This window comes from Scyliorhinus torazame, chromosome 2, assembly GCF_047496885.1.
Source record: "Scyliorhinus torazame isolate Kashiwa2021f chromosome 2, sScyTor2.1, whole genome shotgun sequence".
In the NCBI taxonomy this organism is placed as follows: Eukaryota; Metazoa; Chordata; class Chondrichthyes; order Carcharhiniformes; family Scyliorhinidae; genus Scyliorhinus; species Scyliorhinus torazame.
This window is the reverse complement of record NC_092708.1, coordinates 379,594,192-379,663,900: the sequence shown is the minus strand read 5'-3', so window position 1 is coordinate 379,663,900 and position 69,709 is coordinate 379,594,192. Positions and strand designations below refer to the sequence as shown.

Genomic DNA, 69,709 nt, shown 5'->3' with positions numbered 1-69,709 from the left:
GGGGGGTCTGTGCCTTCCGTTCCACGTTGGTGCTTTGCCTCTTTATCTGAGGCCGATTCTTGTCCTGTTTTCCCTCATCGGATGAGGTGTCGGCACTAAGTGCGCCGGCTGAGAGGTGTCGCTTTTTGCCACTACCCCTCAGGGGGTTCTTCAGTTTGTTTTTTTGTTTTCTCTTTCGTTTGTCCCTGTTCACGGTTTCCCAGGGCTCTTTATTCTTTGTCCCATCCTCTTCCTCTTCCATTGAGTGTTCCTCATCAGATGGGGCTGGGGTTGGGTTGTCAGGAGGTGCTGGGGCCTCCTCTTTTTGTTGGGGGCCCTTCTGTTGCTTTTCCTCATTCTGAACCGTGGTGTCTTTTTCGGTGGAGGGTGTATGCACCTCCTCTCTGGTCGCCTTTTTGACTCCGCTGCTGATGATCTGTGCATATGTCGCCCCGCGTTTCGGGCAGGCCCTGTAAAGATGGCCGGCCTCCCCACACAGGTTGCAGCACTTGTCTTCCTTGCAGTCCTTAGTCATGTGTCCCTCCTGCCTGCAGTTCTTGCAGAAGGTCATAGAATCATAGAATCATAGAAGTTTACAGCATGGAAACAGGCCCTTCGGCCCAACCAGTCCATGCCGCCCAGTTTTTACCATTAAGCTAGTCCCAGTTGCCCGCACTTGGCCCATAACCCTCTATACCCATCTTACCCATGTAACCATCTAAATGCTTTTTGAAAGACACAATTGTACCCGCCTCTACTACTACCTCTGGCAGCCCATTCCAGACACTCACTACCCTCTGAGTGAAGAAATTGCCCCTCTGGGCCCTTCTGAATCTCTCCCCTCTCACCTTAAACCTATGCCCTCTAGTTTTAGACTCCCCTACCTTTGGGAAAAGATGTTGACTATCTACCTTATCTATGCCCCTCATTATTTTATAGACCTCTATAAGATCACCCCTAAGCCTCCTACGCTCCAGGGAAAAAAGTCCCAGTCTATCCAGCCTCTCCTTATAACTCAAACCATCAAGTCCCGGCAACATCCTAGTAAATCTTTTCTGCACTCTTTCTAGTTTAATAATATCCTTTCTATAATAGGGTGACCAGAACTGCACACAGTATTCCAAGTGTGGCCGTACCAATGTCTTGTACAACTTCAACAAGACGTCCCAACTCCTATATTCAATGTTCTGACCAATGAAACCAAGCATGCCGAATGCCTTCTTCACCACCCTGTCCACCTGCGACTCCACCTTCAAGGAGCTATGAACCTGTACTCCTAGATCTCTTTGTTCTATAACTCTCCCCAACGCCATACCATTAACTGAGTAGGTCCTGGCCTGATTCGATCTGCCAAAATGCATCACCTCACATTTATCTAAATTAAACTCCATCTGCCATTCGTCGGCCCACTGGCCTAATTGATCAAGATCCCGTTGCAATCCTAGATAACCTTCTTCACTATCCACTGTGCCACCAATCTTGGTGTCATCTGCAAACTTACTAACCATGCCTCCTAAATTCTCATCCAAATCATTAATATAAATCACAAATAACAGTGGACCCAGCACCGATCCCTGAGGCACACCACTGGTCACAGGCCTCCAGTTTGAAAAACAACCCTCTACAACCACCCTCTGCCTTCTGTCGTCCAGCCAATTTTGAATCCAATTGGCAACCTCACCCTCGATCCCGTGAGCTTTAACCTTCTGCAACAACCTACCATGTGGTACCTTGTCAAAGGCTTTGCTAAAGTCCATGTAGACAACGTCTACTGCACTGCCCTCATCTACCTTCTTGGTCACTCCCTCAAAAAACTCAATCAAATTTGTGAGACATGATTTTCCACGCACAAAGCCATGCTGACTGCCCCGAATCAGTCCTTGCCTCTCTAAATGCTTGTAGATCCTGTCTCTCAGAATACCTTCTAGCAACTTACCTACTACAGACGTTAGGCTCACCGGTCTGTAGTTCCCAGGCTTTTCCCTGCTGCCCTTCTTAAACAAGGGCACAACATTCGCCACTCTCCAATCTTCAGGCACCTCACCTGTGGCTGCCGATGATTCAAATATCTCGGTTAGGGGACCCGCAATTTCCTCCCTAGCCTCCCACAACATCCTGGGATACATTTCATCAGGTCCCGGGGATTTATCTACCTTGATGCGCTTTAAGACTTCCAGCACCTCCTCCTCTGTAATATGCACACTTCTCAAGACATCACTATTTATTTCCCTTAGTTTCCTAACATCCATGCCTTTCTCCACCGTGAATACCGATGAGAAATATTCATTCAGGATCTCACCCAACTCTTGTGGCTCTGCACATAGATGCCCTTGTTGATCCTTAAGAGGCCCTACTCTGTCCCTAGTTACTCTTTTCCCCTTTATGTATCTGTAGAATCTCTTTGGATTCTCCCTTGCATTATTTGCCAAAGCAATTTCATGTCCCCTTTTTGCCCTCCTGATTTCCCTCTTAACTCTATTTCGACAATCTCTATACTCTTCAAGGGATCTACTTGATCCCAGTTGCTTATGTACGTCATATGCCTCCTTCTTCTTTTTGACCAGAGTCTCAATATCTCGAGTCATCCAGGGTACCCTACTTCTACCAGCCTTGCCCTTCACTCTAAAGGGAATGTGCTTACCCTGCACCCTGGTTAACACATTTTTAAAAGCCTCCCATTTACCAGCCGTCCCTTTGTCTGCCAATAGTCTCCCCCAATCTACCTATGCAAGTTCCTGTCTGATACCATCAAAATTGGCCTTGCCCCAATTAAGAATTTTAACTCTTGGGCCAGACCTATCATTCTCCATAGCTATCTTAAAACTAATGGAATTATGGTCACTTGTCCCAAAGTGATCCCTCACTAGCACTTCTATCACTTGCCCTTCCTTATTTCCCAAGACGAGGTCAAGTTTTGCCCCCTCTCTAGTCGGTCCATCCACATACTGAATGAGAAATTCCTCCTGAATACACTCAACAAATTTCCCTCCATCCAAACCCCTAATGCTATGGCTGTCCCAGTCAATGTTGGGAAAGTTAAAGTCCCCTACTACTACCACCCTATTATTCTTGCAGCTATCTGTAATCTCCTTACATATTTGCTCCTCAATTTCCCGCTGACTATTTGGGGGCCTGTAGTACAGTCCTACCAAGGTGATCTCTCCCTTCTTATTTTTCAGTTCCACCCATATAGACTCAGTGGGCGAACCCTCGGATATATCCCCTCTAAGTACTGCTGTGATGTTCTCCCTAATCAAAAACGCCACTCCCCCTCCTCTCTTACCTCCTGTTCTATCCTTTCTATAGCATCTGTAGCCCGGAACATTGAGCTGCCAGTCCTGCCCCTCCCTTAGCCATGTTTCAGTCATAGCTATAATATCCCAGTCCCATGTGCCCGTCCATGCCCTGAGTTCATCCGCTTTGCCCGTCAGGCCCCTTGCATTGAAATAAATGCAGTTTAATGTAGACCTTCCTTGCTCTCTGCCCTGCTTTCTCTGGTCATGCTTTACACACTCTCCCTTCCTGCCTTTTGTTTCTGTCCCCACTGACTTCCTACATCGGTTCCCATCCCCCTGGCACATTAGTTTAAACCCTCCCCAACTGCACTAGCAAACACCCCCCCGAGAACATTGGTTCCGGTCCCACCCAGATGCAGACCGTCCGATTTGTACAGGTCCCACCTCCCCCAGAATCGGTCCCAATGTCCCAGGAATTTGAAACCCTCCCTCTTGCACCATCTCTCAAGCCACGTATTCATCCTAGCTATCCTGTCATTCCTACTCTGACTATCACGTGGCACTGGTAGCAATCCTGAGATTACTACCTTTGAGGTCCTACTTTTTAGTTTAACTCCTAACTCCCTAAATTCAGCTTGTAGGACCTCATCCCGTTTTTTACCTATATCGTTGGTGCCTATATGCACCACGACAGCTGGCTGTTCACCCTCCCCCTCCAGAATGCCCTGCAGCCGCTCCGAGACATCCTTGACCCTTGCACCAGGGAGGCAACATACCAACCTGGATTCTCGTTTGCGTCCGCAGAAACGCCTGTCTATTCCCCTTACAATTGAATCCCCTATCACTATAGCTCTGCCACTCTTTTTCCCGCCCTTCTGTGCAGCAGAGCCAGCCACGGTGCCATGAACCTGGCTGCTGCCACCTTCCCCTGGTGAGCCATCTCCCCCAACAGTTTCCAAAACGGTAAATCTGTTTTGGAGGGAGATGACCGCAGGGGATCCCTGCACTGCCTTCCTACTCTTCCTCTGTCTGTTGGTCACCCTTTCCCTATCTGCCTCAGTAATTTTAATCTGCGGTGTGACCAACTCACTGAATGTGCTATCCACAACTTCCTCAGCATCGCGGATGCTCCAAAGTGAGTCCATCCGCAGCTCCAGAGCTGTCAAGCGGTCTAACAGGAGCTGCAGTTGGACACACTTCTTGCAGATGAAGGAGTCAGGGACACCAGAAGGGTCCCTGACTTGCCACATCTCACAAGAGGAGCATGACACGGGTCTGAGCTCTCCTGCCATGACTTAAACCTGAAGTTAAATTTGAACTACACTACACAGCTAAGAGAAAGTCAAAGAGAGAGAAATCACTTACAAGAGAGAGAAGTCACACTGCAGTTTGCGGCAACATGCCCCGTTTTGCCACAGGTGTGGCATACTCGTGGCTGTCCCACGTAGTAGAGGTAGCCACGATTTACTCCAATAGCGAAATTGGAGGGGGGATGCAGGATGGCTCCGTTGCTGTCCGTTCTTAGGGTCACCTTGACCTGGTGCTCACTTGTCCAGATGCCGAAGGTGTCTTTCACTTGCACGCTGTCACTTTTCAGCTCAGCGTACCTGGCGAGGAACGTGAGCACATCAGACACAGGGACGTGGGGGTTGTACGTGTGCAGTGTAACAACCCGATTTCGCTGTGCCGGTAGCGTAAACAGAGGCTCCGCAGTCAGGATCGACAGGGGGCTCTGGTTACCTTTTTCCTTGAAGACGTTCAAGAATTTGATGCACGCTGCGACGCTCTTGAAGGTGACATCAAAGAAACCATTCTTGGGGAAGTTTTGCAAGCAGAAGATCTCTGTTGCTTTAAACCCACAACACTCGAGCAGCACCCTCTTCACGAAGTGTTTCCGGTCCAAAGGTGACCCTCCCTCCGTTTTCTTTACTGTGACTCGGACAGTGTTTCGCACTCCCCAGCCTGGTGGTCGGGATGCAGCTGCATCCATAGCTCGTACGTTGGGTGTGAAACTGTATCGGCGTTAGGCCTAAACCCGAGGTTTAGGCCAGCATGTAGATCCACCAATAGCAGCCAAGCTCCAAACGTTTCCTCTTTGACGACTTCAATCCCTCCGAGTTGTCCAATCCACGATCGACATGGAAATCCTCAGCTTCTCTCGACCAAATGAGACTACACTTGATCTTAGGCAAAAGGCCGAGAAGCCAAGTAATGCACATTCAAGAGTGAAATGGGTGGTCAATTTCGAATGAGTTCCCTTTCGCCGTTGTGCTTGTAAGATGCGTTTGGTCATTCTTCATGACACCGGGGCCAGGTAGAAGGTGAGTAGCAGCAGCCACTTGCCGAAGCATTTTGTTGTGTGCTGAAAGAACTGAATAAAGTGTATATTTGTATGTGTTTGAGCTGTTTTTTGAGTTTGAAATTCCCCATCAAGGGGTGGTGTGCACCGTTGCTGGAGATACTGCAATACCAGGTCGATGCGTGGAGTGGACGGAGCAAGCCCCTATTCCATCTCCCTGCTCCAAAAATCAATTTAATATATGGTCCCCAGATAAGGGACGTATCAGATATATTAAACTGATAAGAACAGATTTTTTTTTTTTTTTTTTTTCCAAAAAAATACACTTTATTCATAAAAATTTATCATGAGCATTACAGAAACATTTCAAATTGTCTTGACTGTACATTTCCGGCAGGGTTACATGTTGCCTTGACTTTCTTTCATTCAATTTTGCTATTGTCATACACATATCACTCTTTACATTACAATTCCTTCTTAAATATTTACATTGTCATGTTTGTTTTATACATTGGAGTGTTGGTTGCCCAGACCGAGGGGCTTTACACTGTTACGCGCCCCTCGGTGTACATTTGCTGGAGAGACTTTACACAGTGGTCTTTCCCCATTGCGCCTTGGCGGCAGCTGCCCAAGCTTGAGTGCGTCCCTCAGCACGTAGTCCTGGACCTTGGAATGTGCCAGTCTGCAACACTCGGTCGAGGACAATTCTTTGCACTGGAAGATCAGCAAGTTTCGGGCAGACCAAAGAGCGTCTTTTACCGAGTTGATGACCTTCCAGCAGCAGTTGATATTTGTCTCGGTGTGTGTCCCTGGAAACAGTCCGTAGAGCACAGAGTCCTGTGTCACAGATCTGTTTGGGATAAACCTTGACAAATACCACTGCATCTCTCTCCAGACCTTCTTTGCAAAGGCACATTCCACAAGGAGGTGTGTGACCGTCTCATTTCCCCCACAGCCACTCCGAGGGCAGCGTGCATTGGTGCAGAGCCTTCGGGTGTGCATGAAGAATCTGACAGGGAGGGCCTTTCTCACCACCAGCCAAGCTAGGTCTTGGTGCTTGTTTGAAAGTTCTGGTGATGAGGCGTTCTGCCAGATGACTCTGGCAGTCTGCTCAGGGAACCATCCAACGTCCTCCACGGTCTCCTTTTCCCTGAGGGCCTCGAGGACATTACGTGCTGACCACTGCTTCATTGCCTTGTGGTCAAAGGTGTTTTCCTTCAAAAACTTTTCCACAAAGGACAGGTGGTACGGTACGGTCCAACTACTTGGAGCGTTCCGCGGCAATGAGGCCAGGCCCATCCTTCGCAACACCGGGGACAGGTAGAACCTCAGTATGTAGTGACACTTGGTGTTTGCATACTGGGGGTCCACGCACAGCTTGATGCAGCTGGACACAAAGGTGGCCAACAGGATGAGGGAGGCGTTGGGTACGTTCCGCCCTCCCTTCTCCAGAGGTTTGTACATGGTGTCCCTTCGGACACGGTCCATCTTGGATCGCCAGATCAATTTGAAGATGGCCCGGGTGACTGCTGTGGCGTAGGGTCGGGTTATGGGCCAGACCTGCGCCACGTACAGTAGCACCGAGAGTACCTCACACCTGATGACCAGGGTTTTGCCCGCAATGGAGAGGGAGCGTTGCTCCCACCAGCCCAGTTTCTGTCTTACCTTTCCTATGCGCTCCTCCCAGTTTTTGGTGCACGCCCCAGCAGCTCCGAACCATATCCCCAGCACCTTCAGGTAATCTGACCTGACAGTGAAGGGGACAAAGGACCGGTCGGCCCAGTTCCCAAAGAACATGGCCTCGCTCTTGCCCCGGTTTACCTTGGCTCCAGAGGCCAGTTCAAACTGGTCGCAGGTGGTCAAGAGCCTGCGTACAGACGCAGGATCCGAGCAGAAGACGGCAACGTCGTCCATGTACAGGGAGGCCTTGACTTGCATGCCTCCACTGCCTGGGATCGTCACTCCTCTTATACCCGGATCCCTCCTGATGGACTCGGCAAAAGGTTCTATGCAGCACACAAAAAGGGCAGAGGAGAGAGGGCAGCCCTGCCTGACTCCAGATCTGATCTGGAACTTTTCTGATTCCCACCCATTGATTGAGACTGCGCTATAGATGTTTGTGTAGAGCAGTTTGATCCAATTGCGAATTTCCTCCCCAAACCCCATTTTGGAGAGCACATCCATCATGTAGGTGTGCGATATTCTGTCAAAAGCCTTCTCCTGGTCAAGGCTGATGAGGCAAGTGTCCACCCCCCTGTCCTGCACGTAGGCGATCGTATCCCTGAGTAGCGCGAGGCTATCAGAGATCTTCCTGCCGGGTACAGCACAGGTCTGGTCAGGGTGGATCACCGACTCCAGAGCAGACCTGACCCGATTGGCGATGACCTTTGCTAGAATTTTGTAGTCCACATTCAATAGTGAAATGGGTCGCCAATTTCGAATGTCTTCCCTTTCCCCCTTCTGTTTGTAGATGAGGGTGATGATGCCTTTCCTCATGGACTCTGACATGCTGCCTTCCAGAAGCATACTCTCGTACACTTCCAGCAGGTCTGGGCCCATCCAGTCCCACAGAGCCGAATACAACTCAACCGGTAAGCCGTCGCTTCCGGGAGTTTTACTCGTCTCGAAGGACTTGGCGGCCTTTGTCAGCTCGTCCAGAGTTAGTGGTTTGTCCAGGTTTTCCAGCTCGCTGTCGCCTATGACCTCCGTGATAGTCGACAGGAAGGTCTGGGAAACAGTGCTATCTGTTGGCTTCAGGTCATACAGTCCGGCATAAAAGGATTGGCTGATCCTCAGGATGTCAGACTGCGATGACTTTTCAGAGCCATCTTCTTCTTTCAGGCTGCTGATCACAGAGGTCTCTCTGTGCACCTTTTGGAAGAAGAAGCGTGAGCACTTTTCGTCCTGCTCCACGGAGCGGACTCTGGAACGGAAGATAACCTTGGAGGCCTCCGAGGTGTAGAGCGAGGCTTGCTGGCTCTTCACCTCTTGGAGATCCTCCTTGACATCCACCCCCATCGACTGCAGCTGGAGCAAATTTTGCATACTTTTCTGGAGCCTGGACATGACCCCTCGTCTCTCTCTCACCTTTTGAACGCCCTTGAGGATGAAAAACCTCTTGATATTCCCCTTGATTGCTTCCCACCAGAGATGTGGGGCCTCAAAGAGGGGTTTCACGGTTCTCCAACCTTTGTAATCCCTCCTGAGTTCCTCGATGTTCTCAGGGGTCAGCAGTTTTACATTTAGCTTCCACGTCCCCCTGCCTACCCCCTGGTCTTCCTGCAGGTGGCAGTCGGCCAGTAGGAGGCAGTGGTCAGAGAAGAACACCGGCGTTACGTCGGTGGACCTGACCGTGAAAGCTCGGGTCACAAAAAAGAAGTCTATCCTGGAGCGGACGGACCCGTCTGGCCGTGACCATGTGTATCTACGCTGCGCGCCGTCTGCAGGGTTGCTGCAGACGTCGAGCAGCTTGGCGTCTTTTACCGTTTCCATCAGGAGTCTGGACGTAGCGTCCAGTTTGCTGTCGGCTTTGCTGGATCGTCCAGCCGCATCGATGATGCAGTTGAAGTCACCACCCAGGATGACCGGCTTGGAGGTGGCCAACAGCAGTGGGAGTTGCTGAAGGACTGCCAGCCGCTCACTTTTTACGGCCGGGGCATACACATTAATAAGTCTGAGAGGGGTGTTTTTGTATTTCACGTCTGCTACGAGGAGGCGCCCGCCCACCACCTCCTTAACGTCGGAGATGGTGAAGTTGCCTCCCCGCAGCAGAATACCCAGGCCGGAGGAGCGGCAGTCGTTTCCTCCTGACCAGATGGATGGCCCGTGGGACCACCAGCTCGACCAGCGCCTGTAGTTGCTGAGGTGCGGAATTCCGCACTCCTGCAGGAACAGTAGGTCAGCTTTTACATTTGCCAAATAGTTGAGTGTGGCTACACACCGCGAAGTATCTTTGATGCTTCGCACATTTATGGATGCAATTTTTAAACCCATTATTAAAAGGTAGATTTACCCGTCTCAAGAGTCCAGAGTCTATACAGTTGGCTGTTCCAGCTGTTCGATGTTCCCCAGCATGCCGGTGGTGCTCGCAAACTTTAGCACAGTTGCAGGGCTGAGAAAGCTGTTCTGGTCCGTACTGGCCCCGTGGTTTTGATGCAGATGCATTGGGGGTGTGGTGTAGCCCTGGGGTTCGTCGTGGCAGTCAGTAGGTGTTGGGGTTGCAGGCCGGTCTTCACCTGGGTTGTTGCTGCTCGTTGCTATCGGGGGTTGGTCTGTGACCTTGTTTTCTTCCCGGTCGGTGGTCTGGGGGGTCTGTGCCTTCCGTTCCACGTTGGTGCTTTGCCTCTTTATCTGAGGCCGATTCTTGTCCTGTTTTCCCTCATCGGATGAGGTGTCGGCGCTAAGTGCGCCGGCTGAGAGGTGTCGCTTTTTGCCACTACCCCTCAGGGGGTTCTTCAGTTTGTTTTTTTGTTTCCTCTTACGTTTGTCCCTGTTCACGGTTTCCAAGGGCTCTTTATTCTTTGTCCCATCCTCTTCCATTGAGTGTTCCTCATCAGATGGGGCTGGGGCTGGGTTGTCAGGAGGTGTTGGGGGCTCCTCTTTTTGTTGGGGGCCCTTCTGTTGCTTTTCCTCAACCTGAACCGTGGTGTCTTTTTCGGTGGAGGGTGTATGCACCTCCTCTCTGGTCGCCTTTTTGACTCCGCTGCTGATGATCTGTGCGTATGTCGCCCCGCGTTTCGGGCAGGCCCTGTAAAGATGGCCGGCCTCCCCACACAGGTTGCAGCACTTGTCTTCCTTGCAGTCCTTAGTCATGTGTCCCTCCTGCCTGCAGTTCTTGCAGAAGGTCACACTGCAGTTTGCGGCAACATGCCCCGTTTTGCCACAGGTGTGGCATACTCGTGGCTGTCCCACGTAGTAGAGGTAGCCACGATTTACTCCAATAGCGAAATTGGAGGGGGGATGCAGGATGGCTCCGTTGCTGTCCGTTCTTAGGGTCACCTTGACCTGGTGCTCACTTGTCCAGATGCCGAAGGTGTCTTTCACTTGCACGCTGTCACTTTTCAGCTCAGCGTACCTGGCGAGGAACGTGAGCACATCAGAGACAGGGACGTGGGGGTTGTACGTGTGCAGTGCAACAACCCGATTTCGCTGTGCCGGTAGCGTAAACAGAGGCTCCGCAGTCAGGATCGACAAGGGACTCTGGTTACCTTTTTCCTTGAAGACGTTCAAGAATTTGATGCACGCTGCGACGCTCTTGAAGGTGACATCAAAGAAACCATTCTTGGGGAAGTTTTGCAAGCAGAAGATCTCTGTTGCTTTAAACCCACAGCACTCGAGCAGCACCCTCTTCACGAAGTGTTTCCGGTCCAAAGGTGACTCTCCTTCCGTTTTCTTCACTGTGACTCGGACAGTGTTTCGCACTCCCCAGCCTGGTGGTCGGGATGCAGCTGCATCCATAGCTCGCACGTTGGGTGTGAAACTGTATCAGCGTTAGGCCTAAACCCGAGGTTTAGGCCAGCATGTAGATCCACCAATAGCAGCCAAGCTCCAAACGTTTCCTCTTTGACGACTTCAATCCCTCTGAGTTGTCCAATCCACAATCGACATGGAAATCCTCAGCTTCTCTCGATCAAATGAGACTACACTTGATGTTAGGCAAAAGGCCGAGAAGCCGAGTAATGCACATTCAAGAGTGAAATGGGTGGTCAATTTCGAATGAGTTCCCTTTCGCTGTTGTGCTTGTAAGATGCGTTTGGTCATTCTTCATGACACCGGGGCCAGGTAGAAGGTGAGTAGCAGCAGCCAGTTGCCGAAGCATTTTGTTGTGTGCTGAAAGAACTGTGAATAAAGTGTATATTTGTATGTGTTTGAGCTGTTTTTTGAGTTTGAAATTCCCCATCAAGGGGTGGTGTGCACCGTTGCTGGAGATACTGCAATACCAGGTCGATGCGTGGAGTGGACGGAGCAAGCCCCTATTCCATCTCCCTGCTCCAAAAATCAATTTAATATATGGTCCCCAGATAAGGGACGTATCAGATATTAAACTGATAAGAACAGATTTTTTTTTTTTTTTTTTTTCAAAAAAATATACTTTATTCATAAAAATTTATCATCAGCATTACAGAAACATTTCAAATTGTCTTGACTGTACATTTCCGGCAGGGTTACATGTTGCCTTGACTTTCTTTCATTCAATTTTGATATTGTCATACACATATCACTCTTTACATTACAATTCCTTCTTAAATATTTACATTGTCATGTTTGTTTTATACATTGGAGTGTTGGTTGCCCAGACCGAGGGGCTTTACACTGTTACGCGCCCCTCGGTGTACATTTGCTGGAAAGACTTTACACAGTGGTCTTTCCCCATTGCGCCTTGGCGGCAGCTGCCCCAAGCTTGAGTGCGTCCCTCAGCACGTAGTCCTGGACCTTGGAATGTGCCAGTCTGCAACACTCGGTCGAGGACAATTCTTTGCACTGGAAGATCAGCAAGTTTCGGGCAGACCAAAGAGCGTCTTTCACCGAGTTGATGACCTTCCAGCAGCAGTTGATATTTGTCTCGGTGTGTGTCCCTGGAAACAGTCCGTAGAGCACAGAGTCCTGTGTCACAGATCTGTTTGGGATAAACCTTGACAAATACCACTGCATCTCTCTCCAGACCTTCTTTGCAAAGGCACATTCCACAAGGAGGTGTGTGACCGTCTCATTTCCCCCACAGCCACTCCGAGGGCAGCGTGCATTGGTGCAGAGCCTTCGGGTGTGCATGAAGAATCTGACAGGGAGGGCCCTTCTCACCACCAGCCAAGCTAGGTCTTGGTGCTTGTTTGAAAGTTCTGGTGATGAGGCGTTCTGCCAGATGACTCTGGCAGTCTGCTCAGGGAACCATCCAACGTCCTCCACGGTCTCCTTTTCCCTGAGGGCCTCGAGGACATTACGTGCTGACCACTGCTTCATTGCCTTGTGGTCAAAGGTGTTTTCCTTCAAAAACTTTTCCACAAAGGACAGGTGGTACGGTACGGTCCAACTACTTGGAGCGTTCCGCGGCAATGAGGCCAGGCCCATCCTTCGCAACACCGGGGACAGGTAGAACCTCAGTATGTAGTGACACTTGGTGTTTGCATACTGGGGATCCACGCACAGCTTGATGCAGCTGGACACAAAGGTGGCCAACAGGATGAGGGAGGCGTTGGGTACGTTCCGCCCTCCCTTCTCCAGAGGTTTGTACATGGTGTCCCTTCGGACACGGTCCATCTTGGATCGCCAGATAAATTTAAAGATGGCCCGGGTGACTGCTGTGGCGTAGGGTCGGGTTATGGGCCAGACCTGCGCCACGTACAGTAGCACCGAGAGTACCTCACACCTGATGACCAGGGTTTTGCCCGCAATGGAGAGGGAGCGTTGCTCCCACCAGCCCAGTTTCTGTCTTACCTTTCCTATGCGCTCCTCCCAGTTTTTGGTGCACGCCCCAGCAGCTCCGAACCATATCCCCAGCACCTTCAGGTAATCTGACCTGACAGTGAAGGGGACAAAGGACCGGTCGGCCCAGTTCCCAAAGAACATGGCCTCGCTCTTGCCCCGGTTTACCTTGGCTCCAGAGGCCAGTTCAAACTGGTCGCAGGTGGTTAAGAGCCTGCGTACAGACGCAGGATCCGAGCAGAAGACGGCAACGTCGTCCATGTACAGGGAGGCCTTGACTTGCATGCCTCCACTGCCTGGGATCGTCACTCCTCTTATACCCGGATCCCTCCTGATGGACTCGGCAAAAGGTTCTATGCAGCACACAAAAAGGGCAGAGGAGAGAGGGCAGCCCTGCCTGACTCCAGATCTGATCTGGAACTTTTCTGATTCCCACCCATTGATTGAGACTGCGCTATAGATGTTTGTGTAGAGCAGTTTGATCCAATTGCGAATTCCCTCCCCAAACCCCATTTTGGAGAGCACATCCATCATGTAGGTGTGCGATATTCTGTCAAAAGCCTTCTCCTGGTCAAGGCTGATGAGGCAAGTGTCCACCCCCCTGTCCTGCACGTAGGCGATCGTATCCCTGAGTCGCGCGAGGCTATCAGAGATCTTCCTGCCGGGTACAGCACAGGTCTGGTCAGGGTGGATCACCGACTCCAGAGCAGACCTGACCCGATTGGCGATGACCTTTGCTAGAATTTTGTAGTCCACATTCAACAGTGAAATGGGTCGCCAATTTCGAATTTCTTCCCTTTCCCCCTTCTGTTTGTAGATGAGGGTGATGATGCCTTTCCTCATGGACTCTGACATGCTGCCTTCCAGAAGCATACTCTCGTACACTTCCAGCAGGTCTGGGCCCATCCAGTCCCACAGAGCCGAATACAACTCAACCGGTAAGCCGTCGCTTCCGGGAGTTTTACTCGTCTCGAAGGACTTGGCGGCCTTTGTCAGCTCGTCCAGAGTTAGTGGTTTGTCCAGGTTTTCCAGCTCGCTGTCGCCTATGACCTCCGTGATAGTCGACAGGAAGGTCTGGGAAACAGTGCTATCTGTTGGCTTCAGGTCATACAGTCCGGCATAAAAGGATTGGCTGATCCTCAGGATGTCAGACTGCGATGACTTTTCAGAGCCATCTTCTTCCTTCAGGCTGCTGATCACAGAGGTGTCTCTGTGCACCTTTTGGAAGAAGAAGCGTGAGCACTTTTCGTCCTGCTCCACGGAGCGGACTCTGGAACGGAAGATAACCTTGGAGGCCTCCGAGGTGTAGAGCGAGGCTTGCTGGCTCTTCACCTCTTGGAGATCCTCCTTGACATCCACCCCCATCGACTGCAGCTGGAGCAAATTTTGCATACTTTTCTCGAGCCTGGACATGACCCCTCGTCTCTCTCTCACCTTTTGAACGCCCTTGAGGATGAAAAACCTCTTGATATTCCCCTTGATTGCTTCCCACCAGAGATGTGGGGCCTCAAAGAGGGATTTCACGGTTCTCCAACCTTTGTAATCCCTCCTGAGTTCCTCGATGTTCTCAGGGGTCAGCAGTTTTACATTTAGCTTCCACGTCCCCCTGCCTACCCCCTGGTCTTCCTGCAGGTGGCAGTCGGCCAGTAGGAGGCAGTGGTCAGAGAAGAACACCGGCGTTACGTCGGTGGACCTGACCGTGAAAGCTCGGGACACAAAAAAGAAGTCTATCCTGGAGCGGACGGACCCGTCTGGCCGTGACCATGTGTATCTACGCTGCGCGCCATCTGCAGGGTTGCTGCAGACGTCGAGCAGCTTGGCGTCTTTTACCGTTTCCATCAGGAGTCTGGACGTAGCGTCTAGTTTGCTGTCGGCTTTGCTGGATCGTCCAGCCGCATCGATGATGCAGTTGAAGTCACCACCCAGGATGACCGGCTTGGAGGTGACCAACAGCAGTGGGAGTTGCTGAAGAACTGCCAGCCGCTCACTTTTTACGGCCGGGGCGTACACATTAATAAGTCTGAGAGGGGTGTTTTTGTATTTCACGTCTGCTACGAGGAGGCGCCCGCCCACCACCTCCTTAACGTCGGAGATGGTGAAGTTGCCTCCCCGCAGCAGAATACCCAGGCCGGAGGAGCGGCAGTCGTTTCCTCCTGACCAGATGGATGGCCCGTGGGACCACCAGCTCGACCAGCGCCTGTAGTTGCTGAGGTGCGGAATTCCGCACTCCTGCAGGAACAGTAGGTCAGCTTTTACATTTGCCAAATAGTTGAGTGTGGCTACACACCGCGAAGTATCTTTGATGCTTCGCACATTTATGGATGCAATTTTTAAACCCATTATAAAAAGGTAGATTTACCAGTCTCAAGAGTCCAGAGTCTATACAGTTGGCTGTTCCAGCTGTTCGATGTTCCCCAGCATGCCGGTGGTGCTCGCAAACTTTAGCACAGTTGCAGGGCTGAGAAAGCTGTTCTGGTCCGTACTGGCCCCGTGATTTTGATGCAGATGCATTGGGGGGGTGATGTAGCCCTGGCGTTCGTCATGGCAGTCAGTAGGTGTTGGGGTTGCAGGCCGGTCTTCACCTGGGTTGTTGCTGCTCGTTGCTATCGGGGGTTGGTCTGTGACCTTGTTTTCTTCCCGGTCGGTGGTCTGGGGGGTCTGTGCCTTCCGTTCCACGTTGGTGCTTTGCCTCTTTATCTGAGGCCGATTCTTGTCCTGTTTTCCCTCATCGGATGAGGTGTCGGCACTAAGTGCGCCGGCTGAGAGGTGTCGCTTTTTGCCACTACCCCTCAGGGGGTTCTTCAGTTTGTTTTTTTGTTTCCTCTTACGTTTGTCCCTGTTCACGGTTTCCCAGGGCTCTTTATTCTTTGTCCCATCCTCTTCCTCTTCCATTGAGTGTTCCTCATCAGATGGGGCTGGGGTTGGGTTGTCAGGAGGTGCTGGGGCCTCTTCTTTTTGTTGGGGGCCCTTTTGTTGCTTTTCCTCATTCTGAGCCGTGGTGTCTTTTTCGGTGGAGGGTGTATGCACCTCCTCTCTGGTCGCCTTTTTAACGCCGCTGCTGATGATTTGAGCGTATGTCGCCCCGCGTTTCGGGCAGGCCCTGTAAAGATGGCCGGCCTCCCCACACAGGTTGCAGCACTTGTCTTCTTTGCAGTCCTTAGTCATGTGTCCCTCCTGCCTGCAGTTCTTGCAGAAGGTCACACTGCAGTTTGCGGCAACATGCCCCGTTTTGCCACAGGTGTGGCATACACGTGGCTGTCCCACGTAGTAGAGGTAGCCACGATTTACTCCAATAGCGAAATTGGAGGGGGGATGCAGGATGGCTCCGTTGCTGTCCGTTCTTAGGGTCACCTTGACCTGGTGCTCACTTGTCCAGATGCCGAAGGTGTCTTTCACTTGCACGCTGTCACTTTTCAGCTCAGCGTACCTGGCGAGGAACGTGAGCACATCAGATACAGGGACGTGGGGGTTGTACGTGTGCAGTGTAACAACCCGATTTCGCTGTGCCGGTAGCGTAAACAGAGGTTCCGCAGTCAGGATCGACAAGGGACTCTGGTTACCTTTTTCCTTGAAGACGTTCAAGAATTTGATGCACGCTGCGACGCTCTTGAAGGTGACATCAAAGAAACCATTCTTGGGGAAGTTTTGCAAGCAGAAGATCTCTGTTGCTTTAAACCCACAGCACTCGAGCAGCACCTTCTTCACGAAGTGTTTCCGGTCCAAAGGTGACTCTCCATCCGTTTTCTTCACTGTGACTCGGACAGTGTTTCGCACGCCCCAGCCTGGTGGTCGGGATGCAGCTGCATCCATAGCTCGTACGTTGGGTGTGAAACTGTATCGGCGTTAGGCCTAAACCCGAGGTTTAGGCCAGCATGTAGATCCACCAATAGCAGCCAAGCTCCAAACGTTTCTTCTTTGACGACTTCAATCCCTCCGAGTTGTCCAATCCACAATCGACATGGAAATCCTCAGCTTCCCTCGATCAAATGAGACTACACTTGATGTTAGGCAAAAGGCCGAGAAGCCGAGTAATGCACATTGAAGAGTGAAATGGGTGGTCAATTTCGAATGAGTTCCCTTTCGCTGTTGTGCTTGTAAGATGCGTTTGGTCATTCTTCATGACACCCCCGGGGCCAGGTAGAAGGTGAGTAGCAGCAGCCAGTTGCCGAAGCATTTTGTTGTGTGCTGGAAGAACTGTGAATAAAGTGTATATTTGTATGTGTTTGAGCTGTTTTTTGAGTTTGAAATTCCCCATGAAGGGGTGGTGTGCACCGTTGCTGGAGATACTGCAATACCAGGTCGATGCGTGGAGTGGACGGAGCAAGCCCCTATTCCATCTCCCTGCTCCAAAAATCAATTTAATATATGGTCCCCAGATAAGGGACGTATCAGATATTAAACTGATAAGAACAGATTTTTTTTTTTTTTTTTTTTTCAAAAAAATATACTTTATTCATAAAAATTTATCATGAGCATTACAGAAACATTTCAAATTGTCTTGACTGTACATTTCCGGCAGGGTTACATGTTGCCTTGACTTTCTTTCATTCAATTTTGATATTGTCATACACATATCACTCTTTACATTACAATTCCTTCTTAAATATTTACATTGTCATGTTTGTTTTATACATTGGAGTGTTGGTTGCCCAGACCGAGGGGCTTTACACTGTTACGCGCCCCTTGGTGTACATTTGCTGGAAAGACTTTACACAGTGGTCTTTCCCCATTGCGCCTTGGCGGCAGCTGCCCCAAGCTTGAGTGCGTCCCTCAGCACGTAGTCCTGGACCTTGGAATGTGCCAGTCTGCAACACTCGGTCGAGGACAATTCTTTGCACTGGAAGATCAGCAAGTTTCGGGCAGACCAAAGAGCGTCTTTTACCGAGTTGATGACCTTCCAGCAGCAGTTGATATTTGTCTCGGTGTGTGTCCCTGGAAACAGTCCGTAGAGCACAGAGTCCTGTGTCACAGATCTGTTTGGGATAAACCTTGACAAATACCACTGCATCTCTCTCCAGACCTTCTTTGCAAAGGCACATTCCACAAGGAGGTGTGTGACCGTCTCATTTCCGCCACAGCCACTCCGAGGGCAGCGTGCATTGGTGCAGAGCCTTCGGGTGTGCATGAAGAATCTGACAGGGAGGGCCTTTCTCACCACCAGCCAAGCTAGGTCTTGGTGCTTGTTTGAAAGTTCTGGTGATGAGGTGTTCTGCCAGATGACTCTGGCAGTCTGCTCAGGGAACCATCCAACGTCCTCCACGGTCTCCTTTTCCCTGAGGGCCTCGAGGACATTACGTGCTGACCACTGCTTCATTGCCTTGTGGTCAAAGGTGTTTTCCTTCAAAAACTTTTCCACAAAGGACAGGTGGTACGGTACGGTCCAACTACTTGGAGCGTTCCGCGGCAATGAGGCCAGGCCCATCCTTCGCAACACCGGGGACAGGTAGAACCTCAGTATGTAGTGACACTTGGTGTTTGCATACTGGGGGTCCACGCACAGCTTGATGCAGCTGGACACAAAGGTGGCCAACAGGATGAGGGAGGCGTTGGGTACGTTCCGCCCTCCCTTCTCCAGAGGTTTGTACATGGTGTCCCTTCGGACACGGTCCATCTTGGATCGCCAGATAAATTTGAAGATGGCCCGGGTGACTGCTGTGGCGTAGGGTCGGGTTATGGGCCAGACCTGCGCCACGTACAGTAGCACCGAGAGTACCTCACACCTGATGACCAGGGTTTTGCCCGCAATGGAGAGGGAGCGTTGCTCCCACCAGCCCAGTTTCTGTCTTACCTTTCCTAGGCGCTCCTCCCAGTTTTTGGTGCACGCCCCAGCAGCTCCGAACCATATCCCCAGCACCTTCAGGTAATCTGACCTGACAGTGAAGGGGACAAAGGACCGGTCGGCCTAGTTCCCAAAGAACATGGCCTCGCTCTTGCCCCGGTTTACCTTGGCTCCAGAGGCCAGTTCAAACTGGTCGCAGGTGGTTAAGAGCCTGCGTACAGACGCAGGATCCGAGCAGAAGACGGCAACGTCGTCCATGTACAGGGAGGCCTTGACTTGCATGCCTCCACTGCCTGGGATCGTCACTCCTCTTATACCCGGATCCCTCCTGATGGACTCGGCAAAGGGTTCTATGCAGCACACAAAAAGGGCAGAGGAGAGAGGGCAGCCCTGCCTGACTCCAGATCTGATCTGGAACTTTTCTGATTCCCACCCATTGATTGAGACTGCGCTATATTTGTTTGTGTAGAGCAGTTTGATCCAATTGCGAATTCCCTCCCCAAACACCATTTTGGAGAGCACATCCATCATGTAGGTGTGCGATATTCTGTCAAATGCCTTCTCCTGGTCAAGGCTGATGAGGCAAGTGTCCACCCCCCTGTCCTGCACGTAGGCGATCGTATCCCTGAGTAGCGCGAGGCTATCAGAGATCTTCCTGCCGGGTACAGCACAGGTCTGGTCAGGGTGGATCACCGACTCCAGAGCAGACCTGACCCGATTGGCGATGACCTTTGCTAGAATTTTGTAGTCCACATTCAACAGTGAAATGGGTCGCCAATTTCGAATTTCTTCCCTTTCCCCCTTCTGTTTGTAGATGAGGGTGATGATGCCTTTCCTCATGGACTCTGACATGCTGCCTTCCAGAAGCATACTCTCGTACACTTCCAGCAGGTCTGGGCCCATCCAGTCCCACAGAGCCGAATACAACTCAACCGGTAAGCCGTCGCTTCCGGGAGTTTTACTCGTCTCGAAGGACTTGGCGGCCTTTGTCAGCTCGTCCAGAGTTAGTGGTTTGTCCAGGTTTTCCAGCTCGCTGTCGCCTATGACCTCCGTGATAGTCGACAGGAAGGTCTGGGAAACAGTGCTATCTGTTGGCTTCAGGTCATACAGTCCGGCATAAAAGGATTGGCTGATCCTCAGGATGTCAGACTGCGATGACTTTTCAGAGCCATCTTCTTCCTTCAGGCTGCTGATCACAGAGGTCTCTCTGTGCACCTTTTGGAAGAAGAAGCGTGAGCACTTTTCGTCCTGCTCCACGGAGCGGACTCTGGAACGGAAGATAACCTTGGAGGCCTCCGAGGTGTAGAGCGAGGCTTGCTGGCTCTTCACCTCTTGGAGATCCTCCTTGACATCCACCCCCATCGACTGCAGCTGGAGCAAATTTTGCATACTTTTCTGGAGCCTGGACATGACCCCTCGTCTCTCTCTCACCTTTTGAACGCCCTTGAGGATGAAAAACCTCTTGATATTCCCCTTGATTGCTTCCCACCAGAGATGTGGGGCCTCAAAGAGGGGTTTCTCGGTTCTCCAACCTTTGTAATCCCTCCTGAGTTCCTCGATGTTCTCAGGGGTCAGCAGTTTTACATTTAGCTTCCACGTCCCCCTGCCTACCCCCTGGTCTTCCTGCAGGTGGCAGTCGGCCAGTAGGAGGCAGTGGTCAGAGAAGAACACCGGCGTTACGTCGGTGGACCTGACCGTGAAAGCTCGGGACACAAAAAAGAAGTCTATCCTGGAGCGGACGGACCCGTCTGGCCGTGACCATGTGTATCTACGCTGCGCGCCGTCTGCAGGGTTGCTGCAGACGTCGAGCAGCTTGGCGTCTTTTACCGTTTCCATCAGGAGTCTGGACGTAGCGTCTAGTTTGCTGTCGGCTTTGCTGGATCGTCCAGCCGCATCGATGATGCAGTTGAAGTCACCACCCAGGATGACCGGCTTGGAGGTGGCCAACAGCAGTGGGAGTTGCTGAAGAACTGCCAGCCGCTCACTTTTTACGGCCGGAGCGTACACATTAATAAGTCTGAGAGGGGTGTTTTTGTATTTCACGTCTGCTACGAGGAGGCGCCCGCCCACCACCTCCTTAACGTCGGAGATGGTGAAGTTGCCTCCCCGCAGCAGAATACCCAGGCCGGAGGAGCGGCAGTCGTTTCCTCCTGACCAGATGGATGGCCCGTGGGACCACCAGCTCGACCAGCGCCTGTAGTTGCTGAGGTGCGGAATTCCGCACTCCTGCAGGAACAGTAGGTCAGCTTTTACATTTGCCAAATAGTTGAGTGTGGCTACACACCGCGAAGTATCTTTGATGCTTCGCACATTTATGGATGCAATTTTTAAACCCATTATAAAAAGATAGATTTACCAGTCTCAAGAGTCCAGAGTCTATACAGTTGGCTGTTCCAGCTGTTCGATGTTCCCCAGCATGCCGGTGGTGCTCGCAAACTTTAGCACAGTTGCAGGGCTGAGAAAGCTGTTCTGGTCCGTACTGGCCCCGTGATTTTGATGCAGATGCATTGGGGGGGTGATGTAGCCCTGGCGTTCGTCATGGCAGTCAGTAGGTGTTGGGGTTGCAGGCCGGTCTTCACCTGGGTTGTTGCTGCTCGTTGCTATCGGGGGTTGGTCTGTGACCTTGTTTGCTTCCCGGTCGGTGGTCTGGGGGGTCTGTGCCTTCCGTTCCACGTTGGTGCTTTGCCTCTTTATTTGAGGCCGATTCTTGTCCTGTTTTCCCTCATCGGATGAGGTGTCGGCGCTAAGTGCGCCGGCTGAGAGGTGTCGCTTTTTGCCACTACCCCTCGGGGGGTTCTTCAGTTTGTTTTTTTGTTTCCGCTTTCGTTTGTCCCTGTTCACTGTTTCCCAGGGCTCTTTATTCTTTGTCCCATCCTCTTCCTCTTCCATTGAGTGTTCCTCATCAGATGGGGCTGGGGTTGGGTTGTCAGGAGGTGCTGGGGCCTCTTCTTTTTGTTGGGGGCCCTTTTGTTGCTTTTCCTCATTCTGAGCCGTGGTGTCTTTTTCGGTGGAGGGTGTATGCACCTCCTCTCTGGTCGCCTTTTTAACTCCGCTGCTGATGATTTCTGCGTATGTTGCCCCGCGTTTCGGGCAGGCCCTGTAAAGATGGCCGGCCTCCCCACACAGGTTGCAGCACTTTCTTCTTTGCAGTCCTTAGTCATGTGTCCCTCCTGCCTGCAGTTCTTGCAGAAGGTCACACTGCAGTTTGCGGCAACATGCCCCGTTTTGCCACAGGTGTGGCATACACGTGGCTGTCCCACGTAGTAGAGGTAGCCACGATTTACTCCAATAGCGAAATTGGAGGGGGGATGCAGGATGGCTCCGTTGCTGTCCGTTCTTAGGGTCACCTTGACCTGGTGCTCACTTGTCCAGATGCCGAAGGTGTCTTTCACTTGCACGCTGTCACTTTTCAGCTCAGCGTACCTGGCGAGGAACGTGAGCACATCAGATACAGGGACGTGGGGGTTGTACGTGTGCAGTGTAACAACCCGATTTCGCTGTGCCGGTAGCGTAAACAGAGGTTCCGCAGTCAGGATCGACAAGGGACTCTGGTTACCTTTTTCCTTGAAGACGTTCAAGAATTTGATGCACGCTGCGACGCTCTTGAAGGTGACATCAAAGAAACCATTCTTGGGGAAGTTTTGCAAGCAGAAGATCTCTGTTGCTTTAAACCCACAGCACTCGAGCAGCACCTTCTTCACGAAGTGTTTCCGGTCCAAAGGTGACTCTCCATCCGTTTTCTTCACTGTGACTCGGACAGTGTTTCGCACGCCCCAGCCTGGTGGTCGGGATGCAGCTGCATCCATAGCTCGTACGTTGGGTGTGAAACTGTATCGGCGTTAGGCCTAAACCCGAGGTTTAGGCCAGCATGTAGATCCACCAATAGCAGCCAAGCTCCAAACGTTTCTTCTTTGGCGACTTCAATCCCTCCGAGTTCTCCAATCCACGATCGTCATCGAAATCCTCAGCTTCCCTCGATCAAATGAGACTACACTTGATCTTAGCCAAAAGGCCGAGAAGCGGAGTAATGCACATTCAAGAGTGAAATGGGTGGTCAATTTCGAATGAGTTCCCTTTCGCCGTTGTGCTTGTAAGATGCGTTTGGTCATTCTTCATGACACCCCCGGGGCCAGGTAGAAGGTGAGTAGCAGCAGCCAGTTGCCGAAGCATTTTGTTGTGTGCTGAAAGAAGTGAATAAAGTGTATATTTGTATGTGTTTGAGCTGTTTTTTGAGTTTGAAATTCCCCATGAAGGGGTGGTGTGCACCGTTGCTGGAGATACTGCAATACCAGGTCGATGCGTGGAGTGGACGGAGCAAGCCCCTATTCCATCTCCCTGCTCCAAAAATCAATTTAATATATGGTCCCCAGATAAGGGACGTATCAGATATTAAACTGATAAGAACAGATTTTTTTTTTTTTTTTTTTTTTTTTTTATTCAAAAAAATATACTTTATTCATAAAAATTTATCATGAGCATTTCAGAAACATTTCAAATTGTCTTGACTGTACATTTTCGGCAGGGTTACATGTTGCCTTGACTTTCTTTCATTCAATTATGATATTGTCGTACAAATATCACTCTTTACATTACAATTCCTTCTTAAATATTTACAGTGGCATGTTTGTTTTATACATTGGAGTGTTGGTTGCCCAGACCGAGGGGCTTTACACTGTTACGCGCCCCTCGGTGTACGTTTGCTGGAAAGACTTTACACTGTGGTCTTTCCCCATTGCGCCTTGGCGGCAGCTGCCCCAAGCTTGAGTGCGTCCCTCAGCACGTAGTCCTGGACCTTGGAATGTGCCAGTCTGCAACACTCGGTCGAGGACAATTCTTTGCACTGGAAGATCAGCAAGTTTCGGGCAGACCAAAGAGCGTCTTTTACCGAGTTGATGACCTTCCAGCAGCAGTTGATATTTGTCTCGGTGTGTGTCCCTGGAAACAGTCCGTAGAGCACAGAGTCCTGTGTCACAGATCTGTTTGGGATAAACCTTGACAAATACCACTGCATCTCTCTCCAGACCTTCTTTGCAAAGGCACATTCCACAAGGAGGTGTGTGACCGTCTCATTTCCCCCACAGCCACTCCGAGGGCAGCGTGCATTGGTGCAGAGCCTTCGGGTGTGCATGAAGAATCTGACAGGGAGGGCCCTTCTCACCACCAGCCAAGCTAGGTCTTGGTGCTTGTTTGAAAGTTCTGGTGATGAGGCGTTCTGCCAGATGACTCTGGCAGTCTGCTCAGGGAACCATCCAACGTCCTCCACGGTCTCCTTTTCCCTGAGGGCCTCGAGGACATTACGTGCTGACCACTGCTTCATTGCCTTGTGGTCAAAGGTGTTTTTCTTCAAAAACTTTTCCACGAAGGACAGGTGGTACGGTACGGTCCAACTACTTGGAGCGTTCCGCGGCAATGAGGCCAGGCCCATCCTTCGCAACACCGGGGACAGGTAGAACCTCAGTATGTAGTGACACTTGGTGTTTGCATACTGGGGGTCCACGCACAGCTTGATGCAGCTGGACACAAAGGTGGCCAGCAGGATGAGGGAGGCGTTGGGTACGTTCCGCCCTCCCTTCTCCAGAGGTTTGTACATGGTGTCCCTTCGGACACGGTCCATCTTGGATCGCCAGATAAATTTGAAGATGGCCCGGGTGACTGCTGTGGCGTAGGGTCGGGTTATGGGCCAGACCTGCGCCACGTACAGTAGTACCGAGAGTACCTCACACCTGATGACCAGGGTTTTGCCCGCAATGGAGAGGGAGCGTTGCTCCCACCAGCCCAGTTTCTGTCTTACCTTTCCTATGCGCTCCTCCCAGTTTTTGGTGCACGCCCCAGCAGCTCCGAACCATATCCCCAGCACCTTCAGGTAATCTGACCTGACAGTGAAGGGGACAAAGGACCGGTCGGCCCAGTTCCCAAAGAACATGGCCTCGCTCTTGCCCCGGTTTACCTTGGCTCCAGAGGCCAGTTCAAACTGGTCGCAGGTGGTTAAGAGCCTGCGTACAGACGCAGGATCCGAGCAGAAGACGGCAACGTCGTCCATGTACAGGGAGGCCTTGACTTGCATGCCTCCACTGCCTGGGATCGTTACTCCTCTTATACCCGGATCCCTCCTGATGGACTCGGCAAAAGGTTCTATGCAGCACACAAAAAGGGCAGAGGAGAGAGGGCAGCCCTGCCTGACTCCAGATCTGATCTGGAACTTTTCTGATTCCCACCCATTGATTGAGACTGCGCTATAGATGTTTGTGTAGAGCAGTTTGATCCAATTGCGAATTCCCTCCCCAAACCCCATTTTGGAGAGCACATCCATCATGTAGGTGTGCGATATTCTGTCAAAAGCCTTCTCCTGGTCAAGGCTGATGAGGCAAGTGTCCACCCCCCTGTCCTGCACGTAGGCGATCGTATCCCTGAGTAGCGCGAGGCTATCAGAGATCTTCCTGCCGGGTACAGCACAGGTCTGGTCAGGGTGGATCACCGACTCCAGAGCAGACCTGACCCGATTGGCGATGACCTTTGCTAGAATTTTGTAGTCCACATTCAACAGTGAAATGGGTCGCCAATTTCGAATTTCTTCCCTTTCCCCCTTCTGTTTGTAGATGAGGGTGATGATGCCTTTCCTCATGGACTCTGACATGCTGCCTTCCAGAAGCATACTCTCGTACACTTCCAGCAGGTCTGGGCCCATCCAGTCCCACAGAGCCGAATACAACTCAACCGGTAAGCCGTCGCTTCCGGGAGTTTTACTCGTCTCGAAGGACTTGGCGGCCTTTGTCAGCTCGTCCAGAGTTAGTGGTTTGTCCAGGTTTTCCAGCTCGCTGTCGCCTATGACCTCCGTGATAGTCGACAGGAAGGTCTGGGAAACAGTGCTATCTGTTGGCTTCAGGTCATACAGTCCGGCATAAAAGGATTGGCTGATCCTCAGGATGTCAGACTGCGATGACTTTTCAGAGCCATCTTCTTCCTTCAGGCTGCTGATCACAGAGGTGTCTCTGTGCACCTTTTGGAAGAAGAAGCGTGAGCACTTTTCGTCCTGCTCCACGGAGCGGACTCTGGAACGGAAGATAACCTTGGAGGCCTCCGAGGTGTAGAGCGAGGCTTGCTGGCTCTTCACCTCTTGGAGATCCTCCTTGACATCCACCCCCATCGACTGCAGCTGGAGCAAATTTTGCATACTTTTCTGGAGCCTGGACATGACCCCTCGTCTCTCTCTCACCTTTTGAACGCCCTTGAGGATGAAAAACCTCTTGATATTCCCCTTGATTGCTTCCCACCAGAGATGTGGGGCCTCAAAGAGGGGTTTCACGGTTCTCCAACCTTTGTAATCCCTCCTGAGTTCCTCGATGTTCTCAGGGGTCAGCAGTTTTACATTTAGCTTCCACGTCCCCCTGCCTACCCCCTGGTCTTCCTGCAGGTGGCAGTCGGCCAGTAGGAGGCAGTGGTCAGAGAAGAACACCGGCGTTACGTCGGTGGACCTGACCGTGAAAGCTCGGGACACAAAAAAGAAGTCTATCCTGGAGCGGACGGTCCCGTCTGGCCGTGACCATGTGTATCTACGCTGCGCGCCGTCTGCAGGGTTGCTGCAGACGTCGAGCAGCTTGGCGTCTTTTACCGTTTCCATCAGGAGTCTGGACGTAGCGTCTAGTTTGCTGTCGGCTTTGCTGGATCGTCCAGCCGCATCGATGATGCAGTTGAAGTCACCACCCAGGATGACCGGCTTGGAGGTGGCCAACAGCAGTGGGAGTTGCTGAAGAACTGCCAGCCGCTCACTTTTTACGGCCGGGGCGTACACATTTATAAGTCTGAGAGGGGTGTTTTTGTATTTCACGTCTGCTACGAGGAGGCGCCCGCCCACCACCTCCTTAACGTCGGAGATGGTGAAGTTGCCTCCCCGCAGCAGAATACCCAGGCCGGAGGAGCGGCAGTCGTTTCCTCCTGACCAGATGGATGGCCCGTGGGACCACCAGCTCGACCAGCGCCTGTAGTTGCTGAGGTGCGGAATTCCGCACTCCTGCAGGAACAGTAGGTCAGCTTTTACATTTGCCAAATAGTTGAGTGTGGCTACACACCGCGAAGTATCTTTGATGCTTCGCACATTTATGGATGCAATTTTTAAACCCATTATGAAAAGATAGATTTACCAATCTCAAGAGTCCAGAGTCTATACAGTTGGCTGTTCCAGCTGTTGAATGTTCCCCAGCATGCCGGTGGTGCTCGCAAACTTTAGCACAGTTGCAGGGCTGAGAAAACTGTTCTGGTCCGTACTGGCCCCGTGATTTTGATGCAGATGCATTGGGGGGGTGGTGTAGCCCTGGGGTTCGTCGTGGCAGTCAGTAGGTGTTGGGGTTGCAGGCCGGTCTTCACCTGGGTTGTTGCTGCTCGTTGCTATCGGGGGTTGGTCTGTGACCTTGTTTTCTTCCCGGTCGGTGGTCTGGGGGGTCTGTGCCTTCCGTTCCACGTCGGTGCTTTGCCTCTTTATTTGAGGCCGATTCTTGTCCTGTTTTCCCTCATCGGATGAGGTGTCGGCACTAAGTGCGCCGGCTGAGAGGTGTCGCTTTTTGCCACTACCCCTCAGGGGGTTCTTCAGTTTGTTTTTTTGTTTCCTCTTACGTTTGTCCCTGTTCACGGTTTCCCAGGGCTCTTTATTCTTTGTCCCATCCTCTTCCTCTTCCATTGAGTGTTCCTCATCAGATGGGGCTGGGGTTGGGTTGTCAGGAGGTGCTGGGGCCTCCTCTTTTTGTTGGGGGCCCTTCTGTTGCTTTTCCTCATTCTGAACCATGGTGTCTTTTTCGGTGGAGGGTGTATGCACCTCCTCTCTGGTCGCCTTTTTGACTCCGCTGCTGATGATTTCAGCGTATGTCGCCCCGCGTTTCGGGCAGGCCCTGTAAAGATGGCCGGCCTCCCCACACAGGTTGCAGCACTTGTCTTCTTTGCAGTCCTTAGTCATGTGTCCCTCCTGCCTGCAGTTCTTGCAGAAGGTCACACTGCAGTTTGCGGCAACATGCCCCGTTTTGCCACAGGTGTGGCATACTCGTGGCTGTCCCACGTAGTAGAGGTAGCCACGATTTACTCCAATAGCGAAATTGGAGGGGGGATGCAGGATGGCTCCGTTGCTGTCCGTTCTTAGGGTCACCTTGACCTGGTGCTCACTTGTCCAGATGCCGAAGGTGTCTTTCACTTGCACGCTGTCACTTTTCAGCTCAGCGTACCTGGCGAGGAACGTGAGCACATCAGATACAGGGACGTGGGGGTTGTACGTGTGCAGTGTAACAACACGATTTCGCTGTGCCGGTAGCGTAAACAGAGGTTCCGCAGTCAGGATCGACAAGGGACTCTGGTTACCTTTTTCCTTGAAGACGTTCAAGAATTTGATGCACGCTGCGACGCTCTTGAAGGTGACATCAAAGAAACCATTCTTGGGGAAGTTTTGCAAGCAGAAGATCTCTGTTGCTTTAAACCCACAGCACTCGAGCAGCACCTTCTTCACGAAGTGTTTCCGGTCCAAAGGTGACTCTCCATCCGTTTTCTTCACTGTGACTCGGACAGTGTTTCGCACGCCCCAGCCTGGTGGTCGGGATGCAGCTGCATCCATAGCTCGTACGTTGGGTGTGAAACTGTATCGGCGTTAGGCCTAAACCCGAGGTTTAGGCCAGCATGTAGATCCACCAATAGCAGCCAAGCTCCAAACGTTTCTTCTTTGACGACTTCAATCCCTCCGAGTTCTCCAATCCACGATCGTCATCAAAATCCTCAGCTTCCCTCGATCAAATGAGACTACACTTGATCTTAGCCAAAAGGCCGAGAAGCGGAGTAATGCACATTCAAGAGTGAAATGGGTGGTGAATTTCGAATGAGTTCCCTTTCGCCGTTGTGCTTGTAAGATGCGTTTGGTCATTCTTCATGACACCCCCGGGGCCAGGTAGATGGTGAGTAGCAGCAGCCAGTTGCCAAAGCATTTTGTTGTGTGCTGAAAGAACTGTGAATAAAGTGTATATTTGTATGTGTTTGAGCTGTTTTTTGAGTTTGAAATTCCCCATGAAGGGGTGGTGTGCACCGTTGCTGGAGATACTGCAATACCAGGTCGATGCGTGGAGTGGACGGAGCAAGCCCCTATTCCATCTCCCTGCTCCAAAAATCAATTTAATATATGGTCCCCAGATAAGGGACGTATCAGATATTAAACTGATAAGAACAGATTTTTTTTTTTTTTTTTTTTTATTCAAAAAAATATACTTTATTCATAAAAATTTATCATGAGCATTACAGAAACATTTCAAATTGTCTTGACTGTACATTTCCGGCAGGGTTACATGTTGCCTTGACTTTCTTTCATTCAATTTTGATATTGTCATACACATATCACTCTTTACATTACAATTCCTTCTTAAATATTTACATTGTCATGTTTGTTTTATACATTGGAGTGTTGGTTGCCCAGACCGAGGGGCTTTACACTGTTACGCGCCCCTCGGTGTACATTTGCTGGAAAGACTTTACACAGTGGTCTTTCCCCATTGCGCCTTGGCGGCAGCTGCCCCAAGCTTGAGTGCGTCCCTCAGCACGTAGTCCTGGACCCTGGAATGTGCCAGTCTGCAACACTCGGTCGAGGACAATTCTTTGCACTGGAAGATCAGCAAGTTTCGGGCAGACCAAAGAGCGTCTTTTACCGAGTTGATGACCTTCCAGCAGCAGTTGATATTTGTCTCGGTGTGTGTCCCTGGAAACAGTCCGTAGAGCACAGAGTCCTGTGTCACAGATCTGTTTGGGATAAACCTTGACAAATACCACTGCATCTCTCTCCAGACCTTCTTTGCAAAGGCACATTCCACAAGGAGGTGTGTGACCGTCTCATTTCCCCCACAGCCACTCCGAGGGCAGCGTGCATTGGTGCAGAGCCTTCGGGTGTGCATGAAGAATCTGACAGGGAGGGCCCTTCTCACCACCAGCCAAGCTAGGTCTTGGTGCTTGTTTGAAAGTTCTGGTGATGAGGCGTTCTGCCAGATGACTCTGGCAGTCTGCTCAGGGAACCATCCAACGTCCTCCACGGTCTCCTTTTCCCTGAGGGCCTCGAGGACATTACGTGCTGACCACTGCTTCATTGCCTTGTGGTCAAAGGTGTTATCCTTCAAAAACTTTTCCACAAAGGACAGGTGGTACGGTACGGTCCAACTACTTGGAGCGTTCCGCGGCAATGAGGCCAGGCCCATCCTTCGCAACACCGGGGACAGGTAGAACCTCAGTATGTAGTGACACTTGGTGTTTGCATACTGGGGGTCCACGCACAGCTTGATGCAGCTGGACACAAAGGTGGCCAACAGGATGAGGGAGGCGTTGGGTACGTTCCGCCCTCCCTTCTCCACAGGTTTGTACATGGTGTCCCTTCGGACACGGTCCATCTTGGATCGCCAGATAAATTTGAAGATGGCCCGGGTGACTGCTGTGGCGTAGGGTCGGGTTATGGGCCAGACCTGCGCCACGTACAGTAGCACCGAGAGTACCTCACACCTGATGACCAGGGTTTTGCCCGCAATGGAGAGGGAGCGTTGCTCCCACCAGCCCAGTTTCTGTCTTACCTTTCCTATGCGCTCCTCCCAGTTTTTGGTGCACGCCCCAGCAGCTCCGAACCATATCCCCAGCACCTTCAGATAATCTGACCTGACAGTGAAGGGGACAAAGGACCGGTCGGCCCAGTTCCCAAAGAACATGGCCTCGCTCTTGCCCCGGTTTACCTTGGCTCCAGAGGCCAGTTCAAACTGGTCGCAGGTGGTTAAGAGCCTGCGTACAGACGCAGGATCCGAGCAGAAGACGGCAACGTCGTCCATGTACAGGGAGGCCTTGACTTGCATGCCTCCACTGCCTGGGATCGTCACTCCTCTTATACCCGGATCCCTCCTGATGGACTCGGCAAAAGGTTCTATGCAGCACACAAAAAGGGCAGAGGAGAGAGGGCAGCCCTGCCTGACTCCAGATCTGATCTGGAACTTTTCTGATTCCCACCCATTGATTGAGACTGCGCTATAGATGTTTGTGTAGAGCAGTTTGATCCAATTGCGAATTCCCTCCCCAAACCCCATTTTGGAGAGCACATCCATCATGTAGGTGTGCGATATTCTGTCAAAAGCCTTCTCCTGGTCAAGGCTGATGAGGCAAGTGTCCACCCCCCTGTCCTGCACGTAGGCGATCGTATCCCTGAGTAGCGCGAGGCTATCAGAGATCTTCCTGCCGGGTACAGCACAGGTCTGGTCAGGGTGGATCACCGACTCCAGAGCAGACCTGACCCGATTGGCGATGACCTTTGCTAGAATTTTGTAGTCCACATTCAACAGTGAAATGGGTCGCCAATTTCGAATTTCTTCCCTTTCCCCCTTCTGTTTGTAGATGAGGGTGATGATGCCTTTCCTCATGGACTCTGACATGCTGCCTTCCAGAAGCATACTCTCGTACACTTCCAGCAGGTCTGGGCCCATCCAGTCCCACAGAGCCGAATACAACTCAACCGGTAAGCCGTCGCTTCCGGGAGTTTTACTCGTCTCGAAGGACTTGGCGGCCTTTGTCAGCTCGTCCAGAGTTAGTGGTTTGTCCAGGTTTTCCAGCTCGCTGTCGCCTATGACCTCCGTGATAGTCGACAGGAAGGTCTGGGAAACAGTGCTATCTGTTGGCTTCAGGTCATACAGTCCGGCATAAAAGGATTGGCTGATCCTCAGGATGTCAGACTGCGATGACTTTTCAGAGCCATCTTCTTCCTTCAGGCTGCTGATCACAGAGGTGTCTCTGTGCACCTTTTGGAAGAAGAAGCGTGAGCACTTTTCGTCCTGCTCCACGGAGCGGACTCTGGAACGGAAGATAACCTTGGAGGCCTCCGAGGTGTAGAGCGAGGCTTGCTGGCTCTTCACCTCTTGGAGATCCTCCTTGACATCCACCCCCATCGACTGCAGCTGGAGCAAATTTTGCATACTTTTCTGGAGCCTGGACATGACCCCTCGTCTCTCTCTCACCTTTTGAACGCCCTTGAGGATGAAAAACCTCTTGATATTCCCCTTGATTGCTTCCCACCAGAGATGTGGGGCCTCAAAGAGGGGTTTCACGGTTCTCCAACCTTTGTAATCCCTCCTGAGTTCCTCGATGTTCTCAGGGGTCAGCAGTTTTACATTTAGCTTCCACGTCCCCCTGCCTACCCCCTGGTCTTCCTGCAGGTGGCAGTCGGCCAGTAGGAGGCAGTGGTCAGAGAAGAACACCGGCGTTACGTCGGTGGACCTGACCGTGAAAGCTCGGGACACAAAAAAGAAGTCTATCCTGGAGCGGACGGACCCGTCTGGCCGTGACCATGTGTATCTACGCTGCGCGCCGTCTGCAGGGTTGCTGCAGACGTCGAGCAGCTTGGCGTCTTTTACCGTTTCCATCAGGAGTCTGGACGTAGCGTCTAGTTTGCTGTCGGCTTTGCTGGATCGTCCAGCCGCATCGATGATGCAGTTGAAGTCACCACCGAGGATGACCGGCTTGGAGGTGGCCAACAACAGTGGGAGTTGCTGAAGAACTGCCAGCCGCTCACTTTTTACGGCCGGGGCGTACACATTAATAAGTCTGAGAGGGGTGTTTTTGTATTTCACGTCTGCTACGAGGAGGCGCCCGCCCACCACCTCCTTAACGTCGGAGATGGTGAAGTTGCCTCCCCGCAGCAGAATACCCAGGCCGGAGGAGCGGCAGTCGTTTCCTCCTGACCAGATGGATGGCCCGTGGGACCACCAGCTCGACCAGCGCCTGTAGTTGCTGAGGTGCGGAATTCCGCACTCCTGCAGGAACAGTAGGTCAGCTTTTACATTTGCCAAATAGTTGAGTGTGGCTACACACCGCGAAGTATCTTTGATGCTTCGCACATTTATGGATGCAATTTTTAAACCCATTATAAAAAGGATAGATTTACCAGTCTCAAGAGTCCAGAGTCTATACAGTTGGCTGTTCCAGCTGTTCGATGTTCCCCAGCATGCCGGTGGTGCTCGCAAACTTTAGCACAGTTGCAGGGCTGAGAAAGCTGTTCTGGTCCGTACTGGCCCCGTGATTTTGATGCAGATGCATTGGGGGGGTGATGTAGCCCTGGCGTTCGTCATGGCAGTCAGTAGGTGTTGGGGTTGCAGGCCGGTCTTCACCTGGGTTGTTGCTGCTCGTTACTATCGGGGGTTGGTCTGTGACCTTGTTTCCTTCCCGGTCGGTGGTCTGGGGGGTCTGTGCCTTCCGTTCCACGTTGGTGCTTTGCCTCTTTATCTGAGGCCGATTCTTGTCCTGTTTTCCCTCATCGGATGAGGTGTCGGCACTAAGTGCGCCGGCTGAGAGGTGTCGCTTTTTGCCACTACCCCTCAGGGGGTTCTTCAGTTTGTTTTTTTGTTTCCTCTTTCGTTTGTCCCTGTTCACTGTTTCCCAGGGCTCTTTATTCTTTGTCCCATCCTCTTCCTCTTCCATTGAGTGTTCCTCATCAGATGGGGCTGGGGTTGGGTTGTCAGGAGGTGCTGGGGCCTCCTCTTTTTGTTGGGGGCCCTTCTGTTGCTTTTCCTCATTCTGAACCGTGGTGTCTTTTTCGGTGGAGGGTGTATGCACCTCCTCTCTGGTCGCCTTTTTAACTCCGCTGCTGATGATTTCAGCGTATGTCGCCCCGCGTTTCGGGCAGGCCCTGTAAAGATGGCCGGCCTCCCCACACAGGTTGCAGCACTTGTCTTCTTTGCAGTCCTTAGTCATGTGTCCCTCCTGCCTGCAGTTCTTGCAGAAGGTCACACTGCAGTTTGCGGCAACATGCCCCGTTTTGCCACAGGTGTGGCATACACGTGGCTGTCCCACGTAGTAGAGGTAGCCACGATTTACTCCAATAGCGAAATTGGAGGGGGGATGCAGGATGGCTCCGTTGCTGTCCGTTCTTAGGGTCACCTTGACCTGGTGCTCACTTGTCCAGATGCCGAAGGTGTCTTTCACTTGCACGCTGTCACTTTTCAGCTCAGCGTACCTGGCGAGGAACGTGAGCACATCAGATACAGGGACGTGGGGGTTGTACGTGTGCAGTGTAACAACCCGATTTCGCTGTGCCGGTAGCGTAAACAGAGGTTCCGCAGTCAGGATCGACAAGGGGCTCTGGTTACCTTTTTCCTTGAAGACGTTCAAGAATTTGATGCACGCTGCGACGCTCTTGAAGGTGACATCAAAGAAACCATTCTTGGGGAAGTTTTGCAAGCAGAAGATCTCTGTTGCTTTAAACCCACAGCACTCGAGCAGCACCTTCTTCACGAAGTGTTTCCGGTCCAAAGGTGACTCTCCATCCGTTTTCTTCACTGTGACTCGGACAGTGTTTCGCACGCCCCAGCCTGGTGGTCGGGATGCAGCTGCATCCATAGCTCGTACGTTGGGTGTGAAACTGTATCGGCGTTAGGCCTAAACCCGAGGTTTAGGCCAGCATGTAGATCCACCAATAGCAGCCAAGCTCCAAACGTTTCTTCTTTGACGACTTCAATCCCTCCGAGTTCTCCAATCCACGATCGTCATCAAAATCCTCCGCTTCCCTCGATCAAATGAGACTACACTTGATCTTAGCCAAAAGGCCGAGAAGCGGAGTAATGCACATTCAAGAGTGAAATGGGTGGTGAATTTCGAATGAGTTCCCTTTCGCCGTTGTGCTTGTAAGATGCGTTTGGTCATTCTTCATGACACCCCCGGGGCCAGGTAGAAGGTGAGTAGCAGCAGCCAGTTGCCGAAGCATTTTGTTGTGTGCTGAAAGAACTGAATAAAGTGTATATTTGGATGTGTTTGAGCTGTTTTTTGAGTTTGAAATTCCCCATGAAGGGGTGGTGTGCACCGTTGCTGGAGATACTGCAATACCAGGTCGATGCGTGGAGTGGACGGAGCAAGCCCCTATTCCATCTCCCTGCTCCAAAAATCAATTTAATATATGGTCCCCAGATAAGGGACATATCAGATATTAAACTGATAAGAACAGATTTTTTTTTTTTTTTTTCAAAAAAATATACTTTATTCATAAAAATTTATCATGAGCATTACAGAAACATTTCAAATTGTCTTGACTGTACATTTTCGGCAGGGTTACATGTTGCCTTGACTTTCTTTCATTCAATTTTGATATTGTCATACACATATCACTCTTTACATTACAATTCCTTCTTAAATATTTACTTTGTCATGTTTGTTTTATACATTGGAGTGTTGGTTGCCCAGACCGAGGGGCTTTACACTGTTACGCTCCCCTCGGTGTACATTTGCTGGAAAGACTTTACACAGTGGTCTTTCCCCATTGCGCCTTGGCGGCAGCTGCCCCAAGCTTGAGTGCGTCCCTCAGCACGTAGTCCTGGACCTTGGAATGTGCCAGTCTGCAACACTCGGTCGAGGACAATTCTTTGCACTGGAAGATCAGCAAGTTTCGGGCAGACCAAAGAGCGTCTTTTACCGAGTTGATGACCTTCCAGCAGCAGTTGATATTTGTCTCGGTGTGTGTCCCTGGAAACAGTCCGTAGAGCACAGAGTCCTGTGTCACAGATCTGTTTGGGATAAACCTTGACAAATACCACTGCATCTCTCTCCAGACCTTCTTTGCAAAGGCACATTCCACAAGGAGGTGTGTGACCGTCTCATTTCCCCCACAGCCCCTCCGAGGGCAGCGTGCATTGGTGCAGAGCCTTCGGGTGTGCATGAAGAATCTGACAGGGAGGGCCCTTCTCACCACCAGCCAAGCTAGGTCTTGGTGCTTGTTTGAAAGTTCTGGTGATGAGGCGTTCTGCCAGATGACTCTGGCAGTCTGCTCAGGGAACCATCCAACGTCCTCCACGGTCTCCTTTTCCCTGAGGGCCTCGAGGACATTACGTGCTGACCACTGCTTCATTGCCTTGTGGTCAAAGGTGTTTTCCTTCAAAAACTTTTCCACAAAGGACAGGTGGTACGGTACGGTCCAACTACTTGGAGCGTTCCGCGGCAATGATGCCAGGCCCATCCTTCGCAACACCGGGGACAGGTAGAACCTCAGTATGTAGTGACACTTGGTGTTTGCATACTGGGGGTCCACGCACAGCTTGATGCAGCTGGACACAAAGGTGGCCAACAGGATGAGGGAGGCGTTGGGTACGTTCCGCCCTCCCTTCTCCAGAGGTTTGTACATGGTGTCCCTTCGGACACGGTCCATCTTGGATCGCCAGATAAATTTGAAGATGGCCCGGGTGACTGCTGTGGCGTAGGGTCGGGTTATGGGCCAGACCTGCGCCACGTACAGTAGCACCGAGAGTACCTCACACCTGATGACCAGGGTTTTGCCCGCAATGGAGAGGGAGCGTTGCTCCCACCAGCCCAGTTTCTGTCTTACCTTTCCTATGCGCTCCTCCCAGTTTTTGGTGCACGCCCCAGCAGCTCCGAACCATATCCCCAGCACCTTCAGGTAATCGGACCTGACAGTGAAGGGGACAAAGGACCGGTCGGCCCAGTTCCCAAAGAACATGGCCTCGCTCTTGCCCCGGTTTACCTTGGCTCCCGAGGCCAGTTCAAACTGGTCGCAGGTGGTCAAGAGCCTGCGCACAGACGCAGGATCCGAGCAGAAGACGGCAACGTCGTCCATGTACAGGGAGGCCTTGACTTGCATGCCTCCACTGCCTGGGATCGTCACTCCTCTTATACCCGGATCCCTCCTGATGGACTCGGCAAAAGGTTCTATGCAGCACACAAAAAGGGCAGAGGAGAGAGGGCAGCCCTGCCTGACTCCAGATCTGATCTGGAACTTTTCTGATTCCCACCCATTGATTGAGACTGCGCTATAGATGTTTGTGTAGAGCAGTTTGATCCAATTGCGAATTCCCTCCCCAAACCCCATTTTGGAGAGCACATCCATCATGTAGGTGTGCGATATTCTGTCAAAAGCCTTCTCCTGGTCAAGGCTGATGAGGCAAGTGTCCACCCCCCTGTCCTGCACGTAGGCGATCGTATCCCTGAGTAGCGCGAGGCTATCAGAGATCTTCCTGCCGGGTACAGCACAGGTCTGGTCAGGGTGGATCACCGACTCCAGAGCAGACCTGACCCGATTGGCGATGACCTTTGCTAGAATTTTGTAGTCCACATTCAACAGTGAAATGGGTCGCCAATTTCGAATTTCTTCCCTTTCCCCCTTCTGCTTGTAGATGAGGGTGATGATGCCTTTCCTCATGGACTCTGACATGCTGCCTTCCAGAAGCATACTCTCGTACACTTCCAGCAGGTCTGGGCCCATCCAGTCCCACAGAGCCGAATACAACTCAACCGGTAAGCCGTCGCTTCCGGGAGTTTTACTCGTCTCGAAGGACTTGGCGGCCTTTGTCAGCTCGTCCAGAGTTAGTGGTTTGTCCAGGTTTTCCAGCTCGCTGTCGCCTATGACCTCCGTGATGGTCGACAGGAAGGTCTGGGAAACAGTGCTATCTGTTGGCTTCAGGTCATACAGTCCGGCATAAAAGGATTGGCTGATCCTCAGGATGTCAGACTGCGATGACTTTTCGGAGCCATCTTCTTCCTTCAGGCTGCTGATCACAGAGGTGTCTCTGTGCACCTTTTGGAAGAAGAAGCGTGAGCACTTTTCGTCCTGCTCCACGGAGCGGACTCTGGAACGGAAGATAACCTTGGAGGCCTCCGAGGTGTAGAGCGAGGCTTGCTGGCTCTTCACCTCTTGGAGATCCTCCTTGACATCCACCCCCATCGACTGCAGCTGGAGCAAATTTTGCATACTTTTCTGGAGCCTGGACATGACCCCTCGTCTCTCTCTCACCTTTTGAACGCCCTTGAGGATGAAAAACCTCTTGATATTCCCCTTGATTGCTTCCCACCAGAGATGTGGGGCCTCAAAGAGGGGTTTCACGGTTCTCCAACCTTTGTAATCCCTCCTGAGTTCCTCGATGTTCTCAGGGGTCAGCAGTTTTACATTTAGCTTCCACGTCCCCCTGCCTACCCCCTGGTCTTCCTGCAGGTGGCAGTCGGCCAGTAGGAGGCAGTGGTCAGAGAAGAACACCGGCGTTACGTCGGTGGACCTGACCGTGAAAGCTCGGGACACAAAAAAGAAGTCTATCCTGGAGCGGACGGACCCGTCTGGCCGTGACCATGTGTATCTACGCTGCGCGCCGTCTGCAGGGTTGCTGCAGACGTCGAGCAGCTTGGCGTCTTTTACCGTTTCCATCAGGAGTCTGGACGTAGCGTCTAGTTTGCTGTCGGCTTTGCTGGATCGTCCAGCCGCATCGATGATGCAGTTGAAGTCACCACCCAGGATGACCGGCTTGGAGGTGGCCAACAGCAGTGGGAGTTGCTGAAGAACTGCCAGCCGCTCACTTTTTACGGCCGGGGCGTACACATTAATAAGTCTGAGAGGGGTGTTTTTGTATTTCACGTCTGCTACGAGGAGGCGCCCGCCCACCACCTCCTTAACGTCGGAGATGGTGAAGTTGCCTCCCCGCAGCAGAATACCCAGGCCGGAGGAGCGGCAGTCGTTTCCTCCTGACCAGATGGATGGCCCGTGGGACCACCAGCTCGACCAGCGCCTGTAGTTGCTGAGGTGCGGAATTCCGCACTCCTGCAGGAACAGTAGGTCAGCTTTTACATTTGCCAAATAGTTGAGTGTGGCTACACACCGCGAAGTATCTTTGATGCTTCGCACATTTATGGATGCAATTTTTAAACCCATTATAAAAAAGATAGATTTACCAGTCTCAAGAGTCCAGAGTCTATACAGTTGGCTGTTCCAGCTGTTCGATGTTCCCCAGCATGCCGGTGGTGCTCGCAAACTTTAGCACAGTTGCAGGGCTGAGAAAGCTGTTCTGGTCCGTACTGGCCCCGTGATTTTGATGCAGATGCATTGGGGGGGTGGTGTAGCCCTGGGGTTCGTTGTGGCAGTCAGTAGGTGTTGGGGTTGCAGGCCGGTCTTCACCTGGGTTGTTGCTGCTCGTTACTATCGGGGGTTGGTCTGTGACCTTGTTTCCTTCCCGGTCGGTGGTCTGGGGGGTCTGTGCCTTCCGTTCCACGTTGGTGCTTTGCCTCTTTATTTGAGGCCGATTCTTGTCCTGTTTTCCCTCATCGGATGAGGTGTCGGCGCTAAGTGCGCCGGCTGAGAGGTGTCGCTTTTTGCCACTACCCCTCAGGGGGTTCTTTCGTTTGTTTTTTTGTTTCCTCTTACGTTTGTCCCTGTTCACGGTTTCCCAGGGCTCTTTATTCTTTGCCCCATCCTCTTCCTCTTCCATTGAGTGTTCCTCATCAGATGGGACTGGGGTTGGGTTGTCAGGAGGTGCTGGGGCCTCCTCTTTTTGTTGGGGGCCCTTCTGTTGCTTTTCCTCATTCTGAACCGTGGTGTCTTTTTCGGTGGAGGGTGTATGCACCTCCTCTCTGGTCGCCTTTTTAACTCCGCTGCTGATGATTTCAGCGTATGTCGCCCCGCGTTTCGGGCAGGCCCTGTAAAGATGGCCGGCCTCCCCACACAGGTTGCAGCACTTGTCTTCCTTGCAGTCCTTAGTCATGTGTCCCTCCTGCCTGCAGTTCTTGCAGAAGGTCACACTGCAGTTTGCGGCAACATGCCCCGTTTTGCCACAGGTGTGGCATACTCGTGGCTGTCCCACGTAGTAGAGGTAGCCACGATTTACTCCAATAGCGAAATTGGAGGGGGGATGCAGGATGGCTCCGTTGCTGTCCGTTCTTAGGGTCACCTTGACCTGGTGCTCACTTGTCCAGATGCCGAAGGTGTCTTTCACTTGCACGCTGTCACTTTTCAGCTCAGCGTACCTGGCGAGGAACGTGAGCACATCAGACACAGGGACGTGGGGGTTGTACGTGTGCAGTGTAACAACCCGATTTCGCTGTGCCGGTAGCGTAAACAGAGGCTCCGCAGTTAGGATCGACAAGGGACTCTGGTTACCTTTTTCCTTGAAGACGTTCAAGAATTTGATGCACGCTGCGACGCTCTTGAAGGTGACATCAAAGAAACCATTCTTGGGGAAGTTTTGCAAGCAGAAGATCTCTGTTGCTTTAAACCCACAACACTCGAGCAGCACCCTCTTCACGAAGTGTTTCCGGTCCAAAGGTGACTCTCCTTCCGTTTTCTTCACTGTGACTCGGACAGTGTTTCGCACTCCCCAGCCTGGTGGTCGGGATGCAGCTGCATCCATAGCTCGTACGTTGGGTGTGAAACTGTATCGGCGTTAGGCCTAAACCCGAGGTTTAGGCCAGCATGTAGATCCACCAATAGCAGCCAAGCTCCAAACGTTTCCTCTTTGCCGACTTCAATCCCTCCGAGTTCCCTCCGAAGCTAAACGTTCCAGGATTTAGATGTTTCAGGCGGGATAGAGGGGGATGTAAAAGGGGAGGCGGAGTTGCGCTACTTGTTCAGGAGAGTATCACAGCTATACAGCGAGAGGACACCTCAGAGGGCAGTGAGGCTATATGGGTAGAGATCAGGAATAAGAAGGGTGCAGTCACAATGTTGGGGGTATACTACAGGCCTCCCAACAGCCAGCGGGAGATAGAGGAGCAGATAGGTAGACAGATTTTGGAAAAGAGTAAAAACAACAGGGTTGTGGTGATGGGAGACTTCAACTTCCCCAATATTGACTGGGACTCACTTAGTGCCAGGGGCTTAGACGGGGCAGAGTTTGTAAGGAGCATCCAGGAGGGCTTCTTAAAACAATATGTAAACAGTCCAACTAGGGAAGAGGCGGTACTGGACCTGGTATTGGGGAATGAGCCCGGCCAGGTGGTAGATGTTTCAGTAGGGGAGCATTTCGGTAACAGTGACCACAATTCAGTAAGTTTTAAAGTACTGGTGGACAAGGATAAGAGTGGTCCGAGGATGAATGTGCTAAATTGGGGGAAGGCTAATTATAACAATATTAGGCGGGAACTGAAGAACATAGATTGGGGGCGGATGTTTGAGGGCAAATCAACATCTGACATGTGGGAGGCTTTCAAGTGTCAGTTGATAGGAATACAGGACAGGCATGTTCCTGTGAGGAAGAAAGATAAATACGGCAATTTTCGGGAACCTTGGATGACGAATGATATTGTAGGCCTCGTCAAAAAGAAAAAGGAGGCATTTGTCAGGGCTAAAAGGCTGGGAACAGACGAAGCCTGTGTGGCATATAAGGAAAGTAGGAAGGAACTTAAGCAGGGAGTCAGGAGGGCTAGAAGGGGTCATGAAAAGTCATTGGCAAATAGGGTTAAGGAAAATCCCAAGGCTTTTTACACTTACATAAAAAGCAAGAGGGTAGCCAGGGAAAGGGTTGGCCCACTGAAGGATAGGCAAGAGAATCTATGTGTGGAGCCAGAGGAAATGGGCGAGGTACTAAATGATTACTTTGCATCAGTATTCACCAAAGAGAAGGAATTGGTAGATGTTGAGTCTGGAGAAGGGGGTGTAGATAGCCTGGGTCACATTGTGATCCAAAAAGACGAGGTGTTGGGTGTCTTAAAAAATATTAAGGTAGATAAGTCCCCAGGGCCGGATGGGATCTACCCCAGAATACTGAAGGAGGCTGGAGAGGAAATTGCTGAGGCCTTGACAGAAATCTTTGGATCCTCGCTGTCTTCAGGGGATGTCCCGGAGGACTGGAGAATAGCCAATGTTGTTCCTCTGTTTAAGAAGGGTGGCAGGGATAATCCCGGGAACTACAGGCCGGTGAGCCTTACTTCAGTGGTAGGGAAATTACTGGAGAGAATTCTTCGAGACAGGATCTACTCCCATTTGGAAGCAAATGGACGTATTAGTGAGAGGCAGCACGGTTTTGTGAAGGGGAGGTCGTGTCTCACTAACTTGATAAGAGTTTTTCGAGGAGGTCACTAGGATGATTGATGCAGGTAGGGCAGTAGATGTTGTCTATATGGACTTCAGTAAGGCCTTTGACAAGGTTAGGTGGATTGGCCATGCTAAAAATTGCCCGTAGTGTCCATAAGGGTTGGGAGGGGTTATTGGGTTGCGGGGATAGGGTGGAAGTGAGGGATTAATGTGGGTCGGTGCAGACTCGATGGGCCGAATGGCCTCCTTCTGCACTGTATGTTCTATGTAATCTATGTAAGGTCCCTCATGGTAGACTAGTACAAAAGGTGAAGTCACACGGGATCAGGGGTGAACTGGCAAGGTGGATACAGAACTGGCTAGGCCATAGAAGGCAGAGGGTAGCAATGGAGGGATGCTTTTCTAATTGGAGGGCTGTGACCAGTGGTGTTCCACAGGGATCAGTGCTGGGACCTTTGCTCTTTGTAGTATATATAAATGATTTGGAGGAAAATGTAACTGGTCTGATTAGTAAGTTTGCAGACGACACAAAGGTTGGTGGAATTGCGGATAGCGATGAGGACTGTCTGAGCATACAGCAGGATTTAGATTGTCTGGAGACTTGGGCGGAGAGATGGCAGATGGAGTTTAACCTGGACAAATGTGAGGTAATGCATTTTGGAAGGGCTAATGCAGGTAGGGAATATACAGTGAATGGTAGAACCCTCAAGAGTATTGAAAGTCAAAGAGATCTAGGAGTACAGGTCCACAGATCACTGAAAGGGGCTACACAGGTGGAGAAGGTAGTCAAGAAGGCATACGGCATGCTTGCCTTCATTGGCCGGGGCATTGAGTATAAGAATTGGCAAGTCATGTTGCAGCTGTATAGAACCTTAGTTAGGCCACACTTGGAGTATAGTGTTCAATTCTGGTCGCCACACTACCAGAAGGATGTGGAGGCTTTAGAGAGGGTGCAGAAGAGATTTACCAGAATGTTGCCTGGTATGGAGGGCATAAGCTATGAGGAGCGATTGAATAAACTCGGTTTGTTCTCACTGGAACGAAGGAGGTTGAGGGGCGACCTGATAGAGGTATACAAAATTATGAGGGGCATAGACAGAGTGGATAGTCAGAGGCTTTTCCCCAGGGTAGAGGGGTCAATTACTAGGGGGCATAGGTTTAAGGTGAGAGGGGCAAAGTTTAGAGTAGATGTACGAGGCAAGTTTTTTACGCAGAGGGTAGTGGGTGCCTGGAACTCACTACCGGAGGAGGTAGTGGAGGCAGGGACGATAGGGACATTTAAGGGGCATCTTGACAAATATATGAATAGGATGGGAATAGAAGGATACGTACCCAGGAAGTGTAGAAGATTGTAGTTTAGTCGGGCAGTATGGTCGGCACGGGCTTGGAGGGCCGAAGGGCCTGTTCCTGTGCTGTACATTTCTTTGTTCTTTGTTTGAGTTGTCCAATCCACAATCGACATCGAAATCCTCAGCTTCTCTCGATCAAATAAGACTACACTTGATGTTAGGCAAAAGGCCGAGAAGCCAAGTAATGCACATTGAAGAGTGAAATGTGTGGTCAATTTCGAATGAGTTCCCTTTCGCCGTTGTGCTTGTAAGATGCGTTTGGTCATTCTTGATGACACCGGGGCCAGGTAGAAGGTGAGTAGCAGCAGCCAGTTGCCGAAGCATTTTGTTGTGTGCTGAAAGAAGTGTGAATAAAGTGTATATTTGTATGTGTTTGAGCTGTTTTTTGAGTTTGAAATTCCCCATGAAGGGGTGGTGTGCACCGTTGCTGTAGATACTGCAATACCAGGTCGATGCGTGGAGTGGACGGAGCAAGCCCCTATTCCATCTCCCTGCTCCAAAAATCAATTTAATATATGGTCCCCAGATAAGGGACGTATCAGATATTAAACTGATAAGAACAGATTTTTTTTTTTTTTTTTTCAAAAAAATATACTTTATTCATAAAAATTTATCATGAGCATTTCAGAAACATTTCAAATAGTCTTGACTGTACATTTTCGGCAGGGTTACATGTTGCCTTGACTTTCTTTCATTCAATTTTGATATTGTCGTACACATATCACTCTTTACATTACAATTCCTTCTTAAATATTTACAGTGGCATGTTTGTTTTATACATTGGAGTGTTGATTGCCCAGACCGAGGGGCTTTACACTGTTACGCGCCCCTCGGTGTACATTTGCTGGAAAGACTTTACACTGTGGTCTTTCCCCATTGCGCCTTGGCGGCAGCTGCCCCAAGCTTGAGTGCGTCCCTCAGCACGTAGTCCTGGACCTTGGAATGTGCCAGTCTGCAACACTCGGTCGAGGACAATTCTTTGCACTGGAAGATCAGCAAGTTTCGGGCAGACCAAAGAGCGTCTTTTACCGAGTTGATGACCTTCCAGATATTTGTCTCGGTGTGTGTCCCTGGAAACAGTCCGTAGAGCACAGAGTCCTGTGTCACAGATCTGTTTGGGATAAACCTTGACAAATACCACTGCATCTCTCTCCAGACCTTCTTTGCAAAGGCACATTCCACAAGGAGGTGTGTGACCGTCTCATTTCCCCCACAGCCACTCCGAGGGCAGCGTGCATTGGTGCAGAGCCTTCGGGTGTGCATGAAGAATCTGACAGGGAGGGCCCTTCTCACCACCAGCCAAGCTAGGTCTTGGTGCTTGTTTCAAAGTTCTGGTGATGAGGCGTTCTGCCAGATGACTCTGGCAGTCTGCTCAGGGAACCATCCAACGTCCTCCACGGTCTCCTTTTCCCTGAGGGCCTCGAGGACATTACGTGCTGACCACTGCTTCATTGCCTTGTGGTCAAAGGTGTTTTCCTTCAAAACCTTTTCCACAAAGGACAGGTGGTACGGTACGGTCCAACTACTTGGAGCGTTCCGCGGCAATGAGGCCAGGCCCATCCTTCGCAACACCGGGGACAGGTAGAACCTCAGTATGTAGTGACACTTGGTGTTTGCATACTGGGGGTCCACGCACAGCTTGATGCAGCTGGACACAAAGGTGGCCAACAGGATGAGGGAGGCGTTGGGTACATTCCGCCCTCCCTTCTCCAGAGGTTTGTACATGGTGTCCCTTCGGACACGGTCCATCTTGGATCGCCAGATAAATTTGAAGATGGCCCGGGTGACTGCTGTGGCGTAGGGTCGGGTTATGGGCCAGACCTGCGCCACGTACAGTAGCACCGAGAGTACCTCACACCTGATGACCAGGGTTTTGCCCGCAATGGAGAGGGAGCGTTGCTCCCACCAGCCCAGTTTCTGTCTTACCTTTCCTATGCGCTCCTCCCAGTTTTTGGTGCACGCCCCAGCAGCTCCGAACCATATCCCCAGCACCTTCAGGTAATCTGACCTGACAGTGAAGGGGACAAAGGACCGGTCGGCCCAGTTCCCAAAGAACATGGCCTCGCTCTTGCCCCGGTTTACCTTGGCTCCAGAGGCCAGTTCAAACTGGTCGCAGGTGGTCAAGAGCCTGCGTACAGACGCAGGATCCGAGCAGAAGACGGCAACGTCGTCCATGTACAGGGAGGCCTTGACTTGCATGCCTCCACTGCCTGGGATCGTCACTCCTCTTATGCCCGGATCCCTCCTGATGGACTCGGCAAAAGGTTATACGCAGCACACAAAAAGGGCAGAGGAGAGAGGGCAGCCCTGCCTGACTCCAGATCTGATCTGGAACTTTTCTGATTCCCACCCATTGATTGAGACTGCGCTATAGATGTTTGTGTAGAGCAGTTTGATCCAATTGCGAATTCCCTCCCCAAACCCCATTTTGGAGAGCACATCCATCATGTAGGTGTGCGATATTCTGTCAAAAGCCTTCTCCTGGTCAAGGCTGATGAGGCAAGTGTCCACCCCCCTGTCCTGACCGTAGGCGATCGTATCCCTGAGTAGCGCGAGGCTATCAGAGATCTTCCTGCCGGGTACAGCACAGGTCTGGTCAGGGTGGATCACCGACTCCAGAGCAGACCTGACCCGATTGGCGATGACCTTTGCTAGAATTTTGTAGTCCACATTCAACAGTGAAATGGGTCGCCAATTTCGAATTTCTTCCCTTTCCCCCTTCTGCTTGTAGATGAGGGTGATGATGCCTTTCCTCATGGACTCTGACATGCTGCCTTCCAGAAGCATGCTCTCGTACACTTCCAGCAGGTCTGGGCCGATTCAGTCCCACAGAGCCGAATACAGCTCAACCGGTAAGCCGTCGCTTCCGGGAGTTTTACTCGTCTCGAAGGACTTGGCGGCCTTTGTCAGCTCGTCCAGAGTTAGTGGTTTGTCCAGGTTTTCCAGCTCGCTGTCGCCTATGACCTCCGTGATAGTCGACAGGAAGGTCTGGGAAACAGTGCTATCTGTTGGCTTCAGGTCATACAGTCCGGCATAAAAGGATTGGCTGATCCTCAGGATGTCAGACTGCGATGACTTTTCAGAGCCATCTTCTTCCTTCAGGCTGCTGATCACAGAGGTGTCTCTGTGCACCTTTTGGAAGAAGAAGCGTGAGCACTTTTCGTCCTGCTCCACGGAGCGGACTCTGGAACGGAAGATAACCTTGGAGGCCTCCGAGGTGTAGAGCGAGGCTTGCTGGCTCTTCACCTCTTGGAGATCCTCCTTGACATCCACCCCCATCGACTGCAGCTGGAGCAAATTTTGCATACTTTTCTGGAGCCTGGACATGACCCCTCGTCTCTCTCTCACCTTTTGAACCCCCTTTAGGATGAAAAACCTCTTGATATTCCCCTTGATTGCTTCCCACCAGAGATGTGGGGCCTCAAAGAGGGGTTTCACGGTTCTCCAACCCTTGTAATCCCTCCTGAGTTCCTCGATGTTCTCAGGGGTCAGCAGTTTTACATTTAGCTTCCACGTCCCCCTGCCTACCCCCTGGTCTTCCTGCAGGTGGCAGTCGGCCAGTAGGAGGCAGTGGTCAGAGAAGAACACCGGCGTTACGTCGGTGGACCTGACCGTGAAAGCTCGGGACACAAAAAAGAAGTCTATCCTGGAGCGGACGGACCCGTCTGGCCGTGACCATGTGTATCTACGCTGCGCGCCGTCTGCAGGGTTGCTGCAGACGTCGAGCAGCTTGGCGTCTTTTACCGTTTCCATCAGGAGTCTGGACGTAGCGTCCAGTTTGCTGTCGGCTTTGCTGGATCGTCCAGCCGCATCGATGATGCAGTTGAAGTCACCACCCAGGATGACCGGCTTGGAGGTGGCCAACAGCAGTGGGAGTTGCTGAAGAACTGCCAGCCGCTCACTTTTTACGGCCGGGGCGTACACATTAATAAGTCTGAGAGGGGTGTTTTTGTATTTCACGTCTGCTACGAGGAGGCACCCGCCCACCACCTCCTTAACGTCGGAGATGGTGAAGTTGCCTCCCCGCAGCAGAATACCCAGGCCGGAGGAGCGGCAGTCGTTTCCTCCTGACCAGATGGATGGCCCGTGGGACCACCAGCTCGACCAGCGCCTGTAGTTGCTGAGGTGCGGAATTCCGCACTCCTGCAGGAACAGTAGGTCAGCTTTTACATTTGCCAAATAGTTGAGTGTGGCTACACACCGCGAAGTGTCTTTGATGCTTCGCACATTTATGGATGCAATTTTTAAACCCATTATAAAAAGATAGATTTACCAGTCTCAAGAGTCCAGAGTCTATACAGTTGGCTGTTCCAGCTGTTGAATGTTCCCCAGCATGCCGGTGGTGCTCGCAAACTTTAGAACAGTTGCAGGGCTGAGAAAACTGTTCTGGTCCGTACTGGCCCCGTGATTTTGATGCAGATGCATTGGGGGGGTGGTGTAGCCCTGGGGTTCGTCGTGGCAGTCAGTAGGTGTTGGGGTTGCAGGCCGGTCTTCACCTGGGTTGTTGCTGCTCGTTGCTATCGGGGGTTGGTCTGTGACCTTGTTTTCTTCCCGGTCGGTGGTCTGGGGGGTCTGTGCCTTCCGTTCCACGTTGGTGCTTTGCCTCTTTATCTGAGGCCGATTCTTGTCCTGTTTTCCCTCATCGGATGAGGTGTCGGCACTAAGTGCGCCGGCTGAGAGGTGTCGCTTTTTGCCACTACCCCTCAGGGGGTTCTTCAGTTTGTTTTTTTGTTTTCTCTTTCGTTTGTCCCTGTTCACGGTTTCCCAGGGCTCTTTATTCTTTGTCCCATCCTCTTCCTCTTCCATTGAGTGTTCCTCATCAGATGGGGCTGGGGTTGGGTTGTCAGGAGGTGCTGGGGCCTCCTCTTTTTGTTGGGGGCCCTTCTGTTGCTTTTCCTCATTCTGAGCCGTGGTGTCTTTTTCGGTGGAGGGTGTATGCACCTCCTCTCTGGTCGCCTTTTTAACTCCGCTGCTGATGATTTGAGCGTATGTCGCCCCGCGTTTCGGGCAGGCCCTGTAAAGATGGCCGGCCTCCCCACACAGGTTGCAGCACTTGTCTTCCTTGCAGTCCTTAGTCATGTGTCCCTCCTGCCTGCAGTTTTTGCAGAAGGTCACACTGCAGTTTGCGGCAACATGCCCCGTTTTGCCACAGGTGTGGCATACTCGTGGCTGTCCCACGTAGTAGAGGTAGCCACGATTTACTCCAATAGCGAAATTGGAGGGGGGATGCAGGATGGCTCCGTTGCTGTCCGTTCTTAGGGTCACCTTGACCTGGTGCTCACTTGTCCAGATGCCGAAGGTGTCTTTCACTTGCACGCTGTCACTTTTCAGCTCAGCGTACCTGGCGAGGAACGTGAGCACATCAGATACAGGGACGTGGGGGTTGTACGTGTGCAGTGTAACAACCCGATTTCGCTGTGCCGGTAGCGTAAACAGAGGTTCCGCAGTCAGGATCGACAAGGGACTCTGGTTACCTTTCTCCTTGAAGACGTTCAAGAATTTGATGCACGCTGCGACGCTCTTGAAGGTGACATCAAAGAAGCCATTCTTGGGGAAGTTTTGCAAGCAGAAGATCTCTGTTGCTTTAAACCCACAGCACTCGAGCAGCACCTTCTTCACGAAGTGTTTCCGGTCCAAAGGTGACTCTCCATCCGTTTTCTTCACTGTGACTCGGACAGTGTTTCGCACGCCCCAGCCTGGTGGTCGGGATGCAGCTGCATCCATAGCTCGTACGTTGGGTGTGAAACTGTATCGGCGTTAGGCCTAAACCCGAGGTTTAGGCCAGCATGTAGATCCACCAATAGCAGCCAAGCTCCAAACGTTTCCTCTTTGACGACTTCAATCCCTCCGAGTTCTCCAATCCACGATCGTCATCGAAATCCTCAGCTTCCCTCGATCAAATGAGACTACACTTGATCTTAGCCAAAAGGCCGAGAAGCCGAGTAATGCACATTGAAGAGTGAAATGGGTGGTGAATTTCGAATGAGTTCCCTTTCGCCGTTGTGCTTGTAAGATGCGTTTGGTCATTCTTGATGACACCCCCGGGGCCAGGTAGAAGGTGAGTAGCAGCAGCCAGTTGCCGAAGCATTTTGTTGTGTGCTGGAAGAAGTGTGAATAAAGTGTATATTTGTATGTGTTTGAGCTGTTTTTTGAGTTTGAAATTCCCCATGAAGGGGTGGTGTGCACCGTTGCTGGAGATACTGCAATACCAGGTCGATGCGTGGAGTGGACGGAGCAAGCCCCTATTCCATCTCCCTGCTCCAAAAATCAATTTAATATATGGTCCCCAGATAAGGGACGTATCAGATATTAAACTGATAAGAACAGATTTTTTTTTTTTTTTTTTTTTTTTCAAAAAAATATACTTTATTCATAAAAATTTATCATCAGCATTACAGAAACATTTCAAATTGTCTTGATGTACATTTCCGGCAGGGTTACATGTTGCCTTGACTTTCTTCCATTCAATTTTGATATTGTCATACACATATCACTCTTTACATTACAATTCCTTCTTTAATATTTACACTGGCATGTTTGTTTTATACATTGGAGTGTTGATTGCCCAGACCGAGGGGCTTTACACTGTTACGCGCCTCTCGGTGTACATTTGCTGGAAAGACTTTACACTGTGGTCTTTCCCCATTGCGCCTTGGCGGCAGCTGCCCCAAGCTTGAGTGCGTCCCTCAGCACGTAGTCCTGGACCTTGGAATGTGCCAGTCTGCAACACTCGGTCGAGGACAATTCTTTGCACTGGAAGATCAGCAAGTTTCGGGCAGACCAAAGAGCGTCTTTTACCGAGTTGATGACCTTCCAGCAGCGGTTGATATTTGTCTCGGTGTGTGTCCCTGGAAACAGTCCGTAGAGCACAGAGTCCTGTGTCACAGATCTGTTTGGGATAAACCTTGACAAATACCACTGCATCTCTCTCCAGACCTTCTTTGCAAAGGCACATTCCACAAGGAGGTGTGTGACCGTCTCATTTCCCCCACAGCCACTCCGAGGGCAGCGTGCATTGGTGCAGAGCCTTCGGGTGTGCATGAAGAATCTGACAGGGAGGGCCTTTCTCACCACCAGCCAAGCTAGGTCTTGGTGCTTGTTTGAAAGTTCTGGTGATGAGGCGTTCTGCCAGATGACTCTGGCAGTCTGCTCAGGGAACCATCCAACGTCCTCCACGGTCTCCTTTTCCCTGAGGGCCTCGAGGACATTACGTGCTGACCACTGCTTCATTGCCTTGTGGTCAAAGGTGTTTTCCTTCAAAAACTTTTCCACAAAGGACAGGTGGTACGGTACGGTCCAACTACTTGGAGCGTTCCGCGGCAATGAGGCCAGGCCCATCCTTCGCAACACCGGGGACAGGTAGAACCTCAGTATGTAGTGACACTTGGTGTTTGCATACTGGGGGTCCACGCACAGCTTGATGCAGCTGGACACAAAGGTGGCCAACAGGATGAGGGAGGCGTTGGGTACGTTCCGCCCTCCCTTCTCCAGAGGTTTGTACATGGTGTCCCTTCGGACACGGTCCATCTTGGATCGCCAGATAAATTTGAAGATGGCTCGGGTGACTGCTGTGGCGTAGGGTCGGGTTATGGGCCAGACCTGCGCCACGTACAGTAGCACCGAGAGTACCTCACACCTGATGACCAGGGTTTTGCCCGCAATGGAGAGGGAGCGTTGCTCCCACCAGCCCAGTTTCTGTCTTACCTTTCCTATGCGCTCCTCCCAGTTTTTGGTGCACGCCCCAGCAGCTCCGAACCATATCCCCAGCACCTTCAGGTAATCGGACCTGACAGTGAAGGGGACAAAGGACCGGTCGGCCCAGTTCCCAAAGAACATGGCCTCGCTCTTGCCCCGGTTTACCTTGGCTCCAGAGGCCAGTTCAAACTGGTCGCAGGTGGTTAAGAGCCTGCGTACAGACGCAGGATCCGAGCAGAAGACGTCAACGTCGTCCATGTACAGGGAGGCCTTGACTTGCATGCCTCCACTGCCTGGGATCGTCACTCCTCTTATACCCGGATCCCTCCTGATGGACTCGGCAAAAGGTTCTATGCAGCACACAAAAAGGGCAGAGGAGAGAGGGCAGCCCTGCCTGACTCCAGATCTGATCTGGAACTTTTCTGATTCCCACCCATTGATTGAGACTGCGCTATAGATGTTTGTGTAGAGCAGTTTGATCCAATTGCGAATTCCCTCCCCAAACCCCATTTTGGAGAGCACATCCATCATGTAGGTGTGCGATATTCTGTCAAAAGCCTTCTCCTGGTCAAGGCTGATGAGGCAAGTGTCCACCCCCCTGTCCTGCACGTAGGCGATCGTATCCCTGAGTAGCGCGAGGCTATCAGAGATCTTCCTGCCGGGTACAGCACAGGTCTGGTCAGGGTGGATCACCGACTCCAGAGCAGACCTGACCCGATTGGCGATGACCTTTGCTAGAATTTTGTAGTCCACATTCAACAGTGAAATGGGTCGCCAATTTCGAATTTCTTCCCTTTCCCCCTTCTGTTTGTAGATGAGGGTGATGATGCCTTTCCTCATGGACTCTGACATGCTGCCCTCCAGAAGCATACTCTCGTACACTTCCAGCAGGTCTGGGCCCATCCAGTCCCACAGAGCCGAATACAACTCAACCGGTAAGCCGTCGCTTCCGGGAGTTTTACTCGTCTCGAAGGACTTGGCGGCCTTTGTCAGCTCGTCCAGAGTTAGTGGTTTGTCCAGGTTTTCCAGCTCGCTGTCGCCTATGACCTCCGTGATAGTCGACAGGAAGGTCTGGGAAACAGTGCTATCTGTTGGCTTCAGGTCATACAGTCCGGCATAAAAGGATTGGCTGATCCTCAGGATGTCAGACTGCGATGACTTTTCAGAGCCATCTTCTTCCTTCAGGCTGCTGATCACAGAGGTGTCTCTGTGCACCTTTTGGAAGAAGAAGCGTGAGCACTTTTCGTCCTGCTCCACGGAGCGGACTCTGGAGCGGAAGATAACCTTGGAGGCCTCCGAGGTGTAGAGCGAGGCTTGCTGGCTCTTCACCTCTTGGAGATCCTCCTTGACATCCACCCCCATCGACTGCAGCTGGAGCAAATTTTGCATACTTTTCTGGAGCCTGGACATGACCCCTCGTCTCTCTCTCACCTTCTGAACGCCCTTGAGGATGAAAAACCTCTTGATATTCCCCTTGATTGCTTCCCACCAGAGATGTGGGGCCTCAAAGAGGGGTTTCACGGTTCTCCAACCTTTGTAATCCCTCCTGAGTTCCTCGATGTTCTCAGGGGTCAGCAGTTTTACATTTAGCTTCCACGTCCCCCTGCCTACCCCCTGGTCTTCCTGCAGGTGGCAGTCGGCCAGTAGGAGGCAGTGGTCAGAGAAGAACACCGGCGTTACGTCGGTGGACCTGACCGTGAAAGCTCGGGACACAAAAAAGAAGTCTATCCTGGAGCGGACGGACCCGTCTGGCCGTGACCATGTGTATCTACGCTGCGCGCCGTCTGCAGGGTTGCTGCAGACGTCGAGCAGCTTGGCGTCTTTTACCGTTTCCATCAGGAGTCTGGACGTAGCGTCTAGTTTGCTGTCGGCTTTGCTGGATCGTCCAGCCGCATCGATGATGCAGTTGAAGTCACCACCCAGGATGACCGGCTTGGAGGTGGCCAACAGCAGTGGGAGTTGCTGAAGAACTGCCAGCCGCTCACTTTTTACGGCCGGGGCGTACACATTAATAAGTCTGAGAGGGGTGTTTTTGTATTTCACGTCTGCTACGAGGAGGCGCCCGCCCACCACCTCCTTAACGTCGGAGATGGTGAAGTTGCCTCCCCGCAGCAGAATACCCAGGCCGGAGGAGCGGCAGTCGTTTCCTCCTGACCAGATGGATGGCCCGTGGGACCACCAGCTCGACCAGCGCCTGTAGTTGCTGAGGTGCGGAATTCCGCACTCCTGCAGGAACAGTAGGTCAGCTTTTACATTTGCCAAATAGTTGAGTGTGGCTACACACCGCGAAGTATCTTTGATGCTTCGCACATTTATGGATGCAATTTTTAAACCCATTATAAAAAAGATAGATTTACCAGTCTCAAGAGTCCAGAGTCTATACAGTTGGCTGTTCCAGCTGTTCGATGTTCCCCAGCATGCCGGTGGTGCTCGCAAACTTTAGCACAGTTGCAGGGCTGAGAAAGCTGTTCTGGTCCGTACTGGCCCCGTGATTTTGATGCAGATGCATTGGGGGGGTGGTGTAGCCCTGGGGTTCGTCGTGGCAGTCAGTAGGTGTTGGGGTTGCAGGCCGGTCTTCACCTGGGTTGTTGCTGCTCGTTGCTATCGGGGGTTGGTCTGTGACCTTGTTTCCTTCCCGGTCGGTGGTCTGGGGGGTCTGGGCCTTCCGTTCCACGTTGGTGCTTTGCCTCTTTATTTGAGGCCGATTCTTGTCCTGTTTTCCCTCATCGGATGAGGTGTCGGCGCTAAGTGCGCCGGCTGAGAGGTGTCGCTTTTTGCCACTACCCCTCGGGGTGTTCTTCAGTTTGTTTTTTTGTTTCCGCTTTCGTTTGTCCCTGTTCACTGTTTCCCAGGGCTCTTTATTCTTTGTCCCATCCTCTTCCATTGAGTGTTCCTCATCAGATGGGGCTGGGGTTGGGTTGTCAGGAGGTGCTGGGGCCTCTTCTTTTTGTTGGGGGCCCTTTTGTTGCTTTTCCTCATTCTGAGCCGTGGTGTCTTTTTCGGTGGAGGGTGTATGCACCTCCTCTCTGGTCGCCTTTTTAACTCCGCTGCTGATGATTTCAGCGTATGTCGCCCCGCGTTTCGGGCAGGCCCTGTAAAGATGGCCGGCCTCCCCACACAGGTTGCAGCACTTGTCTTCTTTGCAGTCCTTAGTCATGTGTCCCTCCTGCCTGCAGTTCTTGCAGAAGGTCACACTGCAGTTTGCGGCAACATGCCCCGTTTTGCCACAGGTGTGGCATACTCGTGGCTGTCCCACGTAGTAGAGGTAGCCACGATTTACTCCAATAGCGAAATTGGAGGGGGGATGCAGGATGGCTCCGTTGCTGTCCGTTCTTAGGGTCACCTTGACCTGGTGCTCACTTGTCCAGATGCCGAAGGTGTCTTTCACTTGCACGCTGTCACTTTTCAGCTCAGCGTACCTGGCGAGGAACGTGAGCACATCAGATACAGGGACGTGGGGGTTGTACGTGTGCAGTGTAACAACCCGATTTCGCTGTGCCGGTAGCGTAAACAGAGGTTCCGCAGTCAGGATCGACAAGGGACTCTGGTTACCTTTCTCCTTGAAGACGTTCAAGAATTTGATGCACGCTGCGACGCTCTTGAAGGTGACATCAAAGAAGCCATTCTTGGGGAAGTTTTGCAAGCAGAAGATCTCTGTTGCTTTAAACCCACTGCACTCGAGCAGCACCTTCTTCACGAAGTGTTTCCGGTCCAAAGGTGACTCTCCATCCGTTTTCTTCACTGTGACTCGGACAGTGTTTCGCACGCCCCAGCCTGGTGGTCGGGATGCAGCTGCATCCATAGCTCGTACGTTGGGTGTGAAACTGTATCGGCGTTAGGCCTAAACCCGAGGTTTAGGCCAGCATGTAGATCCACCAATAGCAGCCAAGCTCCAAACGTTTCTTCTTTGACGACTTCAATCCCTCCGAGTTCTCCAATCCACGATCGTCATCGAAATCCTCAGCTTCCCTCGATCAAATGAGACTACACTTGATCTTAGCCAAAAGGCCGAGAAGCCGAGTAATGCACATTGAAGAGTGAAATGGGTGGTGAATTTCGAATGAGTTCCCTTTCGCCGTTGTGCTTGTAAGATGCGTTTGGTCATTCTTGATGACACCCCCGGGGCCAGGTAGAAGGTGAGTAGCAGCAGCCAGTTGCCGAAGCATTTTGTTGTGTGCTGGAAGAAGTGTGAATAAAGTGTATATTTGTATGTGTTTGAGCTGTTTTTTGAGTTTGAAATTCCCCATGAAGGGGTGGTGTGCACCATTGCTGGAGATACTGCAATACCAGGTCAATGCGTGGAGTGGACGGAGCAAGCCCCTATTCCATCTCCCTGCTCCAAAAATCAATTTAATATATGGTCCCCAGATAAGGGACATATCAGATATTAAACTGATAAGAACAGATTTTTTTTTTTTTTTTTTTTTTTTTTTTTTTCAAAAAAATATACTTTATTCATAAAAATTTATCATGAGCATTTCAGAAACATTTCAAATTGTCTTGACTGTACATTTCCGGCAGGGTTACATGTTGCCTTGACTTTCTTTCATTCAATTTTGATATTGTCGTACACATATCACTCTTTACATTACAATTCCTTCTTAAATATTTACAGTGGCATGTTTGTTTTATACATTGGAGTGTTGATTGCCCAGACCGAGGGGCTTTACACTGTTACGCGCCCCTCGGTGTACATTTGCTGGAAAGACTTTACACTGTGGTCTTTCCCCATTGCGCCTTGGCGGCAGCTGCCCCAAGCTTGAGTGCGTCCCTCAGCACGTAGTCCTGGACCTTGGAATGTGCCAGTCTGCAACACTCGGTCGAGGACAATTCTTTGCACTGGAAGATCAGCAAGTTTCGGGCAGACCAAAGAGCGTCTTTTACCGAGTTGATGACCTTCCAGCAGCAGTTGATATTTGTCTCGGTGTGTGTCCCTGGAAACAGTCCGTAGAGCACAGAGTCCTGTGTCACAGATCTGTTTGGGATAAACCTTGACAAATACCACTGCATCTCTCTCCAGACCTTCTTTGCAAAGGCACATTCCACAAGGAGGTGTGTGACCGTCTCATTTCCCCCACAGCCCCTCCGAGGGCAGCGTGCATTGGTGCAGAGCCTTCGGGTGTGCATGAAGAATCTGACAGGGAGGGCCCTTCTCACCACCAGCCAAGCTAGGTCTTGGTGCTTGTTTGAAAGTTCTGGTGATGAGGCGTTCTGCCAGATGACTCTGGCAGTCTGCTCAGGGAACCATCCAACGTCCTCCACGGTCTCCTTTTCCCTGAGGGCCTCGAGGACATTACGTGCTGACCACTGCTTCATTGCCTTGTGGTCAAAGGTGTTTTTCTTCAAAAACTTTTCCACGAAGGACAGGTGGTACGGTACGGTCCAACTACTTGGAGCGTTCCGCGGCAATGAGGCCAGGCCCATCCTTCGCAACACCGGGGACAGGTAGAACCTCAGTATGTAGTGACACTTGGTGTTTGCATACTGGGGGTCCACGCACAGCTTGATGCAGCTGGACACAAAGGTGGCCAGCAGGATGAGGGAGGCGTTGGGTACGTTCCGCCCTCCCTTCTCCAGAGGTTTGTACATGGTGTCCCTTCGGACACGGTCCATCTTGGATCGCCAGATAAATTTGAAGATGGCCCGGGTGACTGCTGTGGCGTAGGGTCGGGTTATGGGCCAGACCTGCGCCACGTACAGTAGCACCGAGAGTACCTCACACCTGATGACCAGGGTTTTGCCCGCAATGGAGAGGGAGCGTTGCTCCCACCAGCCCAGTTTCTGTCTTACCTTTCCTATGCGCTCCTCCCAGTTTTTGGTGCACGCCCCAGCAGCTCCGAACCATATCCCCAGCACCTTCAGGTAATCGGACCTGACAGTGAAGGGGACAAAGGACCGGTCGGCCCAGTTCCCAAAGAACATGGCCTCGCTCTTGCCCCGGTTTACCTTGGCTCCAGAGGCCAGTTCAAACTGGTCGCAGGTGGTCAAGAGCCTACGTACAGACGCAGGATCCGAGCAGAAGACGGCAACGTCGTCCATGTACAGGGAGGCCTTGACTTGCATGCCTCCACTGCCTGGGATCGTCACTCCTCTTATCCCCGGATCCCTCCTGATGGACTCGGCAAAAGGTTCTATGCAGCACACAAAAAGGGCAGAGGAGAGAGGGCAGCCCTGCCTGACTCCAGATCTGATCTGGAACTTTTCTGATTCCCACCCATTGATTGAGACTGCGCTATAGATGTTTGTGTAGAGCAGTTTGATCCAATTGCGAATTCCCTCCCCAAACCCCATTTTGGAGAGCACATCCATCATGTAGGTGTGCGATATTCTGTCAAAAGCCTTCTCCTGGTCAAGGCTGATGAGGCAAGTGTCCACCCCCCTGTCCTGCACGTAGGCGATCGTATCCCTGAGTAGCGCGAGGCTATCAGAGATCTTCCTGCCGGGTACAGCACAGGTCTGGTCAGGGTGGATCACCGACTCCAGAGCAGACCTGACCCGATTGGCGATGACCTTTGCTAGAATTTTGTAGTCCACATTCAACAGTGAAATGGGTCGCCAATTTCGAATTTCTTCCCTTTCCCCCTTCTGCTTGTAGATGAGGGTGATGATGCCTTTCCTCATGGACTCTGACATGCTGCCTTCCAGAAGCATACTCTCGTACACTTCCAGCAGGTCTGGGCCCATCCAGTCCCACAGAGCCGAATACAACTCAACCGGTAAGCCGTCGCTTCCGGGAGTTTTACTCGTCTCGAAGGACTTGGCGGCCTTTGTCAGCTCGTCCAGAGTTAGTGGTTTGTCCAGGTTTTCCAGCTCGCTGTCGCCTATGACCTCCGTGATAGTCGACAGGAAGGTCTGGGAAACAGTGCTATCTGTTGGCTTCAGGTCATACAGTTCGGCATAAAAGGATTGGCTGATCCTCAGGATGTCAGACTGCGATGACTTTTCAGAGCCATCTTCTTCCTTCAGGCTGCTGATCACAGAGGTGTCTCTGTGCACCTTTTGGAAGAAGAAGCGTGAGCACTTTTCGTCCTGCTCCACGGAGCGGACTCTGGAACGGAAGATAACCTTGGAGGCCTCCGAGGTGTAGAGCGAGGCTTGCTGGCTCTTCACCTCTTGGAGATCCTCCTTGACATCCACCCCCATCGACTGCAGCTGGAGCAAATTTTGCATACTTTTCTGGAGCCTGGACATGACCCCTCGTCTCTCTCTCACCTTTTGAACGCCCTTGAGGATGAAAAACCTCTTGATATTCCCCTTGATTGCTTCCCACCAGAGATGTGGGGCCTCAAAGAGGGGTTTCACGGTTCTCCAACCTTTGTAATCCCTCCTGAGTTCCTCGATGTTCTCAGGGGTCAGCAGTTTTACATTTAGCTTCCACGTCCCCCTGCCTACCCCCTGGTCTTCCTGCAGGTGGCAGTCGGCCAGTAGGAGGCAGTGGTCAGAGAAGAACACTGGCGTTACGTCGGTGGACCTGACCGTGAAAGCTCGGGACACAAAAAAGAAGTCTATCCTGGAGCGGACGGACCCGTCTGGCCGTGACCATGTGTATCTACGCTGCGCGCCGTCTGCAGGGTTGCTGCAGACGTCGAGCAGCTTGGCGTCTTTTACCGTTTCCATCAGGAGTCTGGACGTAGCGTCTAGTTTGCTGTCGGCTTTGCTGGATCGTCCAGCCGCATCGATGATGCAGTTGAAGTCACCACCCAGGATGACCGGCTTGGAGGTGGCCAACAGCAGTGGGAGTTGCTGAAGAACTGCCAGCCGCTCACTTTTTACGGCCGGGGCGTACACATTAATAAGTCTGAGAGGGGTGTTTTTGTATTTCACGTCTGCTACGAGGAGGCGCCCGCCCACCACCTCCTTAACGTCGGAGATGGTGAAGTTGCCTCCCCGCAGCAGAATACCCAGGCCGGAGGAGCGGCAGTCGTTTCCTCCTGACCAGATGGATGGCCCGTGGGACCACCAGCTCGACCAGCGCCTGTAGTTGCTGAGGTGCGGAATTCCGCACTCCTGCAGGAACAGTAGGTCAGCTTTTACATTTGCCAAATAGTCGAGTGTGGCTACACACCGCGAAGTATCTTTGATGCTTCGCACATTTATGGATGCAATTTTTAAACCCATTATAAAAAAGATAGATTTACCAGTCTCAAGAGTCCAGAGTCTATACAGTTGGCTGTTCCAGCTGTTCGATGTTCCCCAGCATGCCGGTGGTGCTCGCAAACTTTAGCACAGTTGCAGGGCTGAGAAAGCTGTTCTGGTCCGTACTGGCCCCGTGATTTTGATGCAGATGCATTGGGGGGGTGATGTAGCCCTGGCGTTCGTCATGGCAGTCAGTAGGTGTTGGGGTTGCAGGCCGGTCTTCACCTGGGTTGTTGCTGCTCGTTGCTATCGGGGGTTGGTCTGTGACCTTGTTTGCTTCCCGGTCGGTGGTCTGGGGGGTCTGTGCCTTCCGTTCCACGTTGGTGCTTTGCCTCTTTATTTGAGGCCGATTCTTGTCCTGTTTTCCCTCATCGGATGAGGTGTCGGCGCTAAGTGCGCCGGCTGAGAGGTGTCGCTTTTTGCCACTACCCCTCGGGGGGTTCTTCAGTTTGTTTTTTTGTTTCCGCTTTCGTTTGTCCCTGTTCACTGTTTCCCAGGGCTCTTTATTCTTTGTCCCATCCTCTTCCTCTTCCATTGAGTGTTCCTCATCAGATGGGGCTGGGGTTGGGTTGTCAGGAGGTGCTGGGGCCTCTTCTTTTTGTTGGGGGCCCTTTTGTTGCTTTTCCTCATTCTGAGCCGTGGTGTCTTTTTCGGTGGAGGGTGTATGCACCTCCTCTCTGGTCGCCTTTTTAACTCCGCTGCTGATGATTTCTGCGTATGTTGCCCCGCGTTTCGGGCAGGCCCTGTAAAGATGGCCGGCCTCCCCACACAGGTTGCAGCACTTGTCTTCTTTGCAGTCCTTAGTCATGTGTCCCTCCTGCCTGCAGTTCTTGCAGAAGGTCACACTGCAGTTTGCGGCAACATGCCCCGTTTTGCCACAGGTGTGGCATACACGTGGCTGTCCCACGTAGTAGAGGTAGCCACGATTTACTCCAATAGCGAAATTGGAGGGGGGATGCAGGATGGCTCCGTTGCTGTCCGTTCTTAGGGTCACCTTGACCTGGTGCTCACTTGTCCAGATGCCGAAGGTGTCTTTCACTTGCACGCTGTCACTTTTCAGCTCAGCGTACCTGGCGAGGAACGTGAGCACATCAGATACAGGGACGTGGGGGTTGTACGTGTGCAGTGTAACAACCCGATTTCGCTGTGCCGGTAGCGTAAACAGAGGTTCCGCAGTCAGGATCGACAAGGGACTCTGGTTACCTTTTTCCTTGAAGACGTTCAAGAATTTGATGCACGCTGCGACGCTCTTGAAGGTGACATCAAAGAAACCATTCTTGGGGAAGTTTTGCAAGCAGAAGATCTCTGTTGCTTTAAACCCACAGCACTCGAGCAGCACCTTCTTCACGAAGTGTTTCCGGTCCAAAGGTGACTCTCCATCCGTTTTCTTCACTGTGACTCGGACAGTGTTTCGCACGCCCCAGCCTGGTGGTCGGGATGCAGCTGCATCCATAGCTCGTACGTTGGGTGTGAAACTGTATCGGCGTTAGGCCTAAACCCGAGGTTTAGGCCAGCATGTAGATCCACCAATAGCAGCCAAGCTCCAAACGTTTCTTCTTTGGCGACTTCAATCCCTCCAAGTTCTCCAATCCACGATCGTCATCGAAATCCTCAGCTTCCCTCGATCAAATGAGACTACACTTGATCTTAGCCAAAAGGCCGAGAAGCCGAGTAATGCACATTCAAGAGTGAAATGGGTGGTCACTTTCGAATGAGTTCCCTTTCGCCGTTGTGCTTGTAAGATGCGTTTGGTCATTCTTCATGACACCGGGGCCAGGTAGAAGGTGAGTTGCAGCAGCCACTTGCCAAAGCATTTTGTTGTGTGCTGAAAGAAGTGTGAATAAAGTGTATATTTGTATGTGTTTGAGCTGTTTTTTGAGTTTGAAATTCCCCATGAAGGGGTGGTGTGCACCGTTGCTGGAGATACTGCAATACCAGGTCGATGCATGGAGTGGACGGAGCAAGCCCCTATTCCATCTCCCTGCTCCAAAAATCAATTTAATATATGGTCCCCAGATAAGGGACATATCAGATATTAAACTGATAAGAACAGATTTTTTTTTTTTTTTTTTTTTTTTTTTTTTTCAAAAAAATATACTTTATTCATAAAAATTTATCATGAGCATTACAGAAACATTTCAAATTGTCTTGACTGTACATTTCCGGCAGGGTTACATGTTGCCTTGACTTTCTTTCATTCAATTTTGATATTGTCGTACACATATCACTCTTTACATTACAATTCCTTCTTAAATATTTACATTGTCATGTTTGTTTTATACATTGGAGTGTTGGTTGCCCAGACCGAGGGGCTTTACACTGTTACGCGCCCCTCGGTGTACATTTGCTGGAAAGACTTTACACTGTGGTCTTTCCCCATTGCGCCTTGGCGGCAGCTGCCCCAAGCTTGAGTGCGTCCCTCAGCACGTAGTCCTGGACCTTGGAATGTGCCAGTCTGCAACACTCGGTCGAGGACAATTCTTTGCACTGGAAGATCAGCAAGTTTCGGGCAGACCAAAGAGCGTCTTTTACCGAGTTGATGACCTTCCAGCAGCAGTTGATATTTGTCTCGGTGTGTGTCCCTGGAAACAGTCCGTAGAGCACAGAGTCCTGTGTCACAGATCTGTTTGGGATAAACCTTGACAAATACCACTGCATCTCTCTCCAGACCTTCTTTGCAAAGGCACATTCCACAAGGAGGTGTGTGACCGTCTCATTTCCCCCACAGCCACTCCGAGGGCAGCGTGCATTGGTGCAGAGCCTTCGGGTGTGCATGAAGAATCTGACAGGGAGGACCCTTCTCACCACCAGCCAAGCTAGGTCTTGGTGCTTGTTTGAAAGTTCTGGTGATGAGGCGTTCTGCCAGATGACTCTGGCAGTCTGCTCAGGGAACCATCCAACGTCCTCCACGGTCTCCTTTTCCCTGAGGGCCTCGAGGACATTACGTGCTGACCACTGCTTCATTGCCTTGTGGTCAAAGGTGTTTTCCTTCAAAAACTTTTCCACAAAGGACAGGTGGTACGGTACGGTCCAACTACTTGGAGCGTTCCGCGGCAATGAGGCCAGGCCCATCCTTCGCAACACCGGGGACAGGTAGAACCTCAGTATGTAGTGACACTTGGTGTTTGCATACTGGGGGTCCACGCACAGCTTGATGCAGCTGGACACAAAGGTGGCCAGCAGGATGAGGGAGGCGTTGGGTACGTTCCGCCCTCCCTTCTCCAGAGGTTTGTACATGGTGTCCCTTCGGACACGGTCCATCTTGGATCGCCAGATAAATTTGAAGATGGCCCGGGTGACTGCTGTGGCGTAGGGTCGGGTTATGGGCCAGACCTGCGCCACGTACAGTAGCACCGAGAGTACCTCACACCTGATGACCAGGGTTTTGCCCGCAATGGAGAGGGAGCGTTGCTCCCACCAGCCCAGTTTCTGTCTTACCTTTCCTATGCGCTCCTCCCAGTTTTTGGTGCACGCCCCAGCAGCTCCGAACCATATCCCCAGCACCTTCAGGTAATCGGACCTGACAGTGAAGGGGACAAAGGACCGGTCGGCCCAGTTCCCAAAGAACATGGCCTCGCTCTTGCCCCGGTTTACCTTGGCTCCAGAGGCCAGTTCAAACTGGTCGCAGGTGGTTAAGAGCCTGCGTACAGACGCAGGATCCGAGCAGAAGACGGCAACGTCGTCCATGTACAGGGAGGCCTTGACTTGCATGCCTCCACTGCCTGGGATCGTCACTCCTCTTATACCCGGATCCCTCCTGATGGACTCGGCAAAAGGTTCTATGCAGCACACAAAAAGGGCAGAGGAGAGAGGGCAGCCCTGCCTGACTCCAGATCTGATCTGGAACTTTTCTGATTCCCACCCATTGATTGAGACTGCGCTATAGATGTTTGTGTAGAGCAGTTTGATCCAATTGCGAATTCCCTCCCCAAACCCCATTTTGGAGAGCACATCCATCATGTAGGTGTGCGATATTCTGTCAAAAGCCTTCTCCTGGTCAAGGCTGATGAGGCAAGTGTCCACCCCCCTGTCCTGCACGTAGGCGATCGTATCCCTGAGTAGCGCGAGGCTATCAGAGATCTTCCTGCCGGGTACAGCACAGGTCTGGTCAGGGTGGATCACCGACTCCAGAGCAGACCTGACCCGATTGGCGATGACCTTTGCTAGAATTTTGTAGTCCACATTCAACAGTGAAATGGGTCGCCAATTTCGAATTTCTTCCCTTTCCCCCTTCTGTTTGTAGATGAGGGTGATGATGCCTTTCCTCATGGACTCTGACATGCTGCCTTCCAGAAGCATACTCTCGTACACTTCCAGCAGGTCTGGGCCCATCCAGTCCCACAGAGCCGAATACAACTCAACCGGTAAGCCGTCGCTTCCGGGAGTTTTACTCGTCTCGAAGGACTTGGCGGCCTTTGTCAGCTCGTCCAGAGTTAGTGGTTTGTCCAGGTTTTCCAGCTCGCTGTCGCCTATGACCTCCGTGATAGTCGACAGGAAGGTCTGGGAAACAGTGCTATCTGTTGGCTTCAGGTCATACAGTCCGGCATAAAAGGATTGGCTGATCCTCAGGATGTCAGACTGCGATGACTTTTCAGAGCCATCTTCTTCCTTCAGGCTGCTGATCACAGAGGTGTCTCTGTGCACCTTTTGGAAGAAGAAGCGTGAGCACTTTTCGTCCTGCTCCACGGAGCGGACTCTGGAGCGGAAGATAACCTTGGAGGCCTCCGAGGTGTAGAGCGAGGCTTGCTGGCTCTTCACCTCTTGGAGATCCTCCTTGACATCCACCCCCATCGACTGCAGCTGGAGCAAATTTTGCATACTTTTCTGGAGCCTGGACATGACCCCTCGTCTCTCTCTCACCTTCTGAACGCCCTTGAGGATGAAAAACCTCTTGATATTCCCCTTGATTGCTTCCCACCAGAGATGTGGGGCCTCAAAGAGGGGTTTCACGGTTCTCCAACCTTTGTAATCCCTCCTGAGTTCCTCGATGTTCTCAGGGGTCAGCAGTTTTACATTTAGCTTCCACGTCCCCCTGCCTACCCCCTGGTCTTCCTGCAGGTGGCAGTCGGCCAGTAGGAGGCAGTGGTCAGAGAAGAACACCGGCGTTACGTCGGTGGACCTGACCGTGAAAGCTCGGGACACAAAAAAGAAGTCTATCCTGGAGCGGACGGACCCGTCTGGCCGTGACCATGTGTATCTACGCTGCGCGCCGTCTGCAGGGTTGCTGCAGACGTCGAGCAGCTTGGCGTCTTTTACCGTTTCCATCAGGAGTCTGGACGTAGCGTCCAGTTTGCTGTCGGCTTTGCTGGATCGTCCAGCCGCATCGATGATGCAGTTGAAGTCACCACCCAGGATGACCGGCTTGGAGGTGGCCAACAGCAGTGGGAGTTGCTGAAGAACTGCCAGCCGCTCACTTTTTACGGCCGGGGCGTACACATTAATAAGTCTGAGAGGGGTGTTTTTGTATTTCACGTCTGCTACGAGGAGGCACCCGCCCACCACCTCCTTAACGTCGGAGATGGTGAAGTTGCCTCCCCGCAGCAGAATACCCAGGCCGGAGGAGCGGCAGTCGTTTCCTCCTGACCAGATGGATGGCCCGTGGGACCACCAGCTCGACCAGCGCCTGTAGTTGCTGAGGTGCGGAATTCCGCACTCCTGCAGGAACAGTAGGTCAGCTTTTACATTTGCCAAATAGTTGAGTGTGGCTACACACCGCGAAGTGTCTTTGATGCTTCGCACATTTATGGATGCAATTTTTAAACCCATTATAAAAAGATAGATTTACCAGTCTCAAGAGTCCAGAGTCTATACAGTTGGCTGTTCCAGCTGTTGAATGTTCCCCAGCATGCCGGTGGTGCTCGCAAACTTTAGAACAGTTGCAGGGCTGAGAAAACTGTTCTGGTCCGTACTGGCCCCGTGATTTTGATGCAGATGCATTGGGGGGGTGGTGTAGCCCTGGGGTTCGTCGTGGCAGTCAGTAGGTGTTGGGGTTGCAGGCCGGTCTTCACCTGGGTTGTTGCTGCTCGTTGCTATCGGGGGTTGGTCTGTGACCTTGTTTTCTTCCCGGTCGGTGGTCTGGGGGGTCTGTGCCTTCCGTTCCACGTTGGTGCTTTGCCTCTTTATCTGAGGCCGATTCTTGTCCTGTTTTCCCTCATCGGATGAGGTGTCGGCACTAAGTGCGCCGGCTGAGAGGTGTCGCTTTTTGCCACTACCCCTCAGGGGGTTCTTCAGTTTGTTTTTTTGTTTTCTCTTTCGTTTGTCCCTGTTCACGGTTTCCCAGGGCTCTTTATTCTTTGTCCCATCCTCTTCCTCTTCCATTGAGTGTTCCTCATCAGATGGGGCTGGGGTTGGGTTGTCAGGAGGTGCTGGGGCCTCCTCTTTTTGTTGGGGGCCCTTCTGTTGCTTTTCCTCATTCTGAGCCGTGGTGTCTTTTTCGGTGGAGGGTGTATGCACCTCCTCTCTGGTCGCCTTTTTAACTCCGCTGCTGATGATTTGAGCGTATGTCGCCCCGCGTTTCGGGCAGGCCCTGTAAAGATGGCCGGCCTCCCCACACAGGTTGCAGCACTTGTCTTCCTTGCAGTCCTTAGTCATGTGTCCCTCCTGCCTGCAGTTTTTGCAGAAGGTCACACTGCAGTTTGCGGCAACATGCCCCGTTTTGCCACAGGTGTGGCATACTCGTGGCTGTCCCACGTAGTAGAGGTAGCCACGATTTACTCCAATAGCGAAATTGGAGGGGGGATGCAGGATGGCTCCGTTGCTGTCCGTTCTTAGGGTCACCTTGACCTGGTGCTCACTTGTCCAGATGCCGAAGGTGTCTTTCACTTGCACGCTGTCACTTTTCAGCTCAGCGTACCTGGCGAGGAACGTGAGCACATCAGATACAGGGACGTGGGGGTTGTACGTGTGCAGTGTAACAACCCGATTTCGCTGTGCCGGTAGCGTAAACAGAGGTTCCGCAGTCAGGATCGACAAGGGACTCTGGTTACCTTTCTCCTTGAAGACGTTCAAGAATTTGATGCACGCTGCGACGCTCTTGAAGGTGACATCAAAGAAGCCATTCTTGGGGAAGTTTTGCAAGCAGAAGATCTCTGTTGCTTTAAACCCACAGCACTCGAGCAGCACCTTCTTCACGAAGTGTTTCCGGTCCAAAGGTGACTCTCCATCCGTTTTCTTCACTGTGACTCGGACAGTGTTTCGCACGCCCCAGCCTGGTGGTCGGGATGCAGCTGCATCCATAGCTCGTACGTTGGGTGTGAAACTGTATCGGCGTTAGGCCTAAACCCGAGGTTTAGGCCAGCATGTAGATCCACCAATAGCAGCCAAGCTCCAAACGTTTCCTCTTTGACGACTTCAATCCCTCCGAGTTCTCCAATCCACGATCGTCATCGAAATCCTCAGCTTCCCTCGATCAAATGAGACTACACTTGATCTTAGCCAAAAGGCCGAGAAGCCGAGTAATGCACATTGAAGAGTGAAATGGGTGGTGAATTTCGAATGAGTTCCCTTTCGCCGTTGTGCTTGTAAGATGCGTTTGGTCATTCTTGATGACACCCCCGGGGCCAGGTAGAAGGTGAGTAGCAGCAGCCAGTTGCCGAAGCATTTTGTTGTGTGCTGGAAGAAGTGTGAATAAAGTGTATATTTGTATGTGTTTGAGCTGTTTTTTGAGTTTGAAATTCCCCATGAAGGGGTGGTGTGCACCGTTGCTGGAGATACTGCAATACCAGGTCGATGCGTGGAGTGGACGGAGCAAGCCCCTATTCCATCTCCCTGCTCCAAAAATCAATTTAATATATGGTCCCCAGATAAGGGACGTATCAGATATTAAACTGATAAGAACAGATTTTTTTTTTTTTTTTTTTTTTTTCAAAAAAATATACTTTATTCATAAAAATTTATCATCAGCATTACAGAAACATTTCAAATTGTCTTGATGTACATTTCCGGCAGGGTTACATGTTGCCTTGACTTTCTTCCATTCAATTTTGATATTGTCATACACATATCACTCTTTACATTACAATTCCTTCTTTAATATTTACACTGGCATGTTTGTTTTATACATTGGAGTGTTGATTGCCCAGACCGAGGGGCTTTACACTGTTACGCGCCTCTCGGTGTACATTTGCTGGAAAGACTTTACACTGTGGTCTTTCCCCATTGCGCCTTGGCGGCAGCTGCCCCAAGCTTGAGTGCGTCCCTCAGCACGTAGTCCTGGACCTTGGAATGTGCCAGTCTGCAACACTCGGTCGAGGACAATTCTTTGCACTGGAAGATCAGCAAGTTTCGGGCAGACCAAAGAGCGTCTTTTACCGAGTTGATGACCTTCCAGCAGCGGTTGATATTTGTCTCGGTGTGTGTCCCTGGAAACAGTCCGTAGAGCACAGAGTCCTGTGTCACAGATCTGTTTGGGATAAACCTTGACAAATACCACTGCATCTCTCTCCAGACCTTCTTTGCAAAGGCACATTCCACAAGGAGGTGTGTGACCGTCTCATTTCCCCCACAGCCACTCCGAGGGCAGCGTGCATTGGTGCAGAGCCTTCGGGTGTGCATGAAGAATCTGACAGGGAGGGCCTTTCTCACCACCAGCCAAGCTAGGTCTTGGTGCTTGTTTGAAAGTTCTGGTGATGAGGCGTTCTGCCAGATGACTCTGGCAGTCTGCTCAGGGAACCATCCAACGTCCTCCACGGTCTCCTTTTCCCTGAGGGCCTCGAGGACATTACGTGCTGACCACTGCTTCATTGCCTTGTGGTCAAAGGTGTTTTCCTTCAAAAACTTTTCCACAAAGGACAGGTGGTACGGTACGGTCCAACTACTTGGAGCGTTCCGCGGCAATGAGGCCAGGCCCATCCTTCGCAACACCGGGGACAGGTAGAACCTCAGTATGTAGTGACACTTGGTGTTTGCATACTGGGGGTCCACGCACAGCTTGATGCAGCTGGACACAAAGGTGGCCAACAGGATGAGGGAGGCGTTGGGTACGTTCCGCCCTCCCTTCTCCAGAGGTTTGTACATGGTGTCCCTTCGGACACGGTCCATCTTGGATCGCCAGATAAATTTGAAGATGGCTCGGGTGACTGCTGTGGCGTAGGGTCGGGTTATGGGCCAGACCTGCGCCACGTACAGTAGCACCGAGAGTACCTCACACCTGATGACCAGGGTTTTGCCCGCAATGGAGAGGGAGCGTTGCTCCCACCAGCCCAGTTTCTGTCTTACCTTTCCTATGCGCTCCTCCCAGTTTTTGGTGCACGCCCCAGCAGCTCCGAACCATATCCCCAGCACCTTCAGGTAATCGGACCTGACAGTGAAGGGGACAAAGGACCGGTCGGCCCAGTTCCCAAAGAACATGGCCTCGCTCTTGCCCCGGTTTACCTTGGCTCCAGAGGCCAGTTCAAACTGGTCGCAGGTGGTTAAGAGCCTGCGTACAGACGCAGGATCCGAGCAGAAGACGTCAACGTCGTCCATGTACAGGGAGGCCTTGACTTGCATGCCTCCACTGCCTGGGATCGTCACTCCTCTTATACCCGGATCCCTCCTGATGGACTCGGCAAAAGGTTCTATGCAGCACACAAAAAGGGCAGAGGAGAGAGGGCAGCCCTGCCTGACTCCAGATCTGATCTGGAACTTTTCTGATTCCCACCCATTGATTGAGACTGCGCTATAGATGTTTGTGTAGAGCAGTTTGATCCAATTGCGAATTCCCTCCCCAAACCCCATTTTGGAGAGCACATCCATCATGTAGGTGTGCGATATTCTGTCAAAAGCCTTCTCCTGGTCAAGGCTGATGAGGCAAGTGTCCACCCCCCTGTCCTGCACGTAGGCGATCGTATCCCTGAGTAGCGCGAGGCTATCAGAGATCTTCCTGCCGGGTACAGCACAGGTCTGGTCAGGGTGGATCACCGACTCCAGAGCAGACCTGACCCGATTGGCGATGACCTTTGCTAGAATTTTGTAGTCCACATTCAACAGTGAAATGGGTCGCCAATTTCGAATTTCTTCCCTTTCCCCCTTCTGTTTGTAGATGAGGGTGATGATGCCTTTCCTCATGGACTCTGACATGCTGCCCTCCAGAAGCATACTCTCGTACACTTCCAGCAGGTCTGGGCCCATCCAGTCCCACAGAGCCGAATACAACTCAACCGGTAAGCCGTCGCTTCCGGGAGTTTTACTCGTCTCGAAGGACTTGGCGGCCTTTGTCAGCTCGTCCAGAGTTAGTGGTTTGTCCAGGTTTTCCAGCTCGCTGTCGCCTATGACCTCCGTGATAGTCGACAGGAAGGTCTGGGAAACAGTGCTATCTGTTGGCTTCAGGTCATACAGTCCGGCATAAAAGGATTGGCTGATCCTCAGGATGTCAGACTGCGATGACTTTTCAGAGCCATCTTCTTCCTTCAGGCTGCTGATCACAGAGGTGTCTCTGTGCACCTTTTGGAAGAAGAAGCGTGAGCACTTTTCGTCCTGCTCCACGGAGCGGACTCTGGAGCGGAAGATAACCTTGGAGGCCTCCGAGGTGTAGAGCGAGGCTTGCTGGCTCTTCACCTCTTGGAGATCCTCCTTGACATCCACCCCCATCGACTGCAGCTGGAGCAAATTTTGCATACTTTTCTGGAGCCTGGACATGACCCCTCGTCTCTCTCTCACCTTCTGAACGCCCTTGAGGATGAAAAACCTCTTGATATTCCCCTTGATTGCTTCCCACCAGAGATGTGGGGCCTCAAAGAGGGGTTTCACGGTTCTCCAACCTTTGTAATCCCTCCTGAGTTCCTCGATGTTCTCAGGGGTCAGCAGTTTTACATTTAGCTTCCACGTCCCCCTGCCTACCCCCTGGTCTTCCTGCAGGTGGCAGTCGGCCAGTAGGAGGCAGTGGTCAGAGAAGAACACCGGCGTTACGTCGGTGGACCTGACCGTGAAAGCTCGGGACACAAAAAAGAAGTCTATCCTGGAGCGGACGGACCCGTCTGGCCGTGACCATGTGTATCTACGCTGCGCGCCGTCTGCAGGGTTGCTGCAGACGTCGAGCAGCTTGGCGTCTTTTACCGTTTCCATCAGGAGTCTGGA

The 69,709-nt window shown here is 51.7% G+C and overlaps 10 non-coding genes and 1 pseudogene across 10 annotated transcripts; all 11 read right to left on the bottom strand.

The window, feature by feature from the left end:
• Positions 1-5,651: 5,651 nt before the first annotated feature.
• LOC140408051 (U2 spliceosomal RNA) lies at positions 5,652-5,838 on the bottom strand. Its single transcript, XR_011939996.1, has one exon. It is a non-coding gene; the product is annotated as a U2 spliceosomal RNA (small nuclear RNA).
• A 5,581-nt stretch (positions 5,839-11,419) lies between these two features.
• Positions 11,420-11,603, bottom strand: LOC140407951 (U2 spliceosomal RNA). Its single transcript, XR_011939908.1, has one exon. It is a non-coding gene; the product is annotated as a U2 spliceosomal RNA (small nuclear RNA).
• A 5,591-nt stretch (positions 11,604-17,194) lies between these two features.
• LOC140407960 (U2 spliceosomal RNA) lies at positions 17,195-17,379 on the bottom strand. Its single transcript, XR_011939916.1, has one exon. It is a non-coding gene; the product is annotated as a U2 spliceosomal RNA (small nuclear RNA).
• A 5,588-nt stretch (positions 17,380-22,967) lies between these two features.
• Positions 22,968-23,161, bottom strand: LOC140408001 (U2 spliceosomal RNA). Its single transcript, XR_011939955.1, has one exon. It is a non-coding gene; the product is annotated as a U2 spliceosomal RNA (small nuclear RNA).
• Positions 23,162-28,752: 5,591 nt separating this feature from the next.
• On the bottom strand, positions 28,753-28,940 carry LOC140407955 (U2 spliceosomal RNA). The gene has a single exon (XR_011939911.1). It is a non-coding gene; the product is annotated as a U2 spliceosomal RNA (small nuclear RNA).
• Positions 28,941-34,530: 5,590 nt separating this feature from the next.
• LOC140408169 (U2 spliceosomal RNA) lies at positions 34,531-34,711 on the bottom strand (annotated as a pseudogene).
• An 8,523-nt stretch (positions 34,712-43,234) lies between these two features.
• On the bottom strand, positions 43,235-43,416 carry LOC140408033 (U2 spliceosomal RNA). The gene has a single exon (XR_011939979.1). It is a non-coding gene; the product is annotated as a U2 spliceosomal RNA (small nuclear RNA).
• A 5,582-nt stretch (positions 43,417-48,998) lies between these two features.
• LOC140407970 (U2 spliceosomal RNA) lies at positions 48,999-49,186 on the bottom strand. The gene has a single exon (XR_011939926.1). It is a non-coding gene; the product is annotated as a U2 spliceosomal RNA (small nuclear RNA).
• A 5,585-nt stretch (positions 49,187-54,771) lies between these two features.
• On the bottom strand, positions 54,772-54,966 carry LOC140408031 (U2 spliceosomal RNA). The gene has a single exon (XR_011939977.1). It is a non-coding gene; the product is annotated as a U2 spliceosomal RNA (small nuclear RNA).
• A 5,589-nt stretch (positions 54,967-60,555) lies between these two features.
• Positions 60,556-60,750, bottom strand: LOC140408005 (U2 spliceosomal RNA). The gene has a single exon (XR_011939959.1). It is a non-coding gene; the product is annotated as a U2 spliceosomal RNA (small nuclear RNA).
• Positions 60,751-66,341: 5,591 nt separating this feature from the next.
• Positions 66,342-66,529, bottom strand: LOC140407969 (U2 spliceosomal RNA). Its single transcript, XR_011939924.1, has one exon. It is a non-coding gene; the product is annotated as a U2 spliceosomal RNA (small nuclear RNA).
• Positions 66,530-69,709: the final 3,180 nt, after the last annotated feature.